Source organism: Fukomys damarensis, unplaced genomic scaffold, assembly GCF_012274545.1.
Source record: "Fukomys damarensis isolate Sample0158 unplaced genomic scaffold, DMR_v1.0_HiC HiC_scaffold_16, whole genome shotgun sequence".
Taxonomy (NCBI): domain Eukaryota; kingdom Metazoa; phylum Chordata; class Mammalia; order Rodentia; family Bathyergidae; genus Fukomys; species Fukomys damarensis.
In genome coordinates, this window is record NW_022900928.1 from 83,066,648 (window position 1) to 83,132,808 (window position 66,161).

Sequence of the window (66,161 nt, forward strand, 5' to 3'; positions counted from 1 at the left end):
GGCCGGGATCTTGCGCGCATGCCGCCGGGTGATCACAGGCAGGCAGGCAGACAGGCAGCTGAAGAAACCCCCTCCGGGGTCTTTGGGGCCTTCCTGGTCTGTTGTCGGGCAGGCCGGGAGCTCCCGCGCAGGCCGGGAGCTCGCGCGCATGCCGCTGAGTGATCGCAGGCAGTCCACTTTCATTCTTGGAAGCAAGTGTTACTTTGATTCTAAAACCAAAGACCCAAGTATAGGCCAATCTACTTAATGAATATATATGCAAAAATCCTCAGTAAGATACTGGCAAAGAGAATACAAAGGGTCATCAAGAGGATCATACACACTGATCAAGATGGATTTATCCCAGGGATACAAGGATGGTTCGACATATGTAAATCAATAAATGTAATACACTATATTAACAGAATCAAGGACAAAAACCACATGATCACCTAAACAGATAAAAAAGAAAACATTCAACAAAATTCAACACCCATTCATGATTAAAAAAAAAAAAACCCTGCAGAAAACTGGAATAGATAGTTGTCATCTCAACTTGATAAATGCTATCTATGAAAAACCAACAGCCAAGATCATATTAAATGGTCAAAAACTAAAAACCTTTATTCTAAAATCAGGAACAAGACAAGGTTGTCCACTATCACCACTCCTGTTTAATATAGGTCTGGAAACATTAGCCACAGTAACTAGAAATTAAAGCAATAAAGGTAGGAAATGAAGAAGTTAAACTGTCATTATTTGCTGATGACATGATAATCTACATAGAAGCCAAAAAAAAAAGCTCTGCCAAAAGACTTCTAGACTTAATTGATATTTTCAGCAGAGCAGCTGGATACAAGGCCAACACTCAGAAATCAATAGCCTTCCTGTATGCAAATAACAGACTCACAGAGAGAGAAATTAGGGAAACAATTCCTTTCACAGTAGCATCCAAAAAAATGAAGTATCTAGGAATCAATCTAACAAAGGAAGCAAAAGACTTCTACGCTGAAAACTATAGTACTCTGAAAAAAAGTGATTGAAGAGGATATAAGAAAAAAGATATCCCCTGCTCCTGGGTAGGAAGAACCAACATAGTGAAAATGGCCATACTTTCAAAACTGCTATATAGATTCAACGCATTCCCAATTGAAATTCCAATGGCATTTCTCACAGAACTAGAGAAAATAATCCAAAAATTCATTTGAATCAAAAGAGACCTAGAATAGCAAATGCATTTCTAGGCAAGTGAAACATGGAAGGGGGCATCACAATCCCTAACTTGAAACTATTGTACAAAGCCACTGTGATAAAAACAGCATGGTACTGGCAAAGAAAAAGACTCAAGGATCAGTGGAATACATTGGAAGACACAGAAACAACTCCAGATATACTCAGCTACCTCACCTTTCACAAAGGAGCCAAACATCCTCACTGAAGGAAAGATAGCCTCTTTAATAAATGGTGTTGGAAACACTGGATTTCAACCTGCCAAAGATTAAAACTAGACCCTTATCTTTCACCATGCACTAAACTAAAATCCAAGTGGATTAAAGATCTAAATATTAAAAAAGAGTCACTAAGTTTGCTGGAAGATAAGTTAGGCAGAACTCTTGAAGACATTGGCATAGACAAAGACTTTATGAACAAATCCTCAGTAGCATGGAAACTAGCACAAAGAATCAACAACTGAGACCTCATCTTATTAAAAAGCTTCTGCACTGCAAAAGAAACCACCAACAGAGCTAAGAGACAACCTACAATGTGGGAAAAAATGTTTACTGGCTGCTCCTCAGACAAAGGACTATTATCTAGAATATATAAAGAAATCAAGTGGGGCGTGGTGGCGCATGCCTGTAATCCCAGCACTCAGGAGGCTAAGGCAGGAGGATCTCTGTGAGTTCGAGACCAGCCTGGACTACATAGTGAGTTCCAGGGCAGTCTCAACTACATAGTGAGAACCTGTCTCAAAAAAACAAAACAAAACAAATAAAAAATGGGCATCTGAAATGAACAGACATTTCTTAGTCAAAGTAGAAAAAGCAGCAAATAAATATATGAAAAATATTCCACATCACTGAGATTCCACCTCACCCCAGAAAGTATGGGTGATATCAAGAAATCAACAAATAACAAATGTTGGTGGGGTTGTAGGGAGAAAGGAACCCTTTTCCATTTTTGGTGGGAGTGCAGGCTGGTGCAACCACTATGGAAATCAATATGGAGATACCTCAAAGAACTAGGATTAGAGGTTCCATTTGATCCAGACATCCCTCTGCTGGGCATCTTTCCAAAAGAATTAAAAGAATCATATCACAGTAATATATGTGCACTCATGTTTATAGCAGCACAGTTTGTAATAGCTAAAACTTGGAAACAGCCCAGTTGCCCATCAGTTGGAGACTGGATAAAAAAGATGTGTTTTTACTATAAAATGAAATACTGCTCAGCCATAAAGAATGAGAAACTAGAGTCATTCATAGGAAAATGGATGCATATTGAGGCCATACTCTTACGTGAAATAAATAAGACACACATGTGTAAATACTGAATAGTTTCTCTGGTGTGAAAAACTGAAAGTGTAAATAAGATCCAAATTGTATAACTGATAATGTGAACTAGGAAGAAAAGTGTTAAAGGGGGAAGGGAAGGGGGAAGAGAAGGGGAAAGGAAGTAAGGGACAAGAAAATATATGAGAAAATGAAAAAATGGACACAAAGCCTTTGTAAATAGGGAACAGTGGAGGGGTGAAGGGAGTGAAGCAGGGGTATGGGGGAAAAATCAGAACCAAGATCTGTCATATAAAATTAGAAGATCCCAATGATGAATGTAACTATACTGTGTATTTAAAAAGTACCAATAAATTCAATAAGATAAAAGTAATTAATTTTGAAAGCCCTGAAGAGAACTTTATTCTTTTTCCTATTATAAAATCTACTGCAAAAGTTTCAGAAAGTAAGTAAAAGTATAAAAAGTAACATAAACATTATTGCACTACTTTCATTTTAAAGAGAGAGTTAAAAACTAAGAATTTTAAGCACATTATATACACCAAATATATACAATCTCTATTTGTCAATTAATATCTTTATATTAAAATTAAGGATGTTATAAAGAAGAATAAAGATTCAAATTTGTTAACTTCAAAAAATGAAAAGAGTTTGAGTAAAGAGAATTTATTTTATTTTTAGAGGAGTGTTGTAACATAGTCTCACTATGTAATTCAGCCTGGCCTTGAACTCATTACATAGCCCATGCTAGCCTCAAATTAATGGTATTCCTCCTGCCTCAGCCTGTCAAGCACTAGGATTACAGGCATACACCATATCCTTAGTCTGAGATAAAAGATTTTAAGAAGATAGAGACACTAGTCACATGATTGAGGAGTTCTGTTATAATCTTCTGAGGAATAAAAGTGTCTATGGTAGTTTCCAGCTTATTTTTTTTTTAATAGCAGCAAACAGTTCTTAAAGGTAAGAAAAGACAGGGTGTGCAGAGTGATTTGGGGCCAAGTAAATGTAGGAAAAATAGTACTCTCTGCAGCATGAGGGCAAGCCACCATGGAAGAGTGAAAACAGTGGCAGTCTATGGATTTTCATTGTGTTTTGGTTATATCAGACTTAGAACAAAGCGATTTTGTTGTGATGCAACATGGCTTGCCTGAATAAAAATGCCTCATGATTTCATGGAACCATCCTAAGAAGATTCTTGAGAGTAACTTTGGCCAGGATAATGTCCATAACTGCTCTTTCTTCTGTCTTTTCTGGTTTAGTGGCAAGCACAAGGAAAAGGCTTCTGTGCCACTAATGATAGTAGCTACTTGGTCAATTTGGGGGAGTTTGTTATTGGGGTTGAAATTTTTTATATTTTTCCTTCATTTTAGCTAGCAGTCCTTGATTCACTTTTAAGTGTTTGTGTTTCAAAATATTTGTCAAATCTTCTTTGCTGAAAGCTGATTTGTACCTCTTGTACCTCTATTCCTCAATTAGAGAAAAAAATTGAGAAATTTGAATATAGATGGCTGCCTTTTTGCTTTTCTTGGTGATTCTTTCTTTCTTTCATTTTTTTCATCATAGAGGCCTTGATCAGTAGAGCCAGGACAAAATGTGGAAACTTCTTACCAGCTGTGATTAAATTTTAACACAATAAAAAAATGTGTTTAACCCAGGGCAGCCAGGTGTGGTGGCATACACCTGTAATCCCAACACTCAGGAGTCTGAGGCAGCAGAATTGCCTGGACTATATGGTGATTTCAAGGCCAGCTTGAACTACATAGTGACAACATATTTTAAGAAAAAAATCATCAGTGTATCTTGAAGCCCCAAATGGCTTACATAACTCTAGATGGTACTGACACCCTGCTGGCCATCCTAGAATAAAGGTGATTATAAGAAGAGAAAGATAAAAGAAACAGAAAGAAATGAAAGCATACTGAAGAAAACCAACCTAATATGTACTCTAAAACAAAAATGTGGGAATTGTTCTAGATCTGAATTTCTTCCTTTTTTTTTCTTTTCTCATCTTTGTGTGTGAGTGTGTGTGTGTGTGTGTGTGTGTGTGTGTGTGTGTGTATTCCTAATACATTTACTTTGACATTCTTTTGAGGAATACATGGAGATACTGACAATTGGCTATGTTAGTTTACATGTTCCCTTGTTCTCATTATATTAAACGCATCTGTAAGAAGGGTTTGCTTAGCATCCCTGGGGGGGAAAAATGTGTTCACATTCTTTAGGTCTGACCCATGGTAAGGAAAGGGAGGATTAGAGAGTATCAACTACTGACCATATGGAAGTTTTGAATGATATAAATTCAAAGGTTCAGATCGGCTGAACCAAAATTAAAATGTACACATAAAATGAGCTAGATACTGGGAAGGAGGACAGAGAGAGCCAGGACTGGGGAGTTGTGCTGAGGTGTGGGATGGAGGCTTTTAGACTAGCATGTGGCGTTTCTGATAGAGGGCAAGATGGTCAAAATGGGAAAAGCAAGGTCCAGTCTGGACCCTGGAAAGGTTAGATTCCAGTGAGTTTTTGGAAATGCCTTGTGAGTTCATCAGACCATGGAGGCTTTTAGACTAGCATGTGGCGTTTCTGATAGAGGGCAAGATGGTCAAAATGGGAAAAGCTGCGGTCCAGCCTGGACCCTGGAAAGGTTAGATTCCAGTGTGTTTTTGGAAATGCCTTGTGAGTTCATCAGACCGAGCAAACTTCCATGTGCATCCTTCCCAAGTACATTTGTAGGGTTTTTCTCCTGTATGTGTTCTTCTGTGTGCTTTCAAGTGGGGGCTTTTAGTATACACTTTGTTGCATCCATCATAGTTGCATCTGTGTATTCTCCGCTTCCTTTGTGTATCTGGGTCTCTTTCCAGATTGCATTATGACTGAAGGGTGATTCTCTTTCAATAATACTTGTGGGGGAAACACTGAGTTCATTAAAGAGGGTATCATTTCTTCAGGATAATAATCTGTCCTCTGTGGTTTGGTCCCAGGTTCTATTTTAATTTTTTTTCTGTAATATAGACTTCTCATATGATTCAATTACAGGTGCTTGCATGCTACTGCTTGACTTTTCCATCTCCTCTGACAAGGAGACCATGAGCAGCTGCTGGAGGTAGCTGGTGTACATAAAGGGGACAGGATGCACCATGACTAGCTGGATGATGGGCAGGATGCCTGGGCTCGGGATTCTATGCCTGCAGAGAGCAGCTGCCATCACTGGGAACGTGGACAGCTGCATGTTGAAGGGCTGGATGCCTGGCGAGAAGGGTGAGTTCTCTTTTTTTTTGTACCGGGAATCGAACTCGGTCCTTGTGCCTGTGAGGCAGGTGGCAGAACCCCTGAGCTAAATCCCCAGCCCGAGGGTGAGTTCTTTTTAATTGAAGGGCTAAAAGAAGGCATGCTCAGCCCAGGTGACAGTCTCCGGATTGAGGATGAGAACTTCAGGGAGGAGGGAGAATTCCCAGCTGAAAGTGGTGAACCACACTTTCTCACCGTGAGGCCCACCGGCTCCACCTATATTCAATGCGACAGTCCTTCTGGGGTCTGGAAGAACTTATCAGGCGATGGTGTGAATTAAATGACCCTATACTTGTTGGGCTTCATGGACTCCGTGTAATTAGACGGGTAGGATACCGAGACAGGGTCCATGGCCTCTTGCTTGACAGGGACTGGGTCAAGCATGAGCATTCTTTTAGTTAAACATAGGGTGTTCAGGTGTTCGGCTTTGTGAGGTGCAGTGCAGAGCGCTGTAGAGAGAAATAAAGGCCCGGCTCCCCGCCACCCGGAGCCCCTCCAGTGCGGTACTGACAGCGCCGAGCTTCGCTCCGCTCAGGCCACACAGCACTGGCACATGACTGGCACTGGCACTGGCGAGCATGAGGCATGGCTTGCCCGGTGCTGCACTCAGGCTGGGCTCCACCTGGCTCTGCACAGCTCCCCTCCAGGCTCCCCTCTAGCTTCTGACACCAACTCTGGGCAATCACATGACGCTGGGGCCACTCGCTCCGCCAGCTTCCTGGGGCTGGGCCGAGTAAGTAGAGGCTAGGCTAGATCTGAATTTCAAATCACATGAATCAGTACCACCAAATGCCCTGCTATTAAGTCCAAATAGCTACAAATGGTGCAGCCAGTTGCCTCACCAAAAATGCCACTGGTGATCAGTCATTGTTCCAAAATGTCTTTCAGTAAGTCTCAAACCCAAACAGTGAAAGCCCTTACCTCACCCAAAAGGCACGTGCAATGCCCTAAGAGAAGGTCCAAATTGGGGCATTACTATGTCCCTGGAGTGTACTTTCCTGAAGGAAACCAGGCAGCTCCCTAAACAATTTTTTTTTTCTTTTACCATCCAAAGAATTATAGGTAACTGATGCTATGAACAGGAAAACAAGGAAGGTTTCTGGGAGTGAAATGTAGCAAAGCTTTCAGTACATGTGGTGCTTGTCACATGTATGAAAGAATTCACACTGGGGAGAAACCCTGGGTATGTAAACAATGTGGGAAAGCATTCACCACACCTAGTGCTAGTCAAAGACATGAACTTACTCATGCTGGGGATTGAACCGAGGCATATAAGAAAGCTTTTAACACACATGATTATTGTCAAATACATAAAAGAACTCACTGTGTAGAAAACCTACATATGCAAATGATGTGGCAAAGCTTTCAATGTGCACACAAGTTGTCAAATACATGAATGAAGTCTCACTAGGGAGAAACATTATATATGCAAGCCTATTTGGAAAACAAATTTTCTCATGTAGTGGAAACACGTAGAAATAACTAACACAAAATGTTTGATGTCAATATTTTTTCACAAATTTTCCAGAAAATACAAATCCCAGGTGGAGATATCCTAAAGTGTAAATATTGTATGGTTTTCAGGAAATCTTATTAATATCTAAATTATGTGTCTGTAGTATTTATTATAAAAATATTGAGTCAGTATATATTTTGTATTTTTGTGTCTTTCCTTAATATATAGTGTCTTTTAATTAAACATGGTGAATTGAAACGTACTTTTTGCTTTCAAGTATGCTTAGTGTTTGTGTAGTTTTGTTTTTAAAATTGAGAGGTATAGACCACTAAATGATCTTAATTATTTTATATTGTTTTTTGTTAATTTGGAGTTTTTCCACTGTATTTGTTTTAATTTTTGGTGCATATACTCCATATTCTTTGTAACAAAAGATATTTTTAATTTGATGTATATTTTTATTAAAATATATTTTTCAGAGACTTGCAAACATGTTTTTGACAAAATTGAATAGTTTTCACAACATTTATAGATTAATAAATGCTGTGATTTTCATATCATTAGGATACCTGCTTACATCTCAGCATTGTATATTATACTTGAAACCTTTTAATTTTCTAACATGCGGGCTTTGTGGTGGTCACCTAGGAGTGTCTCTACTTTAGGTAAAATACAGGCACTGTTTTACATAGACTTGCAAATCTGGAAAAGCAATAACCACTGGAGAAGGTGAATGAATAAATGAAGGGTGTCTTACAAGTTTGAAATTATTGAGAAATAAAGTACTTTTTACAAAAGCTATGTCAATATCATGCCAGATAAAGAAATGTCAAACTTCATTCTACTGGTTAAGTAATTAGTGATCTTTCTCATTGTAGAATTATCCACAATTAAAGATGGGGAAGTTTTGCTTCATGTATGTGGAAGATTCAGTCCATGTCTGATTGGCCCAAGACAGCAACATCATGGAGGAAGTATGTGGCAGAGCAAAGCTTCTTAGATCATGATGGCATAGAAGCAGAGAAGGGGAACGGTACCAGAGAGAAAAGGGTGAGTGAACAGAGACACTAAGGGCATACCTCCAAGTCCCATCCAAACACACCCACAAGTATACACCACCAATGCCCTGGGTAGATGTCAAAGCTAATCAAGGTGACACTCCACATTAACTGCCATTTACACGACATTGACTACACCATGTCATTATTTTATATGTACTTCAGCATTAGATAATGTTAATCTCTACCTGTGCAAAATTTGTTAATTGAATTTTATAATAGTTTCTTATGTATGGGGGAAAAGCAATAGATACATGGTTTATGTGTTTATTAATATCCAGGCATACATTAGAGACATTGAAACATAGCTTTGTCAAACAAGGATATTTATTCAGTTTATTTTTCATGGAAGCAGAGAAGGAGCAGAAATGATATTGTCTGAGCAGACTCATGATAAACAATTTGTCTCCAGATAAGCAGCATACTATAACCACATTATATTACACAGACCATATGGAGTGGGCCACAACGAGCTGAGATACAATGGCAGAGTTCAAATAATTTGGGAATAATTATCCACCCTGGTTTGAGTGGCAGAAGTGGAACTAAAAAATCCTCCAAGTTTGGTAGGAGGCTGAACGTTGTTTCACATTCTATATCTTGTTATACAGCTAGCTCAGGTTCATAATGTAGCTGTTAAGTCAATGGCTTTCCATATGTGGATATATATGAAGATTTTTTTTCTCAAGACAGAGGGGGAGTGGATTTTGCTGGCATCATGGAATGTTGGGCCACAAATAATGCTAAATATCATTCAATAAACAAAACAGCTTTCACCATAAGTAAATAATTTGAAGGTATATTGACATGAATGATCGAGGGTTTGTTGTTGTTGTTGTTGTTGTTTTGGTTTTGATTATGAACTCAATCTCATGCCCTTTTCCCCTCTGCACAGGTCCAGCAGATTTGTCCTATCCTTTCATCCCAGTTGTTAGTTACAAATAAAAACTACTTTTACAAGTTCCATCTTTTAAGCATTATTTGGTCTTTCTGAATTTCAATTATTCTCCATCAGTAACTAATAACAGCTCCACAGCCACTGATAATCTTTTTATGATACAAAGGACCTTCAAGGGGCTGTGTAATGCTTGTATCAGAATTCCTAAACTATGATCCAATGGTGTAATATTCTATGAGTGTGTTCATAGTCCTTGTGGAGTAACAGGCTGTGCAGAATAGCCACAATAAATATGTTCCTAGAATTCACCCAAAATATCACTATATTCAACATACCACAATTTTTTTTAAATTGAGTTTATTGGTACATTCTAGGTATACAGTACAGTTGCATTCATTACTGGGATCTTGTACCTTTACATGACAGGTCTTGGTTCCCATTTTTTCCCCTTGTCCCTACTCTCCCTTCACCCCCTCCTCCCCTCCCCATTTACAAACACTTCAATTCCATTTTTTCATTTTCTCACATTTTTTCTTTTCCCTTTTGCCCCTTCCCCTACCCTTCCCACTTTCCCTACACCTTTAGCCCTTTTCTTCCTATTTCACATTGTTAATTATCCCATTAGGATCCTGAGTACTATTATAGTTTTTCACACCAGAGAAACTATTTGGTATTTACACATGTGTGACTTATTTATTTCACTTAGGAGTATATCCTCAAAATGTATCCATTTTCCTATGAATGACTCTAATTTCTCATTCTTTATGGCTGAGTAGTATTCCATTTTCTAGAAAAAACACATCTTCTTTATCCAGTTTCCAACTGATGGGCAAATTGGCTGTTTCCAAGTTTTAGCTACTACAAACTGTGCTGCTATAAACATAGGTGCGCATATGTCACTGTGACAACATACCACAATTTCAAAGAGGTTGAAATAGAGGCATGTTGTTGATCCTCCTGAAGATTAAACCTTAAGGGAGCTATATTATTTGAAAGGAAGAGGTACTTATAAATGATTAGGATTAGACTACAGAAATATTTAGATTCATCTATAGTTCTGTGAGAGGATCAAGAGTTTGTTCTGAAAAGGTAAACAGAATATATAAATCCCAAGGCACAGAGCATCTCTTGACAATATCCAATCAGAATGGTGAGAGAACCAACAATACACAGGAAAAGGGGGACAATTCACATTAAATCAGCTGTTCTCTATACCTTTGCCATATGGATATAAGTTCCATCTATCTTTTTCAGTAATATTGAATGTTTGGAATCCACACACAGGATCCTAAAATTGTCTTTATCTTCTTCATTAAAAAGCCCAAAAAGAAAGCAAGGATGCTCCTGGTTCAAATATACTAACTTGATTTGAAAATATTTACATCATAACTCATCATTACTGGTGTAAAGGAGATGAACAACTGTAGTGGGAGTACAGCCTTAAGTCCAGTGACTTGAAGCTGTGATGTGCATTGAGCCTAAAGAGGAAGGGCCATGACTGTTCCCTTGGCAGATCTCTTTGGTGTGTGCTTCCAGCTGCTCAGAACAGCTCTAGAAAGAGTGGTAATAGCCACAAGCTGCAGAGCAGTAGAAAGTTGGTGACACATGTGTAAAATCTATTGGGGGCTTTATCCTTTCAGAGACGCTTACTGGTTACCATGGGAAGTTATTCTAACATGCAAAGTTACTGGAGTCACACTGAAATAAATTTATATTAAGAAAATCTGTGAAGAGCATTCATAGAGATAATTCATTTACATAGACTTCTAGAGAAAGGGTTGATGCATTTGGCAGTTTATTTTGTCTGCCACCTATGGTAAATTTTACTGATTTTTTTGTTGTTGTAGGTACAAAATACCTGACATACAGAATTTAAAAATAAAAGGATTATTTTAGCTAATAATTTTAGAGGTTGAAGCCAGTTGTTATTAGATTCGAATAGAGAAATGTCATACTGAAAGGAAATGAAGAAAGATAAGTGCTACATGAGAACCAGGAAGCACATAGCAAAACAGTTACTGGAGAGGAAGGGGAATAAGGTCCCTAATGTCACACCACCATGACTCAAGAGGACACACCAGCAGTGTGCTTTACTAATATTCTACACATTTCTCATGCAAAGCAAAATCTTAATCGAGTGTCACATGACTCCAGGTAATATTTTCCTTCTAGCAATACTAATGTGTTGAATGGAGTTTCAGTTTTTAAGGAGGGAATTATAGAGCACAGGGAGCTTACAGTCTGAAGTCCTTAGGTTTCTCTTTCTCAGCATCAAAAAGTGTGTTTATTCAGCAGTCATATGCCTCTCTTTGGCATGTATTTTCTTAGCTTAAAATGAGTAAATCAAGAGACACGATGTGAGAAAATCTTAATTCCTAATTTCTCATTTCTTACAGCAGCAAGGCCTCCCTCTCTTCCTGTGTGTCCTGACTTTGTCTGGATTCATGCTCTCTCACAGTGACTTCTCCAAGGTGAATTAACTCTGGAACTGACTTAGCAGACTGGTGACCCTATTTGGAAAAGCAACACACAGGAGGAGCCCACTGAGTCCAGTAAGAAGACTAGAGTAGCCAGGCATGGCGGTGCATCCCTGTAAGCCCAACACCAGAGAGGCTGATGCAGGAGGATCACAGAGAGCTCAAGACCAGCGAAAGCTGCTACATAGTGAATTCAAGAACAAACTAAATTTCATACCAACACCCTATCTTAAAAACAGAAAGAGACAGAACTCTGTAAAACCAGGAGTAAATGCTTAAGTGCAGGATAGGACAGACAGGTCAGCATCCTGGGAGACCAGCTGGTCAGGAAGCGCGTCTGAGTTACAACGAGCCACTTTGAGTTGCTCTAGCGCTGGTTCAGTATTGGCTTCTGCTGTCACTCTCAATTTAGCTATGGACAGTGGAATAGGAGCCAATCAGAGTTCAGGGGCGGGGTGTATGAACTGTCCAATCAGGTGGTCCAGGGAGGCGGGCTCTGTTTCCTTCTACAAAGCTCAGCTCCAGAACAGAACCGAGAGCCTCTGGAGCTGGCTGGGCCGCCTTACTTTAGGATGTCCTCCGTCTGCAGGCTACGCTTGAAGTACCCGGGGAGACCCTCCAGCCACGCAATGGTGACGTTGTTGGTCGGGTTCCCTGACTCGGGGCGGGGCGGGACGGTTGGGGAGGAGTTTGAAGCAGTGGGAACAGCAATGGCGGCCGGCGCCTCCCCGCTGCTCCCATCAGAGCCTCTCCTATTCTCAGCGTCGTAAACACTGCCCCTCCCGCCCTGCCTCAGGCAGGTCTATTTTGTGTGCCCAACACGCAGTCTCTCCACGGCCACCTCGCCAGCCTGAAGCGCAGCCTCGGGCAGCGGTAACCCACCGCTGCGTCTCCACCTGTGAGCAGAGAGCGATAGTCGTGGAGAGACCCTGATTCTGGTGGGAAGTGGGGGAGCGGGGTGGCAGTGGTGTGCGGGATCCCTGGTCTCATTCGACCCTCCAGCAGACCTGAACATCAGTTTTATAAATGTCTGTGATAGAGGGTCTCAGAGCCACAATTTAGCTCCTCAGGCCAGCGCTGCTCTGTGAAGAGAGTAAGTTGCTCAAATTCCAGTATGTGCCCACATTGCCAAACTCAGGATAAGTGATAATTAGTGCCATGAGAATGGAAAGAAAGGTTTGCCAGGTGTGGTGGTGCACACCTGAAATCCCAGCACTCGGGAGGCCGAAGCAGGAAGTTTGCTGCAAGTTGAAAACCAGCCTGGACTATCTAGTGGGTTCAAGGACCCTAAACTATATATACACTGAGACCTTGAGTTAAACACAAGACAATAAATAAATAAATAAATAAACAAACCCAAACCAAACACACCCACACAAAACTGAAGAAAACAAACAAACAAAAAAAATGTTTTATATTGCTGGCTGTGTGAGTCAGTTAGTGGTAAAATGCTTGCCAAGTATACAGTGAACTCCTGTATTACATACACAATCATCATTTTAATGATTTGGATAACTCCTCTACTAACAGAGAGATCACTTAAATGAAATCTTCCCATACGGTTGATAATGCTCAGAGAAAAGAAGATGTTAATGTGTTAGCAAGGGCAGAATAAAGTGTTCCTGCTAAGGACTACTTGCAGAAGGGAATTCCTGTTGCACAGAGTGAGAATCATTAAATTTGGGCAGCCACAGGTACATATGACTTGGTAGGAGTGGAAAGAGAGAAGGTTAGCATATCAAATAATTGCTGTAGTCCTTGGACTAGACACTTTTAGGAATTGAAATGCTGATTGGGGTGGACTTTATATTAAAGGAATATTGTAGTAGGAGTAAGGCCTAAAATGTGAGATCTGCAGTCGTGAGTGGTTAGGGATAAAAGAGTTTTCTGTGAAGAGAGGAGCAAATGGGAGGAGAAACAAAGTGGGAGAGGAGGGGATGGGGATGGTGATAGTGATAAAATCCACAACTACAACAGAGAGGGTCTTCCCTGAGGTCAGATTGTTAGTGTGACAGGAATTGTGTGCTGCTGCGAACCGAACCCAGAATGAGTCAAACACCACGGGTATTAAGGAAGGGGAAGGATGGTAAAATCTAGGTAAATACATCATGTTACTACTGATTAAGTTTTTTTTTTTTTTTTTTTTTTTTTTTTTTTTTGGCGTTGAACTTAACTATATAGCCCGGGTTTGCCTCTAACTTTTGCCAGTCCTCTTGACTGTGCCTCCTGAGTACTGAGACTGGAGGTGTGTGCCATCACACCCATCCCTAATTATTTTTGAGGAAAAAATGGAAATTAGAAAGTTGTCTGAGCTTTCTGGCCTAAACATTGGTGGCTATCAACATCTAAGTGTGCTGGAAAGAGGTTTCTCCAGGATATCAACAGACTGGGTGTGATTGACGACTTTATTGTACAGAACATTGAATTCTGGGCTTTTTCTCTGGAATATATTCTCCACATTTTTTATTAGTTTTGAAACTTTGAGACTAGATTTTACTATGTTGCCCAGGCTGCAGTAAATTTTTTATCTTGTTTCAACCTCCTGGAGTGCTGAGATAACAGCACCATGGCTGGCTAAGATGGGGGTTCCTTAATCACCACTATTAAGCAAGATTGCCATGCTTGGTTAAATGACACCAGTCAGGCAGGGTGCTGTTCCCTTTTCATCTGAGTCACTTGGGACACTGAGGCAGAATTATTGTAATAGCAAGGCCAAAATGGACAGAGGAGCAAGACCCAGATGAACATAAAGTAAAATCACTGTGGCTGTGTCTCCAATCTAAAGTAACCTGTATAACATGTATAAGGCACTGAATTCAATCCAGTACTGAAGCATGAAAGAAAAAATAAGTGCTCAGTGGAAAATTTAATTTTGAATTTTATACTGTTTGCACACTAGTGGTGTGAGCTATACAATACTTGCTCATGCTGCTGGGTAGTAGCAGTGAGTCCCTGCTCTGTCAGCTACTGGACACCAAATGAAAACATTCAGTAATTTACAGTGTAGTGCATTCAGTAAATTACATGAGATATTCAGTATTTTATTATGAAATAAGCTGTATGTTACTACATTCTCTCAAATACAAGTTAATATAAATGAGTTTATCAGTTTTAAATGAGCCAAGGCTTTGCAACATTGCTAGATTATCTATAGTCAGTGCATTTTCAATGCATTATATTTTGAACTGCCTGTGGGTTGGTAACTCAAGCAGAATATATAGATGTAGGAACCAGCCTACAAGTTTATCCCAAACCTGGGGGACAGAGTAGGCTTAAAGAATGAAGACACTAAGATAATTTGAGAGGGAGGCCAGGTGACTCTGCCTATAGTGGACAAAGAGCACAGGGAGTCTGGAAAGCGCCGTTTTTATTACAAAAACAAGGCAATGTGGTAAACACTCAATTTAAGGAGCTAAGAACTGTAGATGATTAACAAGGAGCAACCCCATACCTGGATATGTAATTTTCTTTGTTTAGCCTTCCACTGAGTTTGTTCTCTCCCAGGGATATTGTGGGGACAAGTCATTCCTGTGAGCAAAGAAGGGAGGGGCCAGCCTTCCATCCCCTTTCCTGTCCTTGGGAGAGGTCAGCGAGGCCTCAGTATCTGTGCTGATCACTTAGCGCAGTCTCCCACATGTAGACACATTCCTTCAACTCTGTGAGGTGCTTTCTGTAGAGTACAAAACTTGTCAGATAGCACCCTGTGCTGAATTCATCAGGTTCTCCCAAGGAACTAAACTATGTTATGTTACAGGTAGTGTTTTGGTTTAAAAAAAAAAAAAAAAAAGCAGTGCTGTGGCTTTTATTTTCTGGTTTTGGTTTGGTTTTATTGCATTGTTTATTTACTTGTTTTAATATTATAGAGAGGCACACCATTGATCATACTGTCTGGTTGGTTCCATGAGGACAAGGTGCTAGGATAGAAATTGTCAGTGATCAAATGCAGGGCTGAGCAGTTCGACCACAAGATACCAAGTGTGTGCAATACTGGAGAAAACACTTCTATTCTATGCTGATTGTAGGAGTCATTCTTACTGCCTCAGCCTTGGAGAAATTATATGTCTTTCTATTTTACCCTTTTCTGTTTTCCCACTGCCTCTTATCTTAATGGGCTAAATTCATGTCTGCTTAGAACTATCCCTTCCCAGAATTAGGGCTCTTTTTTCTTTGCAGTGATTTAATCTATGTAGGGAAAAGGGTGCCCACAAGCATTTGTTTTGTGTTCCATATGTGGCTAGAGTCTGCAGTCCCTGAAACTCCCTAGTTCTGAATTCCTCACACTCTGTGGACAACTCTCATGTTGGCATCTGGAGAAGCCTCTGGGAATGGCCTCTGCAGAAGGGCACACAGCTGAGATAAAGCACAGGGCTTCAGTTCACTCACCCCTTAGTCTGACCTCTACACCCCAAGTGTGTACCAGCATAGCACAGCAAGCTGTGGAGATCTTTGTGGGTTTTTGCTTCAGTAGAATCTGAAAAGCAATGGAGGAGGTGGAGAGAAGAAAATAAAAAGCACCTGGTATTGTGCTGCATGCCTGTAATTCCAGCACTTAGGAGTTTGAATCAAAAAGATCACTTATGAGTTCAAAGTCAGCCTGTGCTACATAGTGAGACCCTGTCTCAAAAAAGAGAGAAAGTGTTCAAGTACAGACTGAAATTTTTGTGTCACTTCAGCTTGAGTTTGTAATGCAGTTAGAAAAATGTCACCACGTGCAATCTTTTTTCCCAGTGAGGGTGCCATGTCATCCACCAAGAGCTTATGTGTCCACTACACCTGCTAAGTCAGAGGTGTACAGCTGCTGGTGATTCCACACTTGAGAAAACGTGGATGTAGCATAACACTTCATTTGTCTTTTCTAGTCATTAGAAGACAGGTTTTTCAAGTTCTGTCAGTGATATAAATGCGCTGGAAGTGTTCTCTTTCTTGCTGCCCTAGAAACAGATTAGAGAAAATGCCACTGATGCTCAGAAGCATGCTTGCTAGCATGCAGAATATGTGTCAATTTAAAATCTAATAAAAACCATCCTCACTACCACCACCAGGGGGCAATAATTCCTATTTGTCTTCCCAACAAACTCCAGATGTTTGCAAATTTGATGAATTTTACTGATTTGAATTGATAATCATTTCCATTTTCCTGTCTTTTATGCCTTCTTTTTTCCCCTTTCCTTCTATAATTGATTTGTTTATATTATGTGTTCATGTTTATGTTGATGATAGTATTGTAGATAGGTAGGTTTATTAGATATCTTATAGGCAATTAGATAGGGCCTCCCTCAAGGCGCCAGCCCTCAAGGCTTCAGTCCTCAAGGTGCCAGCCTTCAGGAGCAAACACAGCAAGGAGCCAACACAGAGAGCAAATAAGGCACATTCACTGGTTAGCATTATAAAAAGAAGAGGCACTACTTCCCCTGGAGATAAATAGTGGTGACTGATATTCTGAATGGGAAATTCCTTGATTGTGACTTGTTTTTCCATTTGATCCCCATTTAATCAATATTACCTGGGTGACTGTACTTATAATTTTATTGGTTGGTCATGGTTTTGTCCCACCTTGTGAATTTCTATTGGGTCTTACAGTTTCGTCCCACTCTGTACCCATCTCACCATATTGATTTGCTGTATAAAACATCTTTGAAAAGTGGGGTGGGCAGGCAATCCACTTTCTGGTCCCCTTTCTGTCTGTCTTAGACAGAAGCTATCTTTCAACACATTTTCGTACTCTTAACCTCTGTTGTTCCTAGAATTCGTTCAATTTTAGAGAACACAAACTTGCACTTAAGACTAGTAGGTTTAAGAGTTATCTCTTCCCCCTATATCAATAGTTTTTTTTTAGTAAGCTGTTTTCTATTGTGAAATAAGCAAGTTAACCAGAACCCCCACACACACAACATAGCCTGTGTCTTAATTTACCCCATTTCCTCCTCAGGCTGCTTGTTCAAAGTGGTACATTAACCAGCACATAGCTTACCTTGTAGTTAAGAACAAAAGACAGGACATGTTATATTATGGCCCTAACCATAAAGATAGAAATTTCCTGTGAGATCCCAAAAATTGGATTTTCATCTAACGTGCAATCTAATTCTGTACTGCTGTGCTTGCTCAAAAATGAGATCATGACATTCTATTGTGTGTTTTTTCCTTTAAAAACCAATGGGCCTGGGATTTAGCTCAGTGGTGCTGCCACCTGCCTTGCAAGTGCAAGGTCCCAAGTTTGATCCCTGGTACTGAAAAAAAAAAAAAATACCCGGCTTGATCTGTTCCAAAGGGAGTTAAGAGTGGGAGCTCACCTTTGGTTGCCAGCTATAAGAGTTTTAATTTGGACATTTTCGTGGCATGATTCTTTTTGCTAAGATAGCTATAACATTCTTAGAGGCCCCAAGGAGATGTCTCCACCACCGTGAGTTGGCCTCCCTCCACATCTCCCTGTGCAGGCAGCAGGGTGTAGGGGAGGCACCACCTGTGTAGTCCAGAGCCCCACACCCAGATGCTGGCCGGAGCAATGTGGAAGGACCACAGATTGTCGGGGGTACTAAAGGAAGAGGGACTTACTTAGAAAAGAAGGACACAAAATAGCGAGGCACAGGGTCAGAGGCTTCAGGAGCTAAGACTGAGATCTTTATTTGTTCTTCTTTTTATATCCTGCACAGTGAGCTGCTACATGTCACTAGTCAGGCTACATTAATCATTAAAGAAGTTAAAACTCTACAGAGGTTATACATCCTCCACTTGAAGAAGTGTCTCTTGTTGTCTGTTTGTGGTTTCTGGTTTTGGGAGAAGGACACTGAAAAGGGCCCTTCTGGACTGTCCCAAGTATAGGTCAGGATGCCAACTGGGGAAGTCCCTGGGGTGATCAAAGACTGGATGAGAAGTCAGCACGTAACCCTTAGTGGCCAGTAGTAGCAATCACAGGCAGACGAGTGGCAGCTGAAACACTGGGGTGATCCAGTACTGGAGATGAGAGGTCAGCAGGTGATTCTCAGTGGCCAGTAGTGGTGATCATAGGCAGCCGAGTGGCAGCTGTTTCATGTCTGGTCATGTCTTATATCTATATCCGGGACCTGAATTCTTTCTGATGCTTGGTGAGAGGAAACTAGGAAGAGATAAGAGAGAGATAATTCAGAGACGGTTTTGGTAAAAGAAAATATTTTTTTTCTCTTTTGTCTTGGTCTTAAGTGTTTGGTGCCTCCTCTGTGTCTAACCTCTTCTTGTCACAAGGTTAGTTCCTGCTGTAGCTTTTGTGTCCTGGGGAATGATGAAATTCTCCTAATTCATCTCTCTTGTCATTTGCCTGTTTTCCCTTTTTGAAAAAACACCCCCCTTCATCTCACACTGTGAATATTTGAGATAACCTCTCCTAAAGCTTCACATTTGTTTTCTTATTAACTCTAGGCTCCAGATAGGTTGGGCCCTCCAATCCTGTAGGTTTCAGTCATTTGTCACTGATCTTTATCTGATTTCTGCCTTCCATTGATCTTGCAGGCCCAGGCCTTGAGAGGCTTCCCTCCTTAGGGAAATTTTTGTGTTTTAGCCCTCCTAAGGCTGTTAACGGATAAGATTTTTTTGTGAATTCTTTTGTTTTAAAGAGTGGAGGCATCACCATCACCATGGTAACTTAAATGAGTATCAAGGTCCAGATTTTCAACCTAATCTGTTCCCCAGCTTGCCCCTACACCTCATTTATAAGGAGAGGTTGACTTGTAGCCCTTGCCACTTATAAGGGATGTCTTTTTTCCTGTGTCAGTCTTGTGTCTGGGGCAGTTGGTGCCACTTTCACTCCCCTTGGAAACTCCCTTTTATGCCATTCTTGGGCTCCTTAACCCTTAATGACCTACTTTTGGCCTATAGGTCAGCTTTTTGGACATCCAGTACACAAGTCAGATTCATCTGCCATCTTCCGTTCCTAGGACCAGGACTCCTTTTGAATTCAAGATTTGTTTTGATCCTTTTCTTGACTGCTTGTCTGATTGTGTGTGTGTGTGTGTGTGTGTGTGTGTGTGTGTGTGTGTGTGTGTGTGTGTGTGTGTGTTTTCCTTTTATGGGAACTTACCAGGTTAAATCCCAAAATCCCCTCCAGTGTGTGTTGTCTCACTTCTCTGAGGATTTTTTCTGGCCAATATGGTGTGACTATGAAAAAGAGCCCGTTGTGCTCCCTATGTAAAGTAGAGTGGCCCACCTTTAACGTAGGCTGGGCCAGTTGTAGTGTCTTTTGATCATTGTATAGTCCACAGCATATGAGATGTGGTGACCGAGAAACCAGGCCACCCTGATCAGTAACCTTACATTGATTCCTGGTTGTCACTAACCCTTCATCCTCCACCTTGGCTGCAAGCCTGCACTATAAATTGGCCTACAGCATGGGTCCTAGTAACCTGGCTCCACTCCTGCAGCACCTGAAACTCGACAACTCTCCCAGGTCCTGCTGCTGTCGGATGATGGGAATGATAAATTGCCTCCCCATATCAGCCCCTAGACCTGTGGCCTCCTCTAAAGTCTCTTCCTCAGGACCCTCAGCCCCTGGGGAGGTTTCATCACACCCCCCCGACACACACACACCAATTCACCTCTGAGGTCTCAGGATCAGGCTGCTTGGGAAAGCTCATGGTCCCAGAAGAACAACCTGCTACCCTCCTTCCCTTAAGGCAGGCACCTTCCTTGGGAAACTAATTGTCCTTTTCTAGTATATGTTCCCTTCTCTTTCTCTGATTTACACAATTGGAAATCCTAAAATCCTCCTTTTCCTGAAAAACCTTAGGCATGTTAGATTTTATAGACTGTCTTCTAGACCCATCAACCTAACTAAGATGATTGTCAGCAATTACAATGCTATGTATTGAGGGGGAAAGGGAACAGGTCAGGGCAGCTGCTCAATAGTCTCTGGTCCCAGCTAGGGAATCAGATGAGACCCAAGAGGCAAAGATTAATCAGATTTTTCCTTCCACTCAACCTGAATGGAAGGCAAATACGGAAGAGGGAAGGGAAGCTTTGAGAGAGTACCACCAGACTCTAATAGATGGGCTCTGAGAAATGGCTCAGAAGCCTATTGGTTTGTCTAAAGCCACTGAGGTAATTCAAGGGCCAAATAAGACTCCAGAAACATTCCTCAAGCGACTCCAGGAGACTTTCCAGGAATATATACCTTTCGATCCATTGGCCTCTAAAAATATCCAGGCAATAAATTTGGCTTTTATCAGACAGTCCACTCCTGATATTAGGAGAAATTTACAAAAATTAAAAGGGATTTCAAGAATAAATAGTTCCCAGATGCTAAAAATAGCTCAAAAGGCTTACAAAAATTGAGCCTCAAAAAAAGCAAAAACAACCCAAGTTAGCTACCAGAAGGCAGGCTGAAATTTCCTCTAAAAGGCGGGCAAAGATTTTAGCTGCAGTCATAAGGGTAAACCAGCAGGGTGAGACAACCAGGAAAAAAAGGACTGAAAAGAGACGGCCCCAATTAAAAAGGGATTAATGTGCTAAATTCAAACAATTTAGACGTTGGAAGGGTAAGTGTAGTGAGAAAAAAGAAAAAGAGAAGAATGTTAGTTTTCCCTGCCAAGGGAGAAGGAAAAGACTAACAGGACCAGGGCTCCTTTGCCCTTGGCCCCTGGGAGCCCATGGTCACTGCAGTGGTAAGGGGCCACTCAGCTTGGTTCCTAATAGATACAAGATGTAAAATATCTATTCTAAAAGATTCATCTGGGCTTCTCTCAGGCCAGGCTGTCACTAAGGGGCCACAGGGGGGGAAAAAAACAAAACTGTAGACTTGGGGAATAAATAGGATTATATATCCCTTCCTGATAGTCCCAGAGTGCCCCTTTCCCTTTCTAGGGTGCGATCTGCTCCAGAAGTTAAGGGCCACAATTTCCTTTGCCCATCCTGGACTCAATTGGCCCTAGCCTCCAAATCAAAGTTGGTATTGACCACTGCCTTGGCTAAAGAATATCTGATGTTTCCTGACACAAAGGAGGTACCCTCTCCTAGTTCTCTTTTACAATAGCTACAGTCTAAATATCCAGGTATCTGGGCTGAAACCAAACCACCCCGGACTGGTGAATCACCATCCCCCCCACATAGTGATAACTTCTGAAAACAGCCACCTCAATCAGAGTGTGACAATACCCCATGAGCCAAAAGGACAGGCTCAAATTTGCTCTTCACGTGCAGAGACTCTTAGAGACAGAGATATATTGACACTCTATTCTTGCCAGTCCAAAAATCCAAAACCCAAGATTACTGGCCAGTGAAAGACTTAGGAGAGCCAAGACCCCTGAGACTGCATGCCTGGGACAAGAGAGCTGCTTGGGACCCTATAGTTGGGATACCAAGTTTCAGCAAAAAAGGTCCAGTTATCCAAAAAAAGTACACCAAGGTGAGCATAGCCTCTCTCTTGGCCCAAAAACAAGCGATCCTGCAAATACCTATTCCAACTACCAAGAGATAGGTATGTGAGTTCCTTGGGGCTGCAGGATATTGTCACCTGTGGTTAGTGGGATTCGCACAGATTGCCCGGCCCTTGTACTTGGCCACTGCTGGAGGGACTAAACCATTAAAATGGGCTAAACAACAGATGTGTTCCAAACTTTAAAAAAGGCCCAGTGTCAGCTCCAGCTGTGGCATTACAGGACATAACTAGGTATTCAGACTCTTTGTACATGAGGCATAGCAAGGGGGTGCTCACCCAAGACTTAGGCCCCTTAGAAAAGTCCAGTGGCCTCTGGCCCTCCTGCTTAAGGGCAGTGACTGCTACAGCTGTCTTGGTACAAAGAGCTGATAAGTTGACTTTGGGTCAGGAGCTACAAATAATTGCCTCACGTGTTGTAGAGGCCTTGCTTTGAGGGGCCATGGGCCATTAAATGTTAAACACCCCTATTACCCAGTGCCAAAGCCTCCTCAGTCAGCCTAGACTCATCTGCCCCACTCACCCCATCAATCTGGCCACCGTTAACAGTTGACAGCCCAAAAAAAGTGATCCACGATAGCCAAGACTTTCTTGATCTCACTCAAGCCTGCCAGCCTGATCTTTAAGAAACTCCCTAGATAGAACTAAAATGTCTCTGTTTTCAGATAAAAGCAGCTTTGTGGAACAAAGGACCCAGAAGGCTAGAGCAACAGTCACCACCCAAGGAGACGTCATCTGGGCCCAAACCCTCCATATAGGCACCTTTACTCAAAAGACAGAACTAATTCCCCCTACACAAGCCTTGCAGAAGAGAGGAAAGAGAATCAACATCTACATGGACAACAGGTGTACATTTGTCTCCACGTTCATGCCATGCTATACAAAGAATGGGGACTTATGATGTCAGCTAAAAAAGAGATCAAATATTTTTTTAAAATCCAGGTTTTATTAGAGGCTGTTTGGTTCTCCCTTAAAGTGACAGTGATGTACTACAGAGGACACCAAAAAGGTGACTCATCCAAAGCACAAGGAAATTGACTGACATATTGAGCAGCCCACAAAGCTGCCCAAGACCCTATAGAGACTATCAAAGCCCTGACTATATTGTCATATTCACCTCTTGTTTTGCAAAAAAAAAAAAAACCCACTTACACTTCAAAAAAAAATCTAGATTAAAAAAATGGGGTAACCCTCAATTCTTAAAGATGGTGAAAAAGAGAGGATGAGAAGATCATTGTGCCAACTCACTTGAAAAGAGAGCTAGCCCAGGAGATCCACTCTACTACCCACCTAAAGAAAACAACACTGATCTCTTGTCTTTGCAGTTTTTCATTCCTGGTCTCTGTGATGCAGTTCGCTCAGTGACAATGTGGTGTCCAGAGTGTGCTCAAGTAAATGCCAAACAAGATAGAAAGAAGTGGCTTTCTGGTTACATGGGTTAGGCCCAAGAGAACACTGAAAAGTAGACTTCACCTAATCAAAGCTGCCTACAACAGGGTCCATGTACTTAATAGTGAGGATAGACACATTCTCAGGGTGGGTAAAAATACGAAAAGCAAAAAGAAAACCTATATACATGTAATAGCTAAAAAACCGTTACAAGAGATTGTCTCCAGGTACGGGCTCCCAATTAACATAGGATCAGAAATAGATCTACTCTTGTGTAAGCAGTAACACAAGTAGTAGGTACAGCCTTAGGGACAAAGTAGAAACTCCACTGTACATATTGGCCTCAGTTCAAGACAGTTAAAGCAGATAAATCAGACTCTTAAAACAACTATCCAAACTGATTTTGGAGATTGGTAAAAACTGCCTCAGCCCCCTTCCTTTGTCCCTTCTTCATGCACATTGTACTCCTTACAAGGCTGGGTATGCTCCATTTTCTTATATCTTTGATCTCTTTTTTTCAGAGTACTGTAGTTTTCATTATAGAGGTCTTTGGCTTCTTTCATTAGATTGATTCCTAGATACTTCATTTTTTTGAATGCTACTGTGAAAGGAATTGTTTCCCTAATTTCTCTCTCTGTGAGTCTGTTATTTGTGTACTAGAAGGCTATTGATTTTTGAGTATTGGCCTTATATCCAGCTACTGTGCTGAAAGTGTCAATTAAGTCTAGAAGTCTTTTGATGAATTTTTTGGGTCTTCAATGTAGAATATCATATCATAGCAAATAATGACAGTTTAACTTCTTCCTTTCCTATATTTATTGCTTTAATTTCTTTCTCTTTTCTAATTCTGTGGCTGTTTCCAGAACTGTATTGAACAGGAGTGGTGATAGTGGGAATCCGTATCTTGTCCCTGATTTTAACATGAAGGTTTTCAGTTTTTGGCCATTTAATATGACGTTGGCTGTTGGTTTTTCATAGATAACCTTTATTAAGTTGAGAGATAAGCTCCTGGGTAGGAAGAATCAACATAGTGAAAATTGCCATACTTCCAAAACTTCTATATTGATTCAATAAAATGCTGATTGAAATTCCAGAAGTATATTTCACAGAATTAGAAAAAATAATCCAAAAATTCATTTGGAAACAGAAGAGACCTAGAATAGCCATCCTAGGCAATAGACACATGGCAGCAGGTATAACAATTCCCTATTTGAAACTGTACTACAAAGCCACTGTGATAAAAACAGCATGGTACTGGCAAAGAAAAAGACTCAAGGATCAGTGGAATAGATTGGAAGATACAGAAACAACTCCAGATGTACTCGGCTACCTCGTCTTTGACAAAGGAGCCAACCATCCTCAGTGGAGGAAAGATAGCCTCTTTAGCAAATGGTGTTGGAAAAACTGGATTTCAACCTGCCAAAGATTAAAACTGGACCCTTATCTTTCACCATGCACTAAACTAAAATCCAAGTGGATTAAAGATCTAATTATTAAAAAAGAGACACTAAATTTTCTGGAAGATAAGTTAGGCAGAACTCTTGAAGACATTGCATAGGAAAAGACTTTATGAACAAATCCTCTGTAGCATGGGAACTAGCAGAAAGAATCAACAACTGGGATTTCATCTTATTAAAAAGCTTCTGCACTGCAAAAAAACCAGCAACAGAACTAAGAGATAACCTACAATGTGGCAAAAAATTTTTACCAGCTGTTCCTCAGACAAAAGACTTATCTAAAGTATATAAAGAACTCAAAACAGTCACCCCCCCAAATATAAGGACCCAATTCAAAAATGGGCATCTGAAATGAACAGACATTTCTCAGACAAAGAAGTAAAAGCAGCAAGTAAATATATGAAAAAGTGTTCCACATCACTGGTCATCGAGAGGTGCAGATGAAAACAACACAGAGATTCCATCTCACCCCACAAAGTATGGCTGCTATCAAGTAAACAACCAATAACAAATGTTGGCAGGGTTGTGGGGAGAAAGGAACCCTTCCCCATTGTTGATGGGAGAGCAGACTGGTGCAACCACTATGGAAATCAATATGGAGATACCTCAAAGAGCTAGGTTTAGAGGTTTCGTTTGACCCAGCCATCTCTCTGCTGGGTATCTTTCCAAAAGAATTAGAATCATACCACAGTGGTATTTGTGCACCCATGTTTATAGTGACACAGTTTTTAATAGCTAAAACTTGGAAACTGCCCAACTGTCCATCAGTTGGAGACTGGATAGAGAAGATGTGGTTTTTCTATAAAATGGAATACTACTCAGCCATAAAGAATGAGAAATTAGATTCATTCATAGGAAAATGGATACATATTGAAGATATTCTCCTAAGTGAAATAAGTAAGTCACACATGTGTAAATACCAAATAGTTTATCTGATGTGATAAACTATATATGTAAATAAGATCCAAATGTTATAACTGACAATGTGAAATAGGAAGAAAAGGGCTAAGAGTATAGGGGAAGTGGGAAGGGTAGGGGGAAGAAAATAAGGGAAAAGAAAAAATATGAAAAAATGGAAATAAAGTATTTGTAAATAGGGAAGGAAGGGAGGGGGTGAAGGGAGGGCAGGAGTATGGAGAGAAAGTGAGAACCAAGACCTGTCATGTAAAGGTACAAGATCCCAATGATGAATATAACTGTACTATATACCCAAAATGTACCAATAAACTCAATAAGAAAAAAATAAATAAAGGCTGGGTATGCTCCTTTTGAGATTATGTTTGGCAGGTCTCCTCCCTTCTCCAAATCAAAGACCCCATTTTGACAAAATTAATGAATTCCCTATTAAAGTATTACAGTCGCTTCAACAGGTCCAAAAAAAGCCCATTGCAACGTGTGCCAGGTCTTACTACTCCCCATCTTGAGACCTGCCCTCTTATACCATCCTGAAGACTTGGTGCTAATAAACAGCTTTACCAAAAAAATAGACCAAAGCCATAGTAGAAGGGACCACATCTCATTGTTGTTACAACACTCTCTGCCGTCAAGATGACCAATATCCCTACTGGATTCATCACATTGAGTGAAGTCCTCCCCAGAACTATAGACTCTTGAGCCAAGACCTGGGCCATTGACGATAAGACTTAAGAGACTAAAATAATTCTCTTTTTCTGTGCTTGATTTGCCCTTGTTACTTCTGAGACACATTATTAAATTCTGGGCCATGAGTTTATGTTCCTTCTGAATTCTACTGAGGTTGGTTTTTAAAAAATATTTAATTGGTCCCCATGGCTTGATCTCCTCTGTTACAGGCCCTCTTATTCTTGTCCTGATTGGGCTCACAGTAGCACCATATATAATCAACTGCTTAGTTAAGTTTGCACAGGATCATATCTCCTCTATAAAGTTAATAGGTTTAAGGTCTTTTTATAACCTCCTTAAAACCAACGAAGAGTCAACACTTTGACTCAGTTTCCAATAAAAGTGGGGAATGAAGTAAGCGAGTTAACCAGAATCCCCCCCACAATAGCCTGTGCCTGAACTTTACCCCATTCCCTCCCCAGACTACTTGTTCAATGTGATATGTTAACCAGCACATAGCTTACCTTGTGGTTAAGCACAAAAGACAATACATGTTATACTATGGCCCTAATCATAAAGATAGGAATTTCCTGCCAGATCCCCAAAATTGGATTTTAATCTAATGTGCAGTCTGCTTATGTACCCCTGTGCTGGCTCAAAGATGAAATGATGACATTCTATTGTTTGTTTGTTTTGTTTTGTTTTGTTTTTCCTTTAAAAATTAGACTTCCCTTGGATTGGTACCAAAGGGAGTTAAGAGCAAGAGCTCACCTTTGGTCGCCAGTCTTAAAAGACTTTTAATTTGGACATTTTTCTTGGTGTGATTATTTTTGCTAAAATGGCTCTAACATCTTTTAGTTATTTATCATTTGTAGAGAATGAATATACCTTCCATAATTTTTAATTTGCAGGATAATTTTATCAAGGATATTTTTGGGGGGAGCAGAAATCCTGTTACTCTTTTTGTATCTTTTTCCAGTCACTTTAACCTTTCTGCCTTTACAAATTTATCTCTGAAGATTTTTTTCACTCTTACCAGATAAGCAAGTGATTTTCTTATTCTTTCTTCCATGTGTTAAACTTTCTTATTTTGTAATTTTGTCTTGTATCTGCCTTGAGTACAGCTTTCAAAGTTTGTGATGAAAAATCAGGTTTACTTGGTCTATAAAATGTATAATTTACCACTATATATATGTGGTCAATTACCTGTTCCCCTTGATTTGTACTGCCAACCATGTCAAATCTCACTTTATAATGAAGCAAAAGTATTTCTTGATATTTCTTATAAATTTAGTGTGTTTGAATATTGTCTTGTGTTCAGACATAAATGACTAACTCTACAGTGTGTCCCAGAAAATGGAAAGGGAAACTTCTCTTTACTTTTTTATTTGAGATTTGAAAAATAGAGTCCTTTTTTTTTCAGAAGAAATTATAAAAGATGTTTGTCACATTTATAGTTGCTTCAGTGATATTATATAATTGTATTAAGAATATAATTTTGAAGAGTCTGTAGAACATCACATCATCAAATCTAAGTCTGTACATTATTTTTCTACATATTCAGATCATCTTGTCCAGTTTATTTTTCTTGTGATTTTTTGAGACAGGGATTTTCTCTGTAGGCATTACATATCCCAGGCTGGGTAAGAACTTGGGTTTTCTTCTGCCTCACCCACCCATTTGGTGGGATTGCATGCATGTGGATCATGCCTGGCTGTTGAATTTTATCTGTATATCTAATATTTTTCTTTATATTATGTTGTCGATCTTTTAATGTGTTGATAAGGTTTTATAAAGGTGGATATATAAATGCTTGAGTGTGTATGACTATTTCTCATTTTTTTTGTTGTTTGTTTGTTTTTTGAGACAGGGTCTCACTATGTAGTTGAGACTTACCTAGAACTCACTGTGTAGCCCAAGCTGGTCTTGAAGTCACAGCGATCCTCCTGCCTCAGCCTCCTCTAAGTGCTGGGATTACATGCGTGCGACACCATGCCCAGCTTTATTTCTCGTTGTTGATAAAGTCTTTACAGTGATATGTGATAAAAACTTTATTGCATGAAACAAAATATTGGCACAGATTAAGAGAACTAGAAAAATGGTCCATCTGTTAACTTCTTTTAGGGCTGACAGTTTATTCAAAAGTTGAAAAAAGTTCAATCTTCTAATAAAATGTTTTTAAGATATAGTTTCATCACTAGAATGTTCATGACATTCCCATGTCATAGATACATTCTTGCACTTTTGATTCTCATTATAACAAATCATTTTTATATTTTAACTTCTAGTATGTCAAAACTTATCTGTAAACAAGCCTAAACAAGACTATTTGTTTCTCTGTAGTTACTATGTATATACTGACCTTGATTTAAAAAAAAAAAAGGAGAGCTATTCCTTTATACTGTGTTTTCTGATTGAGAATCTCTTGGCTTTATTTTATTCATATAGTTTTAGTGATTATTACATCTAAGAAAGACTGTTTTCCAGTTGATCTATGACAAAATAAATCTTGTCATGGTTCTAACCATGACACCTTCATACTTTCATCTTCTGTTGATAATGATTTTGCCTTTTCCATGTCAATCCTTATCTCATTTATTTCTCTTTCTCGTGTTGTAACATAACACATGAATTTTGGTCTCCTGTGACAAAACAGTGGAGATAGTGAATAACCTTGACTTATTCTAATCCTAAAAGAATTCATGTAGAATTTCTCCATTTAGAGTCCCATATGTTAGTTTTATCCTTTATCTAGTTTTTAATCCCTTTTGGCTTTTTATTAGAGACTTTTCATAAATAATAGAAATATTAATAGAAATTAAGATTTAGAAAATATGTTTATGACAAGATTCACATCATATAATCACATGAGGTATTTCTTCATTGATTTAGGATTTTTGTTGTTGTTTGGTTGGATTTTTGTTTGTTTGTTTTTGTTTTTTTGAGACAAGGTCTCACTATGTAGTTCAGGCTAGCCTTGAACTCACTATGTCATTTTGTAGCTAGGCTGGCCTTGAACTCATGGCAATCTTCCTGCCTTAGCTTCCTGAATGCTGGGATTACAGCAATGAGACATCATGCCTGGCTTGTTGATTTAGGTTTCTGATACTGAACCATCCTAATTTTAGATAACATATACAAACAACACTTAATTATAATGTAGTTGCTTTGTATGTGATAGAACTTTTTAAATAGCCTGAAATAAAGAAGATGAAAGGAATGTTACCAGACTTGCTTTCCTAACCCTGACCCCCAACTCTTGTGGACTGGAGTAGCTAACAGTAAACATTCTGAAAGAAAACTGTTGGGTTAACATTGAGCTGTCATGTGATCATGATTTGTGATGGAAACTGTTGGAACTAGATTATCTTATCACCTAAGATGATGTCATGATTGTAAGACTCCTATAAAAGACAGATTGTAACCCTGCTCAGGACCGGTCATTTGGTACAGCCTTTGGTACAGGCCAAACCTTTGCTAGCAAAGTAACTTTTTTTGTTTTACCCACTTCTGTGTCTCTGTGTGTCAATTACCAATTCCTTCCCCAACACATGTGTATGTGTGTAGGAGTATGTGTCCTTCAGTTTACATCCAGGGCATCACACATGCTAGGGATCTGTGCTACTGACTGGCTTCCTGCCAAGATGAGAAACTATTTCTAATAAACCCTTGTAATTTAGTATTTAATGTTTTATACTGGCTTTGAAAATTTACGTACATAGGTGTTACAGCCTTTTCTTATAAACATGTTGCCTGGTTTCAGGTAAAGATCATATTAACTTGATGAAATTTCTGCAGAAATTTCCTATTTATTTATAGACAGGGTCTCGCTATGTGGTTCAGGCTGGCCTTGAACTCACTGTGTAGGCCCAGTTGGCCTTGAACTTGTGACAATCCTCCTGCCTCAGCCTCCCAAGTGATGGGATTACAGGTGTGCACCATCATGCTTGGCTTTCCTATCCTTTTGGAGTATATCAGGAATCAAATTCAGGGCCTCATGTGTGACAGGCAGATGCTGTGCCCCTGAGCTACATTCCCAGCCTCAGCTATATTCCTGGACTCCCTCATCCTTTTGTTTTAGACACAAGAGACCTTGTCTAGCTGTTTTTTAATATAAAAGTTGCATTAGTATATATATTTTATACACCTAATAAATATGGTCATCATGGGAATTGGAGTATATAATTACCTCATCTTGATCTATATTTAAAGTTTCAGTTTTTGGCCATTTAATATGATGTTGGCTGTTGGTTTTTCATAGATGGCCTTTATTAAGTTGAGATATAGACCATCTACTCAATTTTTTGCAGGATTTTTATCATGAATGGGTGTTGAATTTTGTCAAATGCTTTTTCTGCGTCTATCAAGAGGTTCATATGGTTTTTGTCCTTGACTCTGTTAATATAGTGTATTACATTTATTGACTTACGTATGTCGAACCATCCTTGCATCCCTGGTTTAAATCCAACTTGGTCAGGGTGTATGATCTTCTTGATGATCCTCTGTATCCTGTTTGCTAGTATCTTATTAAGGGTTTTTGCATCTATATTCATTAAGGAGATTGGCCTGTAGTTCTCTTTTTTTTAGTTGGGTCTTTCCCTGGTTTGGGAATCAAAGTGATACTTGCTTCCAGGAATGAAATTGAAAATATTGCATCCTTTTCAATTTCATTGAAAAGTTTAGAGTAGTGGCAGTAGTTCTTCTCTAAATGTCTTGTAAAATTCAGCAGTGAATCCATCAGGGCCTGGGATTTTCTTTGTTGGTAAACTTTTAATTAAATTTTCAATTTCACTGATTGTAATTGGGCTATTTAAAATGTTTTTATCTTCTTCATTCAACATTGGTAATTCATAAGTATCTAGAAATCTGTCCATTTCTTCTGTGTTTTCCATTTTATTAGAGCACAGTTCTCAAAGTGGGTATTGACTATCCTCTGGATTTCTGTTGGATCTGTTGTGACTTCACCTTTTTCATTCCTGATTGCATGGATCTGAGCCTTTGCTTTCCTTTTTTTGATAAGGTTAGCTAAGGGTTTGTCAATTTTATTTATTCTTTCAAAAAACCAACTCTTCATTTATTTTTTGTATTAGTTAACATTGCACTGATTTCTGCTGTAACCTTTATAATTTCCTCTCATACAAGCTTTGGGTTTTTCTTGCTCTTGTTTTACTATGAGTCTAAGATTCATTATTAGGTTGAATGTAAGTGTACTGTATACCTAAAATGTACCAATAAGCCCAATAAAAATAAATAAATATTTTGTTGTTAAAAAAAATTTAAAAAGTTTCATAGAAGCATCTGTAGTTCCACTGGGAGATGAATTTACAAAGGAAAGTTTTATATTTGTTATTTCAGTTGCTTGCCAACTTGTTGGATTCTCCACAGTCCCTCTTATTTATATTTGTATTGTGGTATATTTATATTTTTGCTATATTCATATTTATGGTTTATATTATTTCATGTTTAAAATTTTATATATCACTAATTTATGTCTGCTGTCTAAAAGTTCACTAACTGATACTTTAATTATATCTTTTCTCCTAAAATATCCTCAATTAGCCAGATGCAGTGGTATAATTATGTCATCTCAGCATTCCAGATGTTGATCAATAGGACCAAAATTCGATGGCCAGCATGGGCCACATAGTTACTCTTTTTCAGAAATTAAAATATTAATGGCTTTTGTAAGTATGTCTCACTTTCATAGTGAGTTTTGGTGATATACCTGCTTTGTGGTTATACCCTATTGTGTTTATCTTTTTCTGTGCATGATTTCTGTTTTGTTAATTAATGGTTATATTTTTCTAATGAACTGTTTTGGCAAATATATATTTTGTTTGTATTTTTGTTTGTTTGGGACAGGGTCTCAGTATGTTGTTTAGGCTGGCCTTGAAGTCAGTATGTATTCTAGGCTTGCTCTGAGCTCTTGGAGATCCTCCTGCTTCACCCTCCCAAGTGTTGAGATTACAGACCATGCATGACCCTAAATTAAATATATTTCTTAAAAACCTCTGTATTTAACCAACTTTTTTCATTTCAAATTTTGACAATATTCTTATATTATCAGTTAATTCTAAATATTTCCAAATTCATTTTGTGACATTTGAAATGAGATTATTTAAGAAGGAATTTTGCATCAAAAACACATAGGCAAACTGAAGATAGTGCACTTATAAAGAAGCACGTGCTTAGGGACACTGAGGTCTTGGATTCCCTTCCTCTGCCTTGCAGTGAGAATGGAAATAACATTTCTATAATTTCTACTTTTTCTTTATTGCAACTGAGGCAATATTTATACTTAGTAAGTGGAAGATGTCATATGTTATAACAAGTTTTGTAAAACTTGTTTGGAAACATTTATTCTGGGTTTTTAAAAATTATCTATGAATATCTAATAACTAGTGCATGAATATTATTGAATGACTTTGAATGAACTATGCTTTTCTGTAGTTTCTTAAAATTTGGAATTACAATAATATCCCTATGTATTACTGATTTTATTTCTAAATCTTTCTCAAGGAAGTTGTGCTATTTATTACTTGAATTCCAGGGACTTATTTCAAATATATTTCTGATTTTATGCTTATTGCCTGACAATACAAATTCCTGCTAAATTGCCCATTTTGACCTTAAAATTATGATCCCTTTACTTTAGATTCCTATTACGCTGGGTGTGTATGTGTGTAGTATCATCTTTTGCTCCATTTAATTTTTAAAGAACAGAAAATAAGATGTCTGGAGTGAAAATCAAAAATACAAATGTAGGGGCCTGGGATTTAGTTCAGTGGTTCTGCCACCTGTCTTGCAAGTGCAAGGTCCCAAGTTTGATCCCCAGTACCAAGAAAAAAATATATAAATGTAAACCAAGACATTTTTAAATAATCAGTTGAGACAGACATTATCAGTAATATTTTATATATCAACCCAATCCAGATGTTTCCTAGAATATACATACTATGAGAAGTTTGATCATCCACGCTTGATTTAATTGCACTAGGGGCCAGGGATTTAGCTCAGTGGTTCTGCCACCTGCCTTGCAATTTCAAGGACCTGAGTTCAATCCCCAGTACCAAAAATAAATAAATAAATGCACCAAATGCATGCACTTTCCTGTAGTTACTAATCTCTGGGCTTAATGTATTGGTTTCCTCTTACTCTATCACCTTAGTAAACGCTAAGACAATATTAAATAGATGAGGAAAGAGAGTAATGCCCCCAAAGTTTCTTATTAACATAGAATCATTAAGAAAAAGTTACTGCCTTCTGCATATTTTGTTCATCTGGAGGAGTGGGAAGCTGTACATGATGTAGGTTTCAGGAAGACTCATGTCTCTAAAGGAAAAGAAAACTAACTTTTTTTTTTTTGATACTGGGGTTCAAACTTGGGTCCTTGCACTTAATGAGGCAGGTGATGGAACCACTGAGCTAAACCCCTGGCCCAAGAAAACTAACTTTTTAAGTTCTATTTTTCTATCTTGTTACAGTATCATTTCATCTGTGCTACAATGTAAGTTTTCACCATTGTATATTCTTTTTTTTGTTGTTGTTTACTTCTAAAAGTACAATTTATAAAGAGAAGATATTCAACTTTTTATCAGATTAAATTGTGTTTTGCTGTGCTGGCTACAATCTCCCCTTTATTATTTCAGCCCTCAATCTTCAGGGCCTTGGATTACCACATTACGTGGCTAGCTGTCTTACATTGGATCAGCATCTTGTTTTCATCAAAGATAGCTGCATCATAAGGAAAGGCAAGCCTGACACTCAAGCATAAAAAAATACATCACACTAAAAAAATCTTGAATTCAAATATAAAAAGAAACCAAAGTCAGGAGATATGTAACCATTAAACCTGTTAGAAGTGCTTTTAGGTTTTAGGTAATCATGCCTAAGAATGCCTGCAGCTTCAGTTATTTTCATAGTGTTGGTACACAAGCAACTCTGATGATCACAGCTCCCCCATCTCTAATGCATTCTCTTCTCCTCTGAAGACATAATCAGTTAACTATCTTCAGCCTTGTCCAGCAGTGCCAAAGATTTCCCTGGTGATTGTGAGTCAGGAGATATTGGAGGGTGTGTGTCTGACAAGTTGACTCAGGGTCATAAGATCCTTTTGCCAAATTTGAGCAATGTCAGGCAGCGTTTTAGAAAAAGTGGTCTTAGGTTTAGTTTATTTAGAGTCCATTGTCAAGTTTAATCTTGTCTTATTTTGTAGTCAGCATCTTAAAACTTCAAAAATTTGACAATTAGTTACAAAGTTTAAAAGCAGACAGATAAGTTAATAAGAGCAAAGCAGACCTGGTCTGTACAGCAGACTTGAACTAAGAAACATGGTACCCAAGCTAATTGGACAAAACCAATGTCTTTTAAACCAGCTTAGTTTCATCAGAAAGGTATCACATAAATACTTGAGTCACCTCTTTAGGATTTTATAAGTACCTATACAGAACTATGTGCAATTTCAAATACAGTGTATTAAATTAATGTCTATTTTACCAAGTAAGAACATTCTTGAGCAAGAGGGTCTCTTATCCAGCAAGGGGAATATGACTTTTCTCAATTATGACAATAAGTGATATACAAAGATATAATTTAGTAAAACAACTTAGTTACTTTTATAGCATATCAAGACAACAAGCATGACTGTTACATTAAAGACTTTTAAATAGGGCAAATCACATAATAGTTTGTGCAATCACAATTGTAAAACAAAACTTTCAGTACACTTCTAAGTATATATGAAATTCCTAAGATATTTTAAATCCAAATAAGATAGGAAAACACTAGAAATTGTTGACATAAATATGAAACCATTAGAAAACATTTGCTGTAATTTAGTTAAGAATGAATCAATAGCCTAAGCCTTCTTACTTCACAGATACTATTATGCCTTTTGTTTTTAATTTTCTGTAAATATTGTAAAAATTCTCTAAGTAGAAATGTTTTGATTAAAATACTGCTAATATATAATCAGTATATAATAAAAACAACATTATTACAAAATTATGTTACCCCACATTATCTTTTGTTTGTTTGTTTGTGTGTTGTTTTGTTTTGTTTTGTTTTTTGTACCAGAGATAAACTCAGGACCTTGGGTTTGCTAGGCAGGCAGCAGTACTACTGAGCTAAATCCCTGGACCACTTATCAGGTTTTTTTTAAAGTTGTTAAGTCATATTTCTGTCTCAAGCTGTGTCATATATATCCTGTACATTTAGAAAAGAATGTATAATATTCTTGAGATGGAAAAAGTCTAAAACCTTTCTCAATCTTATACAAGAAATTTCTGTTAAATGACAAGCTGCAGAGTTTTGAAAGCAGATATCTCATGTACAGATGGTTGAGGGGTTTGTTCTTTGAGGGCTTTTACTGAAAAATGTTTGCTTTTTTTACTTGCAAACATTTGCTGATTTCAGACTAATATGAAAAATATTTATGAAGGGAACAATCAGAGAAGGAAAGACTCATTTAGGATTTTGTAATCATTAATTATGATATGTACCCTTGATGAGTAGGAAATATCAGCAAGTTAGTAAAGCTCTCTGAGTGTGTCTGTGGAAAATTGACTTGTAGACCATAAACTAAGCATGAAAACAGATGCTGCTTGGGGTTGGTACCAACCAATAAGCTTATACTTGAGATGGAATAGAACAAAGAAAGTCTATTTTTTGCTCTGTGGAAGATCTCTGGTATCTCCCATTGCTTTTAGAAGTTTTATCTCCAGTTGCATGGGGCTTCCAGCACTACCAATGGAGATTCTTGAGTAGGAAAAGAGCCTGAGAGTAAGGGGCCAGGGATGTGAGGTAATCACCAAAGTCAGACCACACTGTCTTACTCACAAACCTTGAGACTTGTGCATTGCTAATATCGCAGGCATTCCTCAAACCAATAAATTTGTTGGTAAATCTACCCATCATATTACTCCAGGTAAGAACTTTAATGTGGGGAAATGACTATTTTGGAAGAGAGAAGGGGAGGAGGGAATAGCATATTATGGAGAAATGACTAAGTTAAGGTCATGGCTATTCCTTCCTCTCTCCAGAGAAGAGATTGAGAGTAAGAGTACATTGCCACTTAGCATTTTGACCCACCTGCTAAGATTAGTCTTCAGAATTCTGTATTTTTTTGTGACCTTGGAATACATAAGTTTCCTGTCTGAGGCATTTGAAATACTTTCTCTTCTTTCATATTGATTCTTACATAATGCTGTCATCATATTATACCAGCTTCATTTGTTAAATGCCCTTTTTGGCATAGTTTTAATTTCCATTACTGAAACTGTCTAGGTAAGGTACAAGAAAGTCAGGGCCATGAAGCTAAGTGCCTCATTTAATTTTCTGCCCACGATAACCTTAGGCCTTTTCCACTATTCCATTGTGTTCTGCCCTTGCCTGGACCCAGATTCTTCTTTGGGTTTAGTGATTCTTTCCATGTGACATTAGCTCTGGAAATGCAGTGGCACAGTGTGATCCTATATTCAGAGACAACAGAAAAGAAAGCACCCATGAGTATAGAAAGGAGACACAGGCTGCTCTGCAAATTGGGGAGTAAATCCTGTTTCATTGTAATGATCCAACAGGCTGGATCAAGTCAGTCTCCAGGAAGCCTGATCTGGAAACAGTTTTGTCTAGAGTCTCATTTGGGCTCTACTCGAAACAGCTATTGTATTATCTTCTCCCTTGTAGCTCAGTGGGCAGAAAATGGAGCAGCCTTGCATCAAAGAGTTTGTTGTATCAACCATCCAGTCAGGCATACTGGCTATAGAATAGATTCCTTTGTCAAGCACTCAAGTCAGAAGTTCCCAGTGTGTTGCTGAGACACTCCCAACCTGGCTTATACTGATTTACTCTGAATTCTACTGACTGTGGCTGCATGGGCAGGTCCAGGGAGACTCCTTATCCTCAAAATGGTGATTAAGCAAGGCCAAATGGCCCAACATAGGAGTGGGGCTTGCAGTGGAAACCCAACTTTTGGTTGGAAGTGGATAGAATGAGGATTGCCAGAATCCGGGCCTCCCTGCATCAGTTGAGGAGTTGTTCCTCCTATATGTTGACTGCTGCTGTTACACATCTGGTCTTTTCTAACCCTCTGTGTGGGATTGAGACATCTGCCAAGACCCAAACATCCTGTCCTGTCCCAATGAGGTGAGTTTATCATGATCAGACCCTGACATTGCCAGCTCAGTGCCTACAGCTCCGCTCTGCACCATGCTTTTCTGAGCAGAAGACTAATGTGGGGGAAACTCATGATGTATTTGTGAGCTTTCTGCGTGGATAAGACTGATGTGTTGTGTGACCTGTTTTGTCTCCCAGCATCAGACCAAACATTGTAGTTTATATCTAAAATGTCTACTAAACATTTCATGAGTTTGAAAGTTGATTGGTTTGTGTGCACCCGGTCCTCACCATTCATTCATTGGTGAATTCAGTATCTGGATGTGCTGTTCGGATGTGAGGACTTGTTGGAGATGAATCACTAAAGGTAAAAGTATATTCTTGTTTGCAACTCCTCCCATCTTTCCCTCCTAGCTGCCATGGCTTGAGTACCTTTTCTTTCTCCCACATTGCCCTCATGTTCCTACCTTGGATCCAGTAGACTATGAACTGAAAATGTGAGTCAGTGTAAACTTCTCCTCCTCTGAGTTGTGGGTGTTTAGTATGTTGTCTCAGTAACACTAAAGTGGCTAAGATGCCTAATTAAAGTCTGCTAATTTTTTTTCAAATTTAGATACAAGATCTCAAACACTGTATCCTCCACTCAGCGCAGGAGGACCGCTGTGAGTTCAAGACCGGCTTGGGCTACATAGTAGTGAGTTCCGGGTCATTCTCAACTACATAGTGATACCCCGTCTCAAAAAAAACAAAACAAAACAACAACAACAACAAATATATATTGTAAAGCAAATATATTGTAAAGCGGTATTGTAGCAGGGGGGAATTACCAGGTATAGGTCTGCAAGCATGTCAGTAATTAGGCATAAAATGGTGTTCTGTGCAGGGAGGAGCAGATACAATGTAGGAAAGCAGGGGATAATGGTTGGTGGTAAAATTAGCCCCTGAGCCGATGGTTTTCTTCTGAAAATGCTCTTAGTGTGAAATTGAAAGGTGGCCTTTATGCTGGCTCAGTCTGAAAGTGGCTCAGAATTTTAGGCTTGAAAGAAAGAAAGAAATGTATATAAATCTTTTGTTACTGCTAAGCTTACCTAATCATTTTTGAGGCATAATTGGAAATTTCATCTCTCTGTTAGCTTAAAAATTGGTTGGGCAACTTTATCTAGGTGTAATGGGGAACGTGTTACATGGGAATAGAAATGATTACAAGGTATTTTTGTGGTAGTGATATCGGGCACTAAGTAATCCAACTAAGCAAAATAATCCAAACAAAGTATTATAGCTCCCAAGCTGCTAGATATCTGAAACACTGAATTTGTGTTCTCTAAAATCAAAGAATGACTTCTAAGAACAGTGTAAGTTAAGAGTAGGAAGAATTTATTGAGAGAAAGCTTCTATGAGAGGGGACCAGGAAGTGGGTTACCCGCCCACTTTACTTCTCAAAAGAGTTTCACGGGGCAAAGCCATGAGGTGAAGTGGGTACAAAATGGGACAAAACAGTAAGATCCAGTAGAAAATCACAAAGTGGATGTGAGGTATGACAAAACCATGGTCAACCAGTAAGATTACAAGTATAGTCACCCAGGTAATAGTGATTAAATGCAGATCAAATGGAAAAGGTAGTCCTGTAGCAAGCACACATGGATTTCCCTGAAGGAATGAGCTGGTAGGGATGTTTTAATCCCCAATTAAGGTGATGATTAATATCTGTTTAGAATATCAATCACTGCTCTTCATCCCTAGGGGTAGTATGTAGGTGTAGTAGTTTCTCACTTTTTAATGTTAACCTTTAGTCAGTGCACCTGAATTGTTTTCTATGCTGAGGATCCAGCCCTGTTCAACTGCCTTATAATATTTTCTAACCAATTTATCAGTCTGCAGTAGTAGTATGATTTTGGCCCAGGACTTTCACTCCGAGGAATATTCAGGCCTTTTACATTTTAGTTACCATTATTTTGAATTTTGATACTGGATGTCTCTACCCTGATCTTGAAGCTCTTATCCTCTTCACCCTCCCAGTGTGTGGATCACCAAGCACAACTATGTACCATGATCACAGTGCTTGGTTAAATTAAACATCATCAGTTGATTTTATATAAAAACTGTAACTTTTTTCCATTGTGAATGTGTGGGTGCCATTCTGAAAGACATTCTTGGAATTTCTTTCCCCTAGATAATTATCTGTGAATTTGAGATTAGTTGTGTGTAATTTTTTTTTAAATAGAGGAGTCTAACACTGTCATAATTTTTCAAACAGTAGAAATGTCCATCCCTTTTTATCATAACTAATTTAAGGCAGTATATTCATTTCTGTTAATGGGGTGACTCAGTGAACCACCTCTTAATAACTTCAGAATGATACCTCAATGAAAAGCAGTATCATAAGCTTTGGACACTAATCTTCCCTTGAAGCAGTATACTAGTGTAGCATCAAAGTGCCCACCAGTATATACAGCTCTGGTATCTACAGCTCAATGCAGGTAATCCAGGAGAATGGAAGACACACCCAGAAATTTTAGAGGCAAAGTGTACAGCTTTATTTTTATTTTATTTTTTATTTTCAGTACCGGGAATTGAACTCGGGTCCCTGAGCTTGCAAGGCAAGTGGTGGAACCACTGAGCTGAATCTCCTGCCCTGTACAGCTTTATTTTTAAGGCCAACTGGCAAATCTGGGATTTCTCCACAAAGAGACTGTGTCTCAAGCAGGGAGCAAGGATAATAATAATAGGCAGACGCTAGTAGCCTTTTTAGATGCTTTAATCACACAGCACACTTCTCCTAACTACCGCCTGTCAGTTGCCACTCCCTGTACCTGCACAGATCCGAGGAGCACAACTTTCTTCTCCTGTAAGGTGATTCATGGTCAGTGTCGGCTGCAGCCAGCGTCCACGTCTCCCGGGGTACACTCCAGGCTGGTGCCCTCCGATATCCTGGAGCAGAGTCGTGGCTGTGACCTAGTACAAGATCACATGTGCAGACAGCGGCTACCAAGTCTCTGGGTCACCAAGTGTGACGAGCTGGTCTTCTGCACTCTCCTTTATACTAAATTTTATGGCTGTGTGGCAATGATTCAGGCTTATCTGTATTACACATCAGGCAGCATTTACAGATGGTCAAGGGTATTACATCACTTCACACAGAAGGGTCATATCAGGGAGCAACTCCTACACACACATTTATACCCACTCTGCACAGGCCCTGCATGGGCTCTCCCCACTTATCAGACTTGTTCAGTCATGGCCTCTGTCACAGCCTCAGGCTCAGTGACAGCTTCAGTGACAGCTTTAGTGACAGCCTCAGTGCTTGTTGTCATTGGAAAAGGATGTAAATAATATAATGAATTTTGCAATAACTGTTTGCTCTCCATAGACTAATACCCCCCCATTCAACCAGAGCTGGGTTGTTATACACTTAGGGAAGGGTTAGGTTTACAAGTTCCAATCCTTTATTTACATATGGGTCCAGCAACCTTATTGGTTATGGAATTTTACACACAGCTGGTTCACAGTGCACTGAGTTCTTATTTGCATATGGTGGAAAGGCAGAACAAAGAAAATTCCTGAGATGTTTGAGGGAAAGTTTTGGTCACACTGGTGGTGCACTGATTTGGGGCCCACCGTTTTTGTTGGAGAATTTCTTAGTGCTCAGCAAGCAAAACATATTAGAATTCAAAAGAAAACTTGGGAAAAGGCAAAGGTCTACCTTCAACTGACTGTGTGTGTTTTGTCTCTGCTCAGGATATGTTAGGTAAAAGGCAAAAAACCAGGACCAGACCAGGACTACAACAAGCCTTTATTGTGGGGAGGGTCTGCCTGGCTGTCTCTGAACAAAGGAGGGAAAGCAACATGGCAGCACAGGGAGCTTATTTTATAGGAGCAGGGTGGGGTTAGCCTAAACTGGGGTGAAGCTGAGTTGAGGTAGTGTTAAGAGGTTGGAGGAGCCTGTGACATCACTAGCTGTTAGGAGGTAGCAAGTATTAGGTTACTCTTTTGGTGGGAGAAGAGGCATGATGGGAAGAAGCCTGTTCTTTGTTGGGAGAAGCCATATTTTAACATGGAGGCTGCTATTCTATGTGGCAGCCATCTTAAGGCAAGGGAAATCTAACAAAATTAAGATTGAGAACATGAAATTTCACCCTGTGAAAATGGCTAAGTAGGAGATGAATAGGCCCCATATTTACCTTTCTCAAATTCTCATATTTCCCTGTCTGACCACCTGTGATTGAGCTGCCCTGGGCTGTATGGGCATAGTGTATTGTATACAACTGTTATAGCTGTCCCAGCAAAAAAAGATCATGCCACGAAAATGTCCAAATTAAAAAGTCCTTTAATTAGCCAGCAACCAAGGGTGAGGTCATGTTCTCATCTCCCTTGGTTTTAAGCAAGCAGGGAAACCCAGTTTTTAAAGGGAGAAACCACACAATACAATGTTATGATCTCATCTTTGAGCAAGCACAGGGGTACAGAAGCGGATTGCAAGTTAGATTAGAATCCCATTGGGGATTTGGCAGGAAATTCCTATCTTTATGGTTAGGACTTCAGTATAACATATCCTGTTCTTTGTTCTTAACCACAAGACAAGTTATGTGCTGGTTAATTTATTATTTTAAACAACGCAGGGAGAAAAAAGGTAAAGTTCAGACGCAAGCTATTTGGGGGTTTCTGGTTAACTCGATTAGTTCATTCCCCGCTTTCTTTGAAATCAAGTCAAACTGTTGACTCTGTAGGTTTTAAGGAGGTTATAAGAACACCTTGACACCACTAACTTTACAGAAGAGATATGATCTTGTACAAACTTAATTAAGCAGTTGGTTTTACATGGGGCTATGGTGAGCCCTAGCAGGACGAGAATAAGAGGACTTGCAATAGAGGAAATAAATCCTATGAGCCATGGGGACCAATTAAGCATTTTTTTAAACCATCCTTTTTTTTTTTTCCTCTCTGTTATCTTTGGTTTTCTACAATTTTTTCTAACTGAAGACTCTCTTGAATCACAACTCTCATTCACATAGAAGCAACATGTTTTCCTCAAAGTTGTGCATAACCCTCCTTGAGCCATAAAAAGAAGCTCCAGCCCTCTCCTATTCTGTCATGTCATTTCTGTCAATAAATCTACCTGTTTAGTTAGCCTGTTGATAGACTCGGGAGTGCAATGTCTGCATCAGCTTGTCAAGTGGTTTTAGGGAGTCCTAATTCACCCCTAACTAAAGAAGCTGTTCCTTTGGCTGCAGATCCTACAATGCCTAGCCCTACTAACATGGGGATCAAAACCTAAGCCCTCTTCTCCGTCTAGTGTTCTTCAGGGAAGAAGATGAGAACTCTCCCTTTAGCTCCCCCTCGAATGTAGACCAAAGGAAAGACTATAACCAATATGCAAAGAAGGGGTGTCTTGCCTTGAAATTGGCGAATAATCACACATCAAGTTAGACCCATCATACAGGGAAACCAGATTCACTTAAAGGGATAGTAAGCTCTTGCTGAGGAGTTGTCAACCTTGATAGCCTGGCTATAAATAGGGTTGTATGGGGATTCCCTAAGATCAAACTGAGCCAAATAGAGGCAAGATGTATTTCCCTCAATATCTCCTATCATAATGGAAAGGCTGTCAGCCTCCCGACACACAGTGTGACTAGCGAAACTGGTCAAAGGGTTGATGGTTCCTATCCCAACAAAGCAGGGGGTTTGGGAGCATACACACATCCAGAAGTCCAAAGCCTCTTTCAAGTGTGTGGCATTAAATAAAGTACGAATGGTGTTTAGCACTCCTATCAGGCTTGGGTTAGAAAGGTACTGCCCTAAGGTGTGAGACTTAGGGACAACCTCTGGGGAATAAGGTGCAGGTGTAGGCCTTAAAGTGGAATTGGACCTTGGGACCTCAGTGGGCCTTTGAAGTTTTACCTGGGTCTTAGGTATATTGGCCAGTGGTCTGATGGGCAATTTAGGCCACACCTCTATGGTTGGTCTCTGAATGGTGAAAAGAGTTCCCCAATCTAGCCCATACTTGTATAGTTGTATACCCCATGTGTGGCTTAGCTCCCATGCAAAATCAGTAGGTTAGAGAATTAGTACAGATAGGGGATTACAGTGTCTTGCCTGACAGGAACTAGGGAATGAGGTTCTCCAGACCTTGAAGTGGGGGTCCTGATGTCTTTCCATGTGAATATGATTTCACAACCCCACACAGGACAATAGTATTCCTCTGCCCTTAAGCAGTGGCTCTCCTTTGACTTTATTGGACAGCAATTTACTGGAGTGCCTTTTCTGCTCCAGGAGCCCACACCCCTCGTGAGGCCCTTGTTTTTCCAAAGTCAGACTGTCCTCTTATACTCCCCATCTGGTATCTTTAGTCACATGTTTTTAGTTGTGTGGAGAGAAGAAAGCATAAGTCCACTATCAAGGTAATGTTTTGGGGGTACCTCCCATGTTTGGTAGGGAAAATGGTTCCATCCTCAGTAAAGGACAGAAGGAATCTAAACCAGTGGCCCCAAGCCTTGATAAGTGTCCCAACAATAACAAGGGTTTAATCAAGTACAGGAGGAGGTGAATCATTTTAAGTCTCTTAAGTCTTATATTCAGTGGCTCAGGTCCTGGCTTGAGAGTCCACAGTTCTGGAGAGGCCTTCATCTGGATGTGATGAATCGAGGTGGGGATCCCAGTCACCTTGAAGGCAGAGGGCATTGTAAGGACAATGAGATGTGGCCCCTTCCACTGTGGCTTTAATCCTTCATTGGTGGATCTCTTTATTAGCACCAAGTCTCCAGCCTGGAATGAGTGGGCTGGCCTTGAGCTGGGGAGTGATAGGACCTTGTGCAAATTGTGATGGACCTTTTTCCTGGACCTGTTGAAGCACCTGTAAAAACTTTAACAGGGATTTATTAGTTAATTCTGCCAAAATGGGGTCCTTGATTTGGGGAAGTAATGGGGGAGGTCTGTCAAACATAATTTCAAAAGGAGTTTACCCATCCTTCATTGTACTCCTTACAAGTTACAATTGGACTTACAAATATATTTTCATAATTTAATCAGATTATAATTTTTCTAAGTTAAAAGTTGACTGGAGAATTGATTACATCTGACAAAGCAAAGAAGAATTTAGAATTGTTTTGTTGTTTTTTGAGACCAGGGTCTTACTATGTGTAGTTCAAGCTGTCTTTGAGCTATGTAGCCCAGACTTGTCTGGAACTCATGTTTATCCTCCTGCCTCAGCCTCCCAAGTGCTTGGATTAGAGGTGTGCACCACAATGCTTGGCTTTAAAGTAATTTTTTTTTTTTTGCGTTTGCCATTGATATGCCTAAAGATCCATAGACTCATGATGCAAGCAAACAAACCACTTAGGGTTACTTCCAGTGCATCTCTCTGATTTCCTCTAGATACCCCTAAGGTGGCCACAGGATGGACTTTTGGAAATCTCTTTGGACCCTGACCATCTCCTTTAGCAAAGTGTTACTTTGTTTTAATTCTTTGGAGTTTTGAATACTTTAATAACTCAAATTAATATATCATTATTAGCATGCTGAAAAGATTATTCATGGTTTCTCTCCCTCAACTTATTGCCCGTAGGATGGTAGGGAAATTCATATTTCAGGCATTTCACTCCCTAATTCCACTGCCTCTGGCTTTGGGTTATTTCATTTTGATTTTTTTTAAATTTTTTATTCATTTAAGTTGCTGATTTTTAAGTGATAATAAATTAAAATTATTGATAGAATAAGAAAAAATGCTGTCATGCAGAAGAAAAAATTCAATTTTTTTGTTTGTTTGTTTTGTTTGTTGGACTGGGGATCAGATTCATGCCCTCGTGCTTATGAGGCAGGCAGAAGAACCAATGAGCTAAACCCCAGGCCCAAAATTCAAATTTTTTACAAAGTTTTCTATGAAATTCTCATCCAGTGTCTTAAGGATATGTAATTTTATTATGTTTTGCCAACATGTGAAATAGTTTATTTATATTTTCCCATCTGATTCATTTTATTATATCTTTGTGGTGTTGTGTTTATTACATTTAGTGCTGAATTTCTTTCATATATGGGCTTTTAATATTTGTATACTGTAACACTGAAGGCTTCATTATGTCAAAAGATTAAAAATTTCCAATTCACTTATTTATATCTGATATATAATTCCATGGTATATTCTTGTATAGTATATTAAGCTAGGGATATACTCTGTGATACATTGTCTTAGTAATTCCTTAGGTTTTTGTTGGTATTTTAATTTTTTTGCAACATATACCATGATATTATATGCAAGTGAAGACAATTTTAATGTGCTCCATCTTAATCTCTGCCTATTACTTTATTCTTGTGTTTTGGATACCATTGATATTATTTTATAATTTTCTCTAAATTTTTTTGCAATAAATTGCATTATTAAATAATGTCTTTGATACTTTTAATAATTCTCTATTGTCTACATTAATAATGAGGAATGAAATTTATTAACTGGGGAGTTACTTTCATTTTTATTTTGCTGTTCTTTAATTTTCTGATAATGTGATCTTTTTTTCATATATATAGTTTTTAAATTCTTTTGAAAAACCCATTTCTCAGTCTCTGAAATATGTTGTATAGTATATATTCCTGTTCATACATTATGAAATCCTAATATTAAATCAAACTTTTCATTTGAAGCATTTGTCTTAAAAATTTGTGATTTAATCTCTAATTCTTAGGAATGTTTTAAATATGTTTCTGCTGTTGCATTATTGAATTTCATTTCATAGATATACATTAATTCAAACGGTAATTTGGGTTTTTTTAAAACTTTTAGTTATACATATTTACAGTACATTGTAATTACATTCATTGTGGTGAGTTGGTACATGTACATAACATGTCAATTTTTTTCTCCTTAGAAATTAAATTTTTGTTATTCTGAACATGTTCTATTGGAGTGAATATTTGTGATTTTGAGAAGACTGTGTACTAGGTAGTTATGTGATAAAGTGCTATGCAACATCCATTGAATCTCTGTGAAACATGATGTTAATTTTAACTGTTCCACTGTCTTCCTTCAGTTACTGATGGAGTTGTTTTGAAATCTTCAGACATGGTTGTGAATCCTAGATTTTTCTCTTTGCATTCATGTTTTGTCTCATGTAATTTGATACTCTGTTAAGTAGAATATATATTGAGGACTGTTGTTTTTAGAGAATCACCTGTTTTATCATTTGATCACTATAATCATTAATTACTTGAGGTATAAATTGCATAATATCAAATTAACTTCTGCAGATTTTGTTGAAGCACTGGTAGACTAGTGTGTCTTTTTTGCATAGCTTCCTGTGTAATATATCTTTTTCAGTGTCAACATAACAACCACTCCTGTCCAGGTGGGTGTAGCATTGGCAACACAACTCAGATATCTAGACACTAATCAGCTCTGTTATCTGTTCTGACAGTCTAACATGTTTTCCTGATGGCCAATTTAGAGTTTGACCACTGCTTACTGGGAGTCTGCATCTCCTGTTTGTAGTCTTGCTGCTTTACTTATTGGTATTTACTTACGTGTAAATAATGTTTCATCTTTTCATATAGGAATGCAGACAAACAGATATAAATTATTGTGTATATATTCTTAATGGTAACTTAGTGTTTAAATACTTTGCAGTACATTTTATTTTCAAAAATTGTTAGTGAGATTTAATAACAATGTAAATACAGGAAATTTGTGAGGGTTGAATCCCTACAGCACCCTTGAATTGTGAAAAACTGAATTTCAGATATGGCCAGAAAAATGCCTGTATATGCCTATTTTTATAGTTCAAACCCTAAATATGCAGTGTATCCTACAGTTATACAATTTAATTTAATAAAATACTGTATCAATAAATAAAGCTTTAGGAGGTTCAGGGTGTTTTGCCAGCATCTTAGGGAATCTTAGGGCTTTAAAAAGAATAAAACCAAGAACATTGGAGACAGCTACATGCAGTATAGCACCCTGGTATGATGTGCAAATGTTAGTGCAGCTGCAAGAGTTAGGTTACAGGGGAGCAGCCAGTCAGCAGTAAGGAGAGCTGAATTCTCTCAGATTGCTACTTGCAGAGTTCCACCATAAAAAGAATTGCAGAAGATATTTGTGTTTTCCACAGAACTGCAAGGGTTTCCATGAACAATTGTTAGTTAGGTTTTAAGGAAAAACCTGCAAATGAGTGAAGCTGTGAACTCCAAACTGACTTTATGGGGTTATACAGTATCCTAGGAATGTTCAGAAAGTTTCATCATTGGGCCTTGGGCAATGCATGAGAGTATCCAGGTGATTGAAACCCTACCTGACTCAAAATTCACTTGCCCCAATGATATATGAATCAAGTGCAAGGTATTTTCTCATCCATTCCACTGGTCATGTGGTTCAGGATTTTTCAGATTTCAGGAGTAATAGTACAGTGTTTTCTGTAGACAGTGACAAGAATTCAGTGGTCTGCATATTCTGGTAAACTCCAAAGTAAAGGAAATGAATATAGAGTGTATCAATTCTCCATTTTGCTTAAGTATACAGAACTTCCTTATTGTGTTTTTCCACACTTCCGTTTTTCTTCAGTGATTTTCTCAAGAAAGATTTGGTTCTTTTCTGTTTAGTGTTTCCTCTTGAGATAGATATATTGCAGTCATTGAAATCCCAGTCATTTTATGGCAGTCCTCCTGCATTGGCCTCCCAAGTGCTGGTATTACAGGTGGGCACCACTACAACTGGCTGAAGTTTTCATTTTGTGCCTAATGGCTTTGTGATATGCTTGGTTTTCAATGCATATAAAACACTTTTTTCATCTCTCCCCTCATTACCCTCCCATATCCCCTAGAATTATTTTTTTCTTTTTCTGCTACTGGAATTGAACTCAGGGCCTTGCATTTGTGAGTCAGGTGTGGCACCACAGAGCTAAATTCCCAGCCCAGAATTTCTTATATCTGAAAGCAAGGTGACCATTTGGTGACACTCAGCTATAAGATAAAATGTCACTGTTTCCCAAGAAGTTAAACTGTCATTATTTCTTACATAGAAAACTCCCAAAAACTCTTCCAGAAGACTTCTAGGCTTAATTGACATATTCAGTAGAGTAGCTGGATACAAGGTCAATAGTCAAAATTCAATAGCCTTCTTGTATACAAATAACAGACTCACTGACAGAGAAATTAAGGAAACAATTCCTTTCACAATGGCATCCAAAAAAATAAAATATTTGAGTCAATCTAACAAAGGAAAGCAAAAGACCTCTACACTGAAAACTACAGCACTCTTTAAAAGGAGATCAAAGAGAATATAAGAAAATGGAAAAACATCCCTTGCTCCTGGGTAGGAAGAACCAACATACTGAAAGTGGCCATACTTCCAAAATTGCTATACATATTCAGTGCAATCCCAATAGAAATCCCAACATTATATTTCACAGAATCAGAGAAAACAATCCAAACATCCATTTGGAGCTAGAAGAGACCTAGAATAGCAAAATCCATTCTAGAAAACAGAGACATGACAGGGGGTATCACAATTCCCACCTTAAAACTATACTACAAAGCTGCTGTGATAAAAACAGCATGATAGTGGCAAAGAAATAGACCCAAGAATCGGCGGAATAGATTAGAAGATGCAGAAACAACTCCAGACATTCTCAGCTACCTCATCTTTGACAAAGGAGGCAACCACCTTCAGTGGAGGAAAGATAGCCTTGTCAAAATGTGTTGGAAGAACTGGATCTCAACCTGCCAAAGATTAAAACTAGACCCCTATCTTTCACTATACACTAAACTAAAATCCAAGTGGATTAAAGATCTAAATATTAAAACAGAAACACTAAACCTCCTGGAAGATAAGTTAGGTAGAACTCTAGAAGACACTGGCATAGGAAAAGACTTTATGAACAAATCCTTAGTAGCACAAGAACTAGCACAAAGATTCAACAACTGTGATCTCATCTTAAAAAGCTTCTACACTGCAAGAGAAACCACAAAAGGAGCTAAGAGACAACCTAAAATGTGGGAAAAATGTTTTACCAGCTGTTCCTCAGATAGGGGTCTATTATCTAGAATATATAAAAAACTCAAAAAGCAATCAGACCCCCAAATATAAAGACCCAATTAAAAAATGGGCATCTGAAATGAACAGACATTTCTTAAATAAGTAAAAGCAGCAAATGAATATATTTTTAAAATATTCAGTATAATTGGTCATTCAAGAGATACAGATGAGAATAACCCCACCCCAGAAAGAATGTCTGCTATCATAAAATCAACCAATAACAAATGCTTGCAGGGCTGTGCAGAGAAAGGAACTCTTCTCCATCATTTGGTAGGAGTGCAGACTGCTGCAACCACTACAGAGATCAATATGGAGGTACCTCAAAACACTAGGATTAGAGGTCCCATTTGACCCAGCTATCCCTCTGCTGCATACCTTTCCAACAGAGTTAAAACACCACAGTGATATATGCTCACCCATGTTTATAGCAGCACAACTTGTAATAGCTGAAACTTGGAAACAGCCCAGTTGCTCATCAAGTGGAGACTGGTTATAGAAAATGTGGTTTGTCTATAAAATGGAGTATTACTCAGCCATAAAAAATGCAAAACTAGAAATACGTATAGCTGAATGGATGCACATTGAGGCCATACACTTTAGTGAAATAAATAGGGCACACGTGTAAATACCAAATAGTTTCTCTGGTGTGAAAAACTAAGTGAGTGTAAATAAGGTTCAAATTGTATAATTGATAATGTGAAATAGGAAGAAAAGGGCTATAGGAGTAGGGGCAGTGGGAAGTGTAGGGGAAAGGGAAAATAGCTGGGTGTGGTGGTGCATGCCTATAATACCAGCACTCAGGAGGCTGAGGCAGGAGGGTCGCTGTGAATTTGAGACCAGCCTGGGCTACATAGTGAGTTCCAGGTCAGTCTCAACTACATAGTGAGACCCTGTCTCAAAAAACAAACAAAAAAAAGGGAAAAAAATATGAGAAAAGGAAAAAAGGCTTTGTAGATAGGGAAAGGTAGAGGGGGTGAATGGAGCATGGGAATGGGGAAAAAATAAGAACCAAGATACATCATGTAAAGGTACAAAATCCCAATGATGAATGTAACTAAAAAATACCAGTAAACTTAATGAAAATGCCACCCTTTCCCTCTTTTCAAGTCCAAAGACTTGTTCTTATAAAACTTTTTCTATTCATATTTTAATTATTATTCATAAACCTTATTTGACATTCAGTTATCCTTTTTTTTTTTTTTTTTTTTTTTTTTTTGGTACCGGGGATCAAACTCAGGTCCTTATGCTTGCAAGGCAGGCAGCATCAATTATGCTTTTTAATGAAACCAAATTCAAGCTTCAAAATGCTGCCTAAGTACAATCAATTGAAGGACTCAATGCCATGAAAATAAGATTTGAAACGAGCTATTATTATCTATGTTGTAGCAAAATCATTCATTAGATATTTGTCTGCCCCAGTATTTAGTGAATGGTGATCTCCTAGGCTCCCTCTATAAGCTCTGCTTTAGAAACAATGCACAGTTGCCCTTCCAGTGACCCAGCGGAAGAACCAGTGCTCCTCTTCTTCTTTAGCAGTGTCAATCTAGCATCAGAATTGCTGTCTGAAAAAATGTGCATACACATGGATTTAATGACAAAGACATGGAGTTAATATTTTAAGGATTCAGCCCCATTCTTTGCTTTTGCTTTGTTTTGTTTTTGAGACAGGGTCTCACTATGCAGTTCAGGATGGCCTTGAAGTCACTTCATAGCCCACACTAGTCTTGGACTCATGACATTCCTCCTGCCTTAGCCTCCAGAGTGCTGGGATTACATACATGTACCACCACACCTGGCTCTCAGTTCAGCTTTTTATGAGAGGAGTTGAGATATCCCAGGCTGTGACTCTCAACTTTTCTTCAAGAAATATATGTGTGATCATTTAGGAAGCAGTGACCTTTGAGGATGTGGCTGTGAACTTCACCATGGAAGAGTGGGCTTTGCTGAATGTATCTCAAAAGAAGCTCTACAGAGATGTGATGGGGGAAACCTTTAGGAATATAGCTGCTATAGGTAAGGATGACACCACTTTCTCATTTATACAATCAGAACATTGTTGTTCTTCAGTGAAGTTTCATTAAATAGAATGTGAAAGTGTTTTGAAGAATGTCTCAGACCTTGTTACATTATACTATGAATCTAACTGGGAATGTATTTATTTTATGTAAACAGTGTCTCCTTATATTTCTGTGTCTGTAATTTAGGAAGAGCCAGGGATAAGCAGGAAGTTGAAGAAGAGTACAAAAATAACTGGAGAAATCTAAGGTAATTTGCACTCAAAAGGAAAAGGAATGTTCCTCACGAGTCAGTGTGTGAACAGAAATATCACAACCAGGGAAACATGGCCATGTTCACATTTATTTAATCTCACAAATACTCTCCAAAGATGTATATAGTTTTAGTATATATACTCTGACTACTGAATACGGAAATATTCTAGTATAAGAAACTGAGTTAGTACTGATATACAAGTTGCACTCTCTGACATATTTAAAAAGTCCTTTCATAAACATCTTCATGAAAATTATGAAAGTACATTCAGATATTGTATACAGGTGTATATGAAAAGAAATGAATTTTGAATTTTGACAGAAACCCATCTTCAGGATATCTGTGTATACACATTAATATGAGACATTCAGTATCTAAAAAATTGCTAACCTTGAAACTGTATTCAAAGTTCAAATGAATGCTAGTGTTGTAACAACAAGTGTTTTCAAGCTAACCTCCAGAAAATTGAGTCTGTTTGTGTTTTAAAATTCTTAGAAGGCACCCTCCATCATTTGTGGGAATGTTAAGTATAGTCACTATAAAATCAGAACACAGACACCTCAAAAGGTAAAAATAGAAGTTCCACTTGATCCAAGAACACTTCTCCTGGGTATGGTCCCAAAAGAGTTTAAAAATTATCATATTATACTGACATACGCACTCAGATACTCAAAATGGGACAATTTATATCATTTAAGCCCTGGAATCAGCCTAGACATCCGTCATTGGATACATGGATAATGACATTTTTTGATGGTTTAGTGATGGTGCTTTCCCCAGCGCTCTGGGAAACAGATTCAGCAGGATGACATGTTGAGCTCACCCTGAGCAATTTAATCATCAGTGAGAGTCTCTCAAAATAAATTAGCTGGAGATGTGATTCAGTGCTAAGACCTGTATTTAATTCCCAGCACTGAAAAGAAAAGAAAAAAAAATGTGTTATATGACATGGGTCTTCATCCTATAGTGTTAAGTGAAATAAGTCAGACACAGAATGTGAAATGTTACTTGCTTGCTTTTATGTGAAAGGCCAAAACTATAAATTAGTAAAATAATGGAGATGCAATTTAAAAAGGGAAGCCTGACTTTTTGGAGATGGTAAATACAAATGGGGTAAGGTGAGAAGGGTAAGAAAAAGGTAGCTATACATACATACCAGTTGCCCAAAGTGAAACTAAGCCTTCAGTACTGCAAAATATACCAATTTTAAAATTCCCAAATGAAAACCACTCTTTGGAATGGCCATTTGAAGATATCTCCAGGGCATTCAATTCCTTCATTCATTATAAGACTTTCTTAGGAGGCATCAAACCAGAACTTGTAAATCATTAATATGGAGACCCATTTATTGCAACTGTTTTTTCTTTTTGTTTTTCTTTACAGAGATGAAGAGATAGAGAAATGCTTTCAAAATAGAGGTTGGAATCAATATAAAGAAATATTCCTTTGGACTCCAGATGCTAATGTGGACATGAAACAAGCTACTTTAAAGCCAGCTGAAAGCATTGATTGCAGAAAGCCCCTGATTGAGCACTTGTCACTAAATGTGCCCATCATAGATCACACTGCACTGAAAATGTATGAGTACTTGGGATTGGAAGAGAAGCTATACAAATGTGATGAGCATGGAAGAACCTGTGATGATTTCCAGTCCTTTCAGAGGGATGCAAGGACAAAGACTGGAGAAAAACCCTGTGGATATGATCAATGTGGGAAATCGTGCTGTGATCTTAGCAAAAGAACTCAGCTTAGAGAGAAGACCTCTGTGTATAAGAAAACTTTGAAAGCCTCTAGCACACGTCATGATGTTCCGATCCATGAAAGAAATCACAATGGGAGGAAACCCTACATATGTAGGCAATGTGGGAAAGCTTTCAGTAGGCGTCAACATTGTAAACAACATGAAAGAATTCACACTGGGGAGAAACCCTATGTATGTAAGCAATGTGGGAAAGCTTTTAGTACCCAAGGTTATTGTAAAATACATGAAAGAAATCACACAGGGGAGAAACCCTATATATGTAAACAATGTGGGAAAGCTTTTAGTACACAAGATTATTGTAAAAAACATGAAAGGAATCACATAGGAGAGAAACCCTATGTATGTGAGCAGTGTGGTAAAGCTTTTAGTACACATCGTGAGTGTCAAAAACATGAAAGAACTCACACTGGGGAGAAACCCTATGTATGTAAACAATGTGGGAAAGCTTTTAGTACACAAGATTATTGTAAAATACATGAAAGAATTCACACTGGGGAGAAACCCTATGTATGTAAACAATGTGGGAAAACTTTTAGTACACAATGTCATTGTAAAAAACATGAAAGAAATCACACTGGGGAGAAACCTTATGTATGTAAGCAATGTGGTAAAGCTTTTAGTACACAAGGTTATTGTAAAATACATGAAAGAATTCACACAGGGGAGAAACCCTATGTATGTAAGCAATGTGGGAAAGCTTTTAGTACACAAGGTTATTGTAAAATACATGAAAGAAATCACACAGGGGAGAAACCCTATGTATGTAAGCAATGTGGGAAAGCTTTCAGTCAGCGTGAGCATTGTAAACAACATGAAAGATACCACACTGGGGAAAAACCTTATGCATGTAAGCAATGTGGGAAGGCTTTCAGCAGACATAGTCATTGTCAAATACATGAAAAAACTCACACTGTGGATAAACCCTATGTATGTAAGCTGTGTGGGAAAGCCTTTATTATACAGCGTTATTATAAAATACATGAAAGAACTCATACTGGGGAGAAACCCTATGTATGTAAGCAATGCGGAAAAGCTTTTAGTACACAAGATTATTGTAAAAAACATGAAAAAATTCACACAGGAGAGAAACCCTATGTATGCAAGCAATGTGGGAAAGCATTTAGCACACAATGTTGTTGTAAAAAACATGAAAGAACTCACACTGGAGAGAAACCCTATGTATGCAAGCAATGTGGGAAAGCTTTTAGTAAACAAGATTATTGTAAAATACATGAAAGGCATCACACTGAGGAGAAACCCTATGTATGTAAACAATGTGGGAAAGGTTTCAGTCACCGTGAACATTGTAAGCAACATGAAAGATATCACCCTGGGGAAAAACCTTATGTATGCAAGCAATGTGGGAAGGCTTTCAGCAGACACAGTTATTGTCAAATACATGAAAGAACTCACACTGGGGGAAAATCTTATGTATGTAAGCAGTGTGGAAAAGCTTTTACTACACAAGGTTATTGTAAAATACATGAGAGAAATCACAAGGGAGAAACCCTATGTATATAGACAATGTGGAAAAGCTTTCTGCATTCCTGGTGTTGCCAAAGATGTAAAAATTTAAAATAGGGAGAAACCATATGTATATAAGCATTGTAGGAATGCTTTCAGTAGACACATGTATTATCAAATACATGAAACAAGTCTCACTGGGGAGAAACTATATAAGCCTTTTTTGAAAATCCCATGAAAATTTCTTGTGTAGTAGAGACCTGTAGGAATAATTAATACAAAAAGCTTGATATCAATATTTCTCCATAAAATTTCCAGAAAATACAATCCCAGATAGCCTAAAGTAAATGCATTGTTTTTCAGTAAACCACTTAAATATCTGATTGTGTACCTACAGTGTTTAATATAAAAATACTGAGTTGATGTAATTAGGTTTTTTTGTTTTTGCTTTTGTTTTTTTTAGTTTGAGCTTAATACATTACCTTTTAACTAAGGATGGAGAATTGAAATGTATTTTTTTGCTTTCAAGTAGTGTTAGTATTTATGTAGTTTTTATTTAATATTTACAATTGGGAGGTCTAGGCCACTAAAAAACTAAAAAACTTAATTTTATCAATTGCTATTTGTAATTAGGATTATGCCACTACCTTTGTTATATATTTTTTGATGTATGCTCTGTATTCTGTGTAACAAAAGATATTTTTAAATTTTATACCATATTTTATATTATGACATAATTTCAGAGACTTCTGAACATGTTTTTTTACAGTTGATTTTCACTCAACTTATAGTTAGCACATTGTTCCTCATTCTATGACAAGATACCTGCTTATAGCCCAACATTGTATATTATATTGTGTATATAATTTTGCATATTTTTCTTTGGTATTAGAGTAATATTATCATTTACATAAAATATTTTTTTACCATCAAAATTTTTTGTTTATATTGCGATGAGTTTTAATTGGTGGTAGTTTTTTACCATATGTAGCAAAAACAACCCAAACTGCCATGAGTTTGCCACAGACTAGGAAGACTGAAAGTTGTCCCCAAAAGTATATCATGAGTTATAGTAATTGCTCAAAAATTATAAATGATGGTATATTTCATCAGTAACAACACTTTCAAAGGAATTTTTGTCAGGAGTGGAGTTGTTTTGGGGAAAATTATTCCTATTACATGTAATGAAACAAATGCCTTTATTCCTGGATGCTGTGATGCCATTCTGTCTTTAGTAATCATATTTTTTGAAACAGGGTCTCACTGTATAATTCAGACTGGCCTCAAACTCACTACATAGTCCAAGCTGGCCTCTCACTCATGATGATCCTCCTGCCTCAGCTTCCCATGTGCTGGGATTACAGGCATGTGCCACCATGTCTTTCCATCATGATTATTTTGCCTATTAAACTGAAATAATAGCATAAAGGAAAACCTAACTTATGAGAGGTATCAGTTTTGTAGAAAGTGGAATTTACTAAATCATAATTCCAATTGTTTTCCCCAATTTTAGAGGTGAATTTATACAGTGCCATTTTTCATTATTCATAAGGACCACTATCTGATATTTGGGGGGTGGGATGATTCCAGGGATCAAACTCAGGACCTTCCTCTTGGGAGGCAGGTGGCAGAAGCACTGAGCTAAATTCCTGGCCCACTATCTGATGTTTGATGTATGTGAAAAGTGCCTTTAAACACATAGACCAGCCCCATGTGTGTACATGTGTCCCAGTCCGTCCCCTGTATTTTAAAATATCTTGTTTGTTTTTGGTACCAGGGATCAAACCCAGGACAATATGAGGCAGGTGGCACCACTGGGCTAAATCCCATCCTTAAGTATCTTTTTTAACATTGAAATACTTTATAAAATGTTTTATATTGTGCTCTTAACTGCTCAGTTTCTAAATGAGTTACATCATTACAAACTCATGGCATCATAAAAATAAATGAGCAATTCTTTTTTTTTTCTTTTTTTTTTTTTTTGGTTTTTTGAGACAGGGTCTCACTATGTAGTTGAGACTGACCTGGAACTCACTGTGTAGCCCATGCTGCTCTCAAACTCACAGCCTCCTGAGTTCTGGGATTATAGGCATGTGCCACCACGCCCAGTTAGCAATTCATTTTTAAATGCCCATAATGCAGTGAACATTATAGCTTGCCCTAATCTTAATTATGCTTAGACACAAATTACTCACCAGTTGTGTAATATTTTGAAGTATCTGATATGATTAATGGAATATAATATACTGCAGAGTACAATGAGTTTTCATACACTACAACATATGCCCAGCTTCCCTGCAGCAAATTTCTGCTTCTTACCATCACCAGGAAGATATGAAGTACATGTTGTTCTTCCAGATTGTGATGGAGTATTAAAACTACAAGATGTTTTATCCTGAGCACATTTAGTTTCCCTTTATTTTACCATAAAAAAGAAATCTTGCTGGGCCTGGTGATGTATGTCTATAATGCCGATAACTCAGGAGGCATACATGAGAAGAAAACAAGATTGGGGCCAGCCTATTCAATTTAGTGAGATACTGTCTCAAAATATATGTTAAAACTTCTGCAGGTATAGCTCAGTAATTTGGGACTCCTAGGTGCACTCCCCAGAATCAAAATTATTTTAATACAAACCACACACATCAGTGTTTGTCCTTTTCCCACTTAACATATAAAAGTCTAATGCAATGGTGCATTCCTTTAGTCTCAGCATCAGAAGAGGCTATGACAACCCAGCTGTCTGGTGGTTTGGGAGCATCTTAGGTACATTTCTTAGCAAACTGAAAGAGTTCTCTATATCTGCATTTCAAATTCAAGGAAAAAATTGGTTAATATTAACCTAGGATGCTCCAAAAAATCACTATTGCAAATCATGGTTCTTTGGTCAGAAAATAGTCTTTTCATAGTAATATTTGTATAGCAGCCATCCATATATATGCCTGCATCATAGATTAAAATGTAAACAGTGAAACATGAAAAAGACAATCATTCCTTGGTCTGAACATAGAGACATGAAAAAATTAGTTTTCTCAATGCTGTTCCTGTTTTGGTAGAAAATAAGGTGAAATGGCACAACAAGCAATTATATAAAATTTTAAAACTGCACAGACAGAAGCAAACAACTGAGTGAAGAAATATCCTACCAAATTGAAAATTTTTCTATCTTCTCGTCAGTATTAATACCTGGAAAAAACATGCAGATGAAATGAATACACATTTCTCAGTACAAATTGCCAATAAAATATCTGGAAAAAATGTTCAGCATTTTTGCCCAATAAAGAAATGCATATTGAAATAACATCTTTATTCCAGAAAGAGAACATATCACTAAGAACTAAAAAAAGAAAAAAAAATGAGGCTGCAAGGGAAAAAGGAACCATTTACCATCATTGGTAGAAATGTAAAATAGTTCAACCACTAGGAAAGTATTTTAAAAACTAAAAATACTAATTCTGTTCAATATAGTGATTCCTCTTGTGACTTCCCAAAAGAGCTAAAAGTACCATATTTTAGTGATCCCTGCATATTCCTGTTTGCAGCAGCAATACTCAATTTTTCTGTTGGGCAGCAGCAGTAAGCCCTGTTCTGTCATCCACCAGATATCAAGGTCAAACATGTTCTCGTAAGTGTACTCTATTCTCTATTTCATAAATTATATGTGGTATTTTATACTTTTGTTATAAAACAAGCTCTATGTTAGATTACTTTCCCTGACTATAGGTCAATATAAGCATATTTAGCATGTAACTATAGCAGGGAGCAGGAGCATAGCTATAATGTTTATTACATTCAGTGTATTACATGCATATTCAATGTATTTTATTTCAGCTTTTCCTTTTTTTTTTTTTAAACCAGGGATGAAACTACTCAGGATCCCACACTTGCCAGGTAGGCACTGTGCTGCTAAACTAAATCCCTGCCCATTTCAACTATTTGAACCAAATATTCCACTTTGTATCTTGAGGAACACTTGTAACCACTTCTATTTTTTGATGTATTCTCTCCAGGGTTCAATGCTATTAGTGTACTACAGTGGAACATATGTATATACATGTATATAAGAGTTCCTTTTGCTACTTTTCTCATGTTATTAAGGATTTTTTAGATTTACTTGTATAATCAGAGGCTAAATACTTCAACAATGGGTGCTAAGGGCTTAAACCTGGAGAAACACTGACAGCTCAAATGAAGCTAGAAGCTTAAGAATATAAACCAATAAGTCAACTTCAGCCCAAGGGGGAGGCTTTGAAGACCTATAAGGAACTACTATTAAAGGTCTGTGTCCAAAGGCTGAACACTGTAGTCAGATGTTCTTGGGTGAAGAAAACCAGAAATCACACCTGTTTAAGATAATTCAATATACAGAAGCTTGTCCCTTCCACTTTTTTTTTAATTTCACTGCCCAGTACTCTTGGGTGACACTGAAGCCAGACTGACCAGACTCTCCTTCATGTGGTCCACCACATGAAGGTCTACCTGGTTATGGCTGGGCTGACCTCATTATCCCACAATGGGTTGGTTGAGGTCCACCTGACCAGCTGCCAGCTGGACTGACTGACCAGATGCTCCCTTGCCAGGTCCAGTCTGCAGCCCAATTGATGGACTGGGCCCACCCTCATCATGTTTTTCAAGGTCTGTCTGGTCAGTTCTTGGCTGGATTGATTGACTGGGTTCTCCTGCATTGGGTCTGTTGAGGTCCACCCTGTCAGTCTGTGGTCTGATTGACCAGGCCCTCCTTCACTCTGTCCACTGAGGTCCACTCTATCATTCTGCAGCTGAACTGACAGACTGAGTTCTCCCTTTCCAGGCTCACTGAGATCAACTGAGGTCAGTCCACAGTTGTACTGGCTCTCACTCTCTGGGTCCAGCGAGTTCAACCTGGGCCAACTTGTGGCCATACTGAGTGGGCTTTCCTTCCCTCAGTCTGACAAGGTCAACCTGGACACTCTGCAACCAGACCAGGCTCTCCTTTGGGGGTTCTTCCAAGGTCCAGCAGATCAGTCCATGGCCAGGCTGACTGGGCTTTCCCTTGCCAGGTCTACCTAGGTTGACCCAGGTCAGTCCCTAGCTAGACTGGGTCTGATGAGGTTGAACTAGATCAGTCTTCAGCCAGACTGACTAGGCTCTCCCTTGCCAGGTCCACTAAGGTCCACCTGGACAGTCTGGGGTTGGACTTTCTGGGCTGTCCTTTCCTGGGTCTACAAATGTCCAGCCAAATTAGCCATTTCTAAGGAAGGCTATTACTTCCCTACAGTTGCTATAGGTCCATATTTTGGCAAAGGCCATTTTCTGTGTTCCTGGGAAGCTTGGCTCAACCTCACCACTGCCATCACAAACTCCACCCCACCACCCCACAAATAGAACAGATACCTGATATCCTGGTTGATCACAGCTGAGGTGGATATTTAATGCCTCTGTCTTTAAAAATCAATCACATATTTCTTTTGGTTTCTCTTTCTCTGTCTCAATCTCTAAAAACTATTTCTTATCTTAATCTTGTTTTGGTGGTAGACATACAGGGAATTGTAGACCATGCCTTTACAATGAACTACGTTCCCAGGCCTTTATTTAATTTTTATTTTGAGACAGAGTCTCACCAGGTCACTGAATGAACCCAGTTGGGCTCAAACTCCTGATCCTCCTGGCTCAGCTTCCCAGAGTGCTGAAATTACACGTTCGCTCTGCCATACCTGAGTACTTATATTTTGTGCTCTTAATACTGCGATTTCTACCTAGGAACTAAGCCAAATTAAAGCAAAATTAGAAACTAAGACCAAAGGACATATACAGATATTTTCAAGCAAGACTGACTGGGCTCTACCTCTGCCAGGTCCACCAAGGTACTCCTTGGATGAATTGACTGGTCTCTCCCTTGCCAGATCCACTGAGGTCAACCCCAGCAGTCAGACTGACTGGTCTCCCTCGCTGGGTCTGCCGAGGTCGACCTGAGCCAGTCTGCACCTAGACTTACCAGGCTCTCCCTCATCAGGTCCACCTATTATTTAGTTTACAAAGTCTAAAAATGAACAGCAGAAATAAGTTCCTTTATGAACAACAATAAAAATGCAAATATCATTCTACAAAAAAAAAATCACTTCAATGTCACACCTAAGGCAGTCCTCACACATGACAATAGCATGTTCCATACCTATGTTATTGCTTACACAAAGAGCACATGTGTTTTACCTTTTTGGCCTTTCTTAACATTTCTCTGCTCTTCCTGTTTTAGTAGGAGACTCTTATTAGTTAACAGGAACATAAAATATCAAAATAAAATATTAAATTATTAATACGTATTGCATGTTTGGAATAAACATTGTTTTCAACATGCTGTGTATGTATTTACAAATCCTAAAAGATAATATCAGAAATAAAAACCTATGTGACCTACAATGTAAACACAAACAAAAGTCTACCACAGAAATAATCTTTGTTTCAACTGTCACACCCAAGGCAGTCCTCACCATGACAACTGCATGTACCATGCACATGTCTCATGCTGACAGCACATGTGCTTAGCTTTACTTTCCTGTGTGGCAAGCCATTTCTTGTCACCTATCTTCCTACTATGTTGTATAATGTATAACTAGTAGGGCAATAACATATCAAAATAAAATATCAATATACAATGAGTGCTTAAAATAGACATCAACATTTTCACACCAGCTGTTTACTTGCTTAGAAAACCTAAAAGATAACATCAGAAATAAAAACCTGTGTGAACTACAATGAAAATACCAATAGAATTCTACAACACAGACAATCTTGGCTTCAAATGTCACACCCAAGACAATCTTCACATATAAAAATTGCAATTTCCACCCAAAAATAACACTTACACTGATAACACATATATTATGTTCTCCTGTCCCTTCTTGTAGGACACAGTTGATATCTTTTTGGTTTTCCTGTTGTCAGAGTAGGTCTTTGGTATGCTGCAGCTACCTGTTCATCTGTCAGCTCACTAGTGTGCTCCACATTTTTTTTTGCATAGTTTCCTAAGCAGAAACATTTTGTTTTTCCTCTGCTATAAATGGTCTCTTTTGAGTTCCAGTTCCAATCTTCTAAGAAAATTTCTCTAGTATTTTCACTTGTTATCTTCTTTGTAAACTGTCAAACTATGCCACACATGTGGTAGGATCAAGTAAAACACAACCATTGGGCAATGCTTTGGGTTTTGAGTGATATCATAGTTGCTGAAACATCAACATCTACTCCACCTTTTGTTTTGTTTGGAGAAAGTTTCCATCTCAGGCCTTTGTTTTGTTAAGGTTTCCCTATCAATATTTCCATCATGGTGCATTGTTCATTGCTAGTTTGTTAAGAGCATCTGTCCTTTTCATTGCCCATCAACATTGGCACAAAAGACTTTTGCTCCATCCTGGATAACAGAACCAATCTGAGAATATTGCCATTCCAAGACACTAATCCTCAACAACTGCTCATCTGTAAAGATTCCTGTGTTACTTGCTGGACAGAGGGATCCAACACAACGTTATAGAACAGGGAACAAGCAATCCCAAGTCACACGGACCCATCAACATTCATTTCCTCACATCATACATCAAGGAAAAACTCATGGCCACAGGACTGGCTCAGTTCCCTCTTCATTGCTTCCCTGGAAGTCTGCCCACACAGCTCAGCCATGACAACCTTCAGGGACCACACCTTCACTTCCCAAAGTCCGTGTAAATCTCCTGCCCAGTACTACAATGGAGGCACACATCTGCACTTACCTGGATCAAGGTGATGTTCACCAGAAGGGCCTCTCCTGGCTGAGAGTTCTGGACCCCTCACTGGGAGACACCCAAGAGAATCTATGCCTTACTTGTCTCCTTGTCTTTTATCTACCTGCACAAACTCTATGTCATCCTAAAACTCAAAGTCCAATGTCACTACCAAGTTCCTCCTAAGTGCCCACAGACTAGCCACACAACAGTAAAGAGATACTGTTCAGGAGACATCTGCCTACTCCAATTCCTATGTCAAGGACCCACCTATGACAATGACCTCGTCTTTCTCATTCTTCCACTGTGACTGGTATGACATGCACAAGATCTGACATCAGGGAAACAGGAGCACAGGATGCTCCCTCAGGATAGCAGGAAGACACTGAACACCACACTTGCCAAAGAAAGGGAGAAACCATCAATAATAAAAGCTATACTGAAAAAAATGCTTGAGGTTGAAGGTGTCAACAGCTCTGAACCATACACAAGGCAAGACCTTGTGGATGTGTGCCAAGGAAACATGAGTCCATCTCATTATGCATACACACCTGACATCCACCTGGATTCAGAAGATCACATGGTGCTCAACAAGGTGCCATCACTCTGATTCTTACCTGAAATTTACATGAAGTTATGGCCACAGCCTTCAAGACATCCCTGACCTCTCTTGAAGGGAACACGTAGAACACATGGAAAAGATGGTTTCAGTGTAGGACTGATAAGTGTTTCAGTGACTGTAAAATCCATCAAAGATGATGGAAACCTGGACACTGGGATATTTGCCAGGGAAACAACCCTGTCCTTAATCAAACTATTCCTTAGTGGAAACCTGCAAATTATCCTATGCTTACAACTCCCCAAAAAGTGTCATAGCAAGCATAATAACTTGGACAGAATCAGTCCCCACTACCAGTGCTCACTATTTTGGCATCCATTTAACCTTACCTAGGCCAAGTGTTCCCTCACTGGCAGTATCCTTGCAGTATCACCCTTTCTAACCTGAGACCTACAAATCAAGGAGGGTGATTGGAATGCAGAGGTACTGTCATTTACCCATGCAAGTGGAGGTGGTGAGCCTTGTTGATATGAGACCAAATCCACATTTTTGTGAATGTAGGGACCCACATTGAGTGGCTCACTCTGACATGAGGAGCTCTGTGAAAAGCACTCAAGAGAACAAAGATTTGATCCACATCTCCTTGCACCAGCATATATGAGAATTGCTGAGGCCACCAATGTTTGTATGTGGAGCCTATTTACTTTAAGACCCAGGGCTGTGTGGAATTCCAAGCACAAAACTTGGTAGGAGAACTCTTTCTCCCTTAAATGAAAACCTGCAGAAGATCCAAGACTCAATATCCTTAGTATTAACAAGAATCCCTGCCTCTTTGTCAAGTGAGGTTAGCATGATGGGCCAACCCTCCTACAGAATACTGGAATGCTTACTCAAGACCACTGGGAAAAAACTTGCTTTACCTTTGTGGGCACATATGTCCCATGAAAACACTGAAAAAAAAAAAAAAGCAAGGTGCCCAAATGCATGTCTCCAATGTACATCTGCAAAGATGGCTGAAACTGACAACATGTCACAAGACCAGACAATCAGCCACACTCTTAGCAGGATGTCTGGTGAATAAATATGCCAACAACTGCCAAGGCAGAGGCTCTATTTTCAATCTCAGTAAGAAGCATCAGGCCCCAGGTACAGGTTATGTCTACTATTTGCAATCTTGCCCCAAAAAACTTTTGTTCATCTTGCATGTACCTGAAGGGAAGGTGAAGAGCACAGTAGTAAAACCACATAATTCAGGATTTACTTTTCTCTGTAAGAATACCTAGTCTTTCCACTGGCATAAAAGGCTCCACCTGGATATCAGAATGAATTCAAGAGGAAGATTATCACCCCCAGACACTATTCCTCCTAAACTGGTCAACTGTAAAGATTTCTTTATTGCCTCCTTAGTAGGCTGTCCTTGCAATATCATTGGACCAGGGAACAAGAAATACAAGGACATATTCATCTTCCCACATCAAACAATGGAGTCAAACTCATGGTCACTGGATTGGCTCAGTCCCATATTTATTACTTTCTTGAGCACTTGCACCCAAAGTACAAGAATCCACAGGGTCTCCACTATCACTTGCCAAAGTCCATGAGCACCTCTGCCTTGTGCCGGGAGAGTGTTCAATACCTTCACTAACCCAAATCCTGGAGATGTTCAACGGATTGGCATCTCATGGATAAATCAGTTTTGGACACTTTACAGGAAAAGAATCCGCAGTGAAGCTATCTATTAAAATTCCCATCTACATGTCTGCCTGAACAGTCTTCTATGTCCTCCTATTATTCAGGGTCCATCTCCTACCAGACTCCTCCTAATTACTGCAGACTAGTTGAGCAGTAGTAAATTGGTATCTGGTTTATGAACTTAAAATTGTTTCCATGATTCTGGTCACAGAATTAATTCCACAATTCTGATTGCAACTGAATTTCAAGCACATTCTAATTGCTAATCTCCTAATTGTACATACCCAAAGGCTGCTGTACTTAATCAATGCCTAGGCAGGATCTCAGCAAGCACCATTACTAGGACAGAATCATGTCTTCAATGCTTAGCAGTTCAGTATCCACTTGACCTTGCTCATGCCCAATATCACGTCATAGCCACTGGTATGGCAGAGGATATTTCCTTCTTTGAGCTGGGCACCAGAAAATCAAGGCATAAACTGGGCAGCCCGAAGGCCTGCTTAGTCATTTCTTGAAGCACATGGAGGTCATGGTACCTCATTGGTGACCTGGGCCCAAGCTCACACTTAACAGAATATCTGTAAGGATTGACCTCAGTATGTTGTGTGGCTCATTCTGATATTGAGAGCAATGTGATAAAGACATCAGGAAATACTGACTTAGTTCAAAATCCTTGCTCTACCACATATGAGAATTACAGATATTGCCGAGCTGTTTACTGAGTTCACTCAGTTCATGACCTGGTTCCTTGAGGAGCTTCCAGGGGGAATACCTAATAAGAGAATTCTTTCTTGCTTAATCAGAAACCTGTAGAAGTTCCAAGGATCAATATCTGTAGTAGAGGGGCCAGGGATTTAGCTCAGTGGTTTTGCCACCTGCCTCACAAGTGCAAGGACTGGAGTTTGATCCACCGTACCCCCCAAAAAAAAAAATCTGCAGTAGAATCCTTGGAATCCTTGGAATCCTTGTGTCTCCATCTATGGAAGCAAACATGAAAACATTATTGGTCAGCCATTTGAAATAGCCTTTTTTTTTCCTTTTTTAACCTTCACTGACACATCTCAAACAG

The 66,161-nt window shown here is 38.8% G+C and overlaps 1 protein-coding gene and 1 pseudogene across 2 annotated transcripts; one reads left to right on the plus strand and one right to left on the minus strand.

Annotated features, from left to right (window-relative positions):
* Nucleotides 1-5,051: 5,051 nt before the first annotated feature.
* Nucleotides 5,052-6,167, minus strand: LOC104874624 (annotated as a pseudogene).
* A 6,019-nt stretch (nucleotides 6,168-12,186) lies between these two features.
* On the plus strand, nucleotides 12,187-55,935 carry LOC104874614 (zinc finger protein 14). Of its 2 annotated transcripts, XM_033764438.1 has the most exons (4): nucleotides 12,187-12,298; nucleotides 51,501-51,627; nucleotides 51,819-51,879; nucleotides 53,680-55,935. In XM_033764438.1, exons 1-4 carry the CDS (start codon nucleotides 12,239-12,241, stop codon nucleotides 55,166-55,168), a joined length of 1,737 nt encoding a protein of 578 aa, XP_033620329.1. In that variant the 5' UTR covers nucleotides 12,187-12,238; the 3' UTR covers nucleotides 55,169-55,935. The 2 variants fall into 2 exon arrangements, with proteins under 2 accessions (XP_033620329.1, XP_033620328.1); XM_033764437.1 differs by lacking the exon at nucleotides 12,187-12,298 and having other exon boundaries at nucleotides 50,842-51,627; nucleotides 53,269-55,935.
* Nucleotides 55,936-66,161: the final 10,226 nt, after the last annotated feature.

What these genes read in the sequence shown, in the direction of transcription:
- LOC104874614 (XM_033764437.1), top strand. Translation starts at nt 51,540, where the DNA reads ATGGAAGAGTGGGCTTTGCTGAATGTATCTCAAAAGAAGCTCTACAGA. An exon ending in TAGGAATATAGCTGCTATAG is followed by an intron (nt 51,628 to 51,818) that starts GTAAGGATGACA and finishes TCTGTAATTTAG; the next exon opens with GAAGAGCCAGGGATAAGCAG. An exon ending in AATAACTGGAGAAATCTAAG is followed by an intron (nt 51,880 to 53,268) that starts GTAATTTGCACT and finishes TTTTCTTTACAG; the next exon opens with AGATGAAGAGATAGAGAAAT.